The sequence below is a fragment of the Liolophura sinensis genome, chromosome 1 (assembly GCF_032854445.1).
Source record: "Liolophura sinensis isolate JHLJ2023 chromosome 1, CUHK_Ljap_v2, whole genome shotgun sequence".
Classification (NCBI taxonomy): Eukaryota; Metazoa; Mollusca; class Polyplacophora; order Chitonida; family Chitonidae; genus Liolophura; species Liolophura sinensis.
Window position 1 is genome coordinate 2,486,938 of NC_088295.1, and position 72,089 is coordinate 2,559,026.

General features: G+C 41.6%; 3 protein-coding genes across 3 annotated transcripts; all 3 read left to right on the top strand.

Annotated features, from left to right (window-relative positions):
- The first annotated feature begins 2,862 nt into the window (after positions 1-2,862).
- Positions 2,863-36,480, top strand: LOC135461675 (dynein heavy chain-like). The gene is made up of 2 exons (XM_064738868.1): positions 2,863-3,250; positions 35,942-36,480. Exons 1-2 carry the CDS (start codon positions 2,863-2,865, stop codon positions 36,478-36,480), a joined length of 927 nt encoding a protein of 308 aa, XP_064594938.1.
- A 171-nt stretch (positions 36,481-36,651) lies between these two features.
- Positions 36,652-37,662, top strand: LOC135461679 (dynein heavy chain-like). The gene has a single exon (XM_064738872.1). It carries the CDS (start codon positions 36,652-36,654, stop codon positions 37,660-37,662), a length of 1,011 nt encoding a protein of 336 aa, XP_064594942.1.
- Positions 37,663-48,564: 10,902 nt separating this feature from the next.
- LOC135461682 (type VI secretion system spike protein VgrG1b-like) lies at positions 48,565-49,500 on the top strand. Its single transcript, XM_064738876.1, has one exon. It carries the CDS (start codon positions 48,565-48,567, stop codon positions 49,498-49,500), a length of 936 nt encoding a protein of 311 aa, XP_064594946.1.
- The last annotated feature ends 22,589 nt before the right edge of the window (positions 49,501-72,089 follow it).

Consider the following 72,089-nt stretch of genomic DNA (forward strand, 5'->3'; position numbering starts at 1 on the left):
ATGAGGATAGGCAATAACTGTACCTCAGATGTCTTCTCACTCAAAAACTTGCATACTTATAATGAGTTATATATGGTCAAACAAGCCTCGTGATCAATACTCCTGAGCAACGATTCCAACTGATTTTGGCTACTAGGATACACTAAATCAATGAGACGTTCACAGCTCCAGCTTAGCTGACAGCAACATGCAAGATGAGCCCAGGCCGACCCACACTGCATGCTCATGTCTTCAGTGTATAGGGGCTAATCAAAGCTTACAGCTATTGGAGGCTATTGAAATGCCCGACATCGTCGCATACAGCTTGTGTGTGTACAGCTATATGCTCCTTCGGCGGCATTCCGCTAACCTTGAGGTCGACTTGTTTTATCATAGCCATTTTCACACAAGATAAAGGAAACTCCATGGAATTTGAAAAACAATTGTTAGTATTGCTTCAAAAATAAAAATATAAAGTAAAACACCACGTGTTTCATCCCACATCTTACACAATAAACTCGTGCAGATAACATTTTGTACACAAGTTTTGGTAATAATTACATGTGCATACGCAGAAAGCATTTACCATCCCCTCCATTATACCACACGGTACCACATAGGCTGGCAGCCTTACTTGGTCGCCATGGTACGCATCATGGGTGCAAATTTACCATCCCCTCCATTATACCACACGGTACCACATAGGCTGGCAACTTCACTTGGTCGCCATGGTAAGCATCATGGGTGCACATTTACCATCCCCTCCATTATACCACACGGTACCACATAGGCTGGCAGCCTTACTTGGTCGCCATGGTACGCATCTTGGTTTCAAATTTACCATCCCCTCCATTATACCACACGGTACCACATAGGCTGGCAACTTCACTTGGTCGCCATGGTAAGCATCATGGGTGCACATTTACCATTCCCTCCATTATACCACACGTTACCACATAGGTTGGCAGCCTTACTTGGTCGCCATGGTAACATCTTTGGTGCACATTTACAATCCCACCTATTATACCACACGGTATCACTTAGACTGGCAGCCTTACTTGGTCGCCATGGTAACATCTTGGGTGCATATATACAATCCCACCCATTATACCACACAATTGGTCGCCATGGTATCATCATGGCTGCACATTTACCATTCCCTCTATTAGACCACACGGTACCATATAGTCTGGTGGCGTTACGTGATCGCCATGGTAACATCATGGGTGCACATTTACCATTCCCTCCATTATACCATATGGTACCATATAGTCTGGCAGCCTTACTTAGTCGTCATGATAACAGCATGGCTGCACATTTACCATTCCCGCCATTAGACCACACGGTACCACACAGGCTGGCAGCGTGATCGCCATGATAGCATCATGGGTGTAATGGTATGAGTGTTTTGTTAAACCTGCCTCAAGACGGTAAAGCTTTCTTTCGGAGGTTATTTCTTGTACTGTATCATTGAATATACGTGGAATACAGTATCAAAAACATTCACTGCATTAGCGAAGCGGAGAGCAGGCTAATGTTTTGCTCTGTTGCACAGATGTTCAGCCGGAACACAATTAATGGAACAAAAATAGGGCTGAGCGGAATCATAGTACCGGAACTGTGAAAGTTAACCGACATATGAGAACATCTCGTGGTGCCGTCACAACTCATTGGCGGTTAGAATTATCAATACACAGGAAGAAGATTTTGTCAGCTGTCAGTCTCAAACAAAACAGGCCAAAATGAACTTCGCCCGCAGATATGCAAATGTATGTAAGAACCAGTCAGCCTTTAATGGCTGTCAAAGCTGGTATGGTTGCCCCGTGTACCCTGGTTGGCGGGTGGGTGGTAGAGGAGACCACGGTCACGACCCTTCGATCCCGTCTTTGCTACACCCCGAGGTTAATATGCCAAGAAATGATACAGGAAGCTTATCCGATAATTAGCTCTAGACCACAGAGCCAGGCCGCCTCGGACAGTGCACAGTATCGGACGGAAGCAGGTGCTCCCTGCAGCTATGTGAATAAAGGCTTGTTCCGGTCCCTAAGTTCGCGTGAGTGCAGCCTTTGTTTGACTGATCACCGCCCAAGGGCCGAGCCATTCTGAAGGCTGCATGATACCCCAACCGATATATCCTGATTTATTACTAACAAAAGCACTGTGAGCACCATTGTTAGTGCTATAAGAAAATGGTGATATACATCAAAACGCGTGCCTCTGTTCTAGATGTAGATGAACGAATACGTTATGTGACATAAAACAGACTAAACATCAGAATATGGTATGTGATGTTTGGATTAAACACAGACTACACATCAGAATATGGTATGTCACTTTTGGACTAAACACAGACTACACATCAGAATCTGGTATGTGATGTTTGGATTAAACACCGACTACACATCAGAATATGGTATGTGATGTTTGGATTAAACACAGACTACACATCAGAATATGGTATGTCACTTTTGGACTAAACACAGACTACACATCAGAATATGGTATGTCACTTTTGGACTAAACACAGACTATACATCAGAATATGGTATGTGACGTTTAGACATATCACAGACTACACATCAGATTAAGGTATGTGACGTTTGGACATACCACAGACTACACATCAGAATATGGTATGTGATGTTTGGATTAAACACAGACTACACATCAGAATATGGTATGTCACTTTTGGACTAAACACAGACTATACATCAGAATATGGTATGTGACGTTTAGACATATCACAGACTACACATCAGATTAAGGTATGTGACGTTTGGACATACCACAGACTACACATCAGAATATGGTATGTGACATATGGTATGGTAATGTGAGAAATGTGTAATTGTTGCCTGGATATTGATGACATTTCCATTCGTCATGTGTATGTTTATTGGCCACCCTGTCAACGTTATTGGCCACCCTGTCAACGGTATTGGCCACCCTGTCAAAGTTATTGGCCACCCTGTCAACGGTATTGGCCACCCTGTCAAAGTTATTGGCCACCCTGTCAACGGTATTGGCCACCCTGTCAAAGTTATTGGCCACCCTGTCAACGTTATTGGCCACCCTGTCAACGGTATTGGCCACCCTGTCAAAGTTATTGGCCACCCTGTCAACGGTATTGGCCACCCTGTCAACGTTATTGGCCACCCTGTCAACGGTATTGGCCACCCTGTCAAAGTTATTGGCCACCCTGTCAACGGTATTGGCCACCCTGTCAACGGTATTGGCCACCCTGTCAACGGTATTGGCCACCCTGTCCACGGTAGCCATGGCTTTTATTTTTTTAATTTATTAACTTATTTATGTCAAGTGTTATATGTGTTTATCGGAATGTCATCTACGGACAACATAACATTTGTACGTTTCATAAAAAAGACAACTTAAAATCGTATTTTAAAATTGTGTGCCATTGTTTGAAGAGTTTTTGATATTTACCTGTATTATATCCAAAATGATTGTTTTAATGCACCATGTTTTTTCACCGATGTCTGCGTTTGGTACCAGATTAGCTGTTAATTTGTTTAGTTACATGGATAAATTTCACATTATTATCACATGAAAAATATCTTTACGTCATTATATCAAAATATGGCGAATAAATACTTTTCAATCTGAAGATCTGACAGGACTTTTCTTGGGGAAAAAATCTTTAAACTCGGTTGGAGATTTTGTTTGAATACAGTTTTCCTGGACGACCTTTAGTTAATGTTTTGTTTTCTCCTCAGTCCACCGTTTATCATTTGGGTTTCTTATATCCACACTGCACATGGTTAGACTAAATGATTTGTAAACTGACAAAGGCTCGATATTAAGTAAATCAGGCAACAAACGCATATGTGATGCGACGTGCACTTTTTCTCTCCAAACCATCGACAACGCAGCCTCCTTGAAAGCTTAAATGGAGCATTGTTCTACAATTTTGTCAAAGTGTAATCAATCATAGGGATGGGTTTGAGGAAGAGAAATGAGGTTCGATGAAGCGATCAATGTGTCAGAATTTGTCAGTCCTTGTTGTTTCCGTGAGGATAGATTTGTTCTGATATGTCACAGCCACTGCTGGTTCTAGCCTGAGCCACACTCTCCGTCCATCCACAAAGCTTAGCAGAAGTCCTGGACGAATCCATTGCCATTCTACATATGGACTCGCCCAGAAAAAGTTAACTTTACTTGGACGTCTATTTATAATAATTTCTTTTCTGAAGCCATTGAGCTATAAATATCACTATCAGATCAAAGGCTTATTGGCTTGGAAGAAGGGTAGACTTGGGATATGCTTTATGATTTAGTTGTCGCTCATTGCTGTGAAAGCTCACAGGCAGTCTGACTAAACTGATGGATGGATATGTGACATCTCACGTCAGATGTGAGCTAGATTCTGTAATTAACGTCCCGATTACGTAAACAAGAAGAGTAGTCGATGTCTGGAATGCGGACACATTCGGCCATCTGTTGCTGTCGGCAGTAATCTAGCTGAAGGAAGCTGGGTGAAGTGATGCCGATACTCAGTACATTTTAATGGCAACATAATATATGCATTCACTGACATTTATTCCATTTTGTGATGCACTATAATTGAAATATCGCATTTCCCGAAACACGATGTGGTCTGTGATTTCGATAAAGATAAATTTTTCGGCATGACTTTCCATCGATTGAATGTGTGTTCAGTGGCCGGTCCGGAGACTTGGTGGAAGTGAGACAGAACACATGGATCATGAGGTAGATTCTGAAACAAATATGGTCAACAAAAACATGTAATCCAGTCTCAACTGTTTTTGCTTTGAGCACCTCTCCTCCTCTCCCCCCTCCAACGTGGTAGAGGTGGGGAGAAGAGAGAAAAGAAACAGCACAGTAACAATGACGCCGTGTAAACGGTCTGTCGTCAATCCACAGCTCCGTACGTACTAGAATATGAAACATTTAATAATACAGAGCGCATTAAGCTGCCTCGTCGGCTTCTTGTTGTTGTGATAGAGACTTCCTGGATTTGCATAGCCGATGACTTCCTAAAAAAATCGAAGTCTAGGCTGGTGGCGAAAACTGCACACGTAAGACAAAATATCGATTATTTAGGTTTTGTTAATTTCAATACGAGCCACCATATTGAACACTTCCATAGAAACAATTAATAGCAAGATGGTCAGTAATTATGTAGCGAGAGGTTGTTCTGTATCACAATTGATATTTCTTACGCCTTCCTGGTCCTATTGGTGTGAACTGGAGAGGAAGGAATGGTCTGGCACCTCTCAATGGTTGTGACGACAAAGCCTGCAATGCTATGCCAGCGAGCTGATTATGTAGACAACGGACCAGTGACAGGTTATTAAGCCTGCTAGAGTTAGACGTAAGACAAATGGGAAGTCTGTCTATTTCTCTTTACAACCACCATTACTGCCCTTGACTGCCCGTTGACCAGGTCGTTAGAAACCACTCCGCACTGTTTTAGGCTTGACTTGCAAACCCCGTAGGACATGTGACGAGTAGAGTGGCAGGCGCTGAGCCCAACATCCCCTTTATTGCTTTCTGCACAAGATATCTCAACAGACTTGATTCTCACGCGGCTCCCAGACTTCAATCTTACTGCTGATTTTGGTCGATCTCTAACGAAGCCTAAAACGAACAGCCTTAAGATGTTTTCTTATCTTAACCTGCTCTGACCATGTTGGCAGAGTTTCCGCATCTTGAACATTTGACAGGAGTCGTCTGTTGCCACTTCTCCCACAGCGCTCCTTGCTTATGCTTGCTGAAATCACACCGATACACAACTGCCTGTCATTTTGTAAATTTCAACACCTGCTGCGTTCGCCATTAGAATCTCGTCTGTTCACGCGTGATCCACAGTTTACACAAGTTCGGCTCGGCAGTGGAAACGTCTTTACGTAAACGATAAACACACGAAGGCTGGCAGATTGTTGCTACGTCATGTAGATTAGAACCGGTTACATATTCAAGACACGCTATACAGGTTAATTAAGGAAATAAATACAACGTGGATTAACATTAGATAAATGTCTCAAAAACTTTCATCTATATTTTTGTTAAATCCTACGTGTTTGAGTAAAATATGAATGATGTTCGCGAAAGCAATAGTTGCTTTGCACATTGTGTTAAGTAACCAGCGGGCAATACTTGCTTTGTACTTCGTGTTAAGTAACCAGCAGGCAATACTTGCTTTGTACTTCGTGTCAAGCAACCAATGGGCAATACTTTCTTTGTACTTCGTGTCAAGCAACCAATGGGTAATACTTGCTTTGTACTTCGTGTTAAGCTACCAATGGGCAATACTTTCTGTGTACTTCGTGTCAAGCAACCAGTGGGTAATACTTGCTTTGCACATTGTGTTAAGCAACCAGTGGGCAATACTTTCTTTGTACTTCGTGTCAAGCAACCAATGGGCAATACTTTCTTGCCAAGCAACCAATGGGCAATACTTTCTTTGTACTTCGTGTCAAGCAACCAATGGGCAATACTTGCTTTGCACTTCGCGTTAGCAGCCAATGGATAATACTTGCTTTGTACTTCATGTTAAGTAACCAATGTGCAATAGTTGATTTTCATTTCGTGTTAGCAGCCAATGGACAATACTTGTTTTGTATTTCGTGTGAGCAGCCAATGGACAATAGTTGCTTTCTACTTCGTGTTAAGCAGCCAGTTTACAGTGGTTGCTTTGTGCTCCGTGTGATGAATGAGAAGTGGTTTAAGTGTTGTTTTGTTTTATCTGTTTTACCCAATGGTGTCGCCTGGGATAGGCCACAGTGCACTAGTCTAATGTGAGCAGTGTAATAGGGTTATTACATATTTCGCACCTTAACACGTATAAAGCTAATATCCCCGTCAGTTCGTGTGGGTACTGCTAAAAAGTTCTAGCTACGTGGACTCCATCGCCATCCAATGGCTAAGAGAATGAATGCCCAATAATTTTCTCGACGACTTATTGCTCACGCTGATGTTGAGTATGATGGTTGACCTCAACCAGAGAGTGTTGCTCTCCTTTTCAAGTATCAGTGGTCCCCCAGGAAGCTGACGGGTCGCTACGGAGAACTGGTTTCACACAGAGTCATCAATAATTCCCAGCCCCTTGGGACACCATCTTCACTACCCACCGACAGGAAAGGCCAGTGGTTCGCTCCGGCTCTTAGAACACTCTATAATTTCTGGTAGTGGGCGACATCCCGAGACCATAACCGTCATTAGATGCAAGAGAAAGGGGTCTTCTGTACCCGATGGCCAACAAGTGTAAATAAAGACACACATGGAATTTGGTGAGCCAATCCACTTTACATGGACCTCAGTCGATGTATATTCATGGACTCTGATAGGCTTCTACAATTACAAGATTTCTACATTTAGCTTTAATAAAATGAGTCCCGAAGTATCCCACTAAAAGAACAATAGAAAGGCTTCCTCGCAAAAAAAATCCCTGTAAACGAAACCTTACAGGTGTGAATTGAAGAATTTTCAATAAGCCTTCCCGGTAACTTTAAACAAGGAAATACCTGGTGATGAAAACAAGTTTCATCAGCAGTGGTTAATTGTTTGTGATATCAGCAAAAAGGATTGAGCGGGTCATAACTGAGTTCAGCTGGAAATATGATTCTGATAGGTAACAGAACCCTCTAGGTTTTCCCGACCTGTGAGGTGGCGAATTTAAAACCGTCTCTTGTTGAACAGTATTCGGCTTACCACAGGGGTGCTAATCAGCTGGTGACATTTGCAGGCCCTGGCTACTGATCCTATCAGCGCTGGGGACCACATTACAAGTATAAAGCAGTCAAATAATTAGTGCGAGGATTAGAGTCGGTTCACATGTAGTATCGGGTTACAAGCGGTAATACAGGAGACATACACGAATTAATTATAACAGTGTCAAATCTCATAGTTCATCGAAATATGCACTTGCCATTTCCACGAAAGCCTCCCCTATTAGGACGGTCTGTTTTCTGACAAGGCTACAGCGATTTCCGCTGTAAGTGGATAAATCCTGCGCAGCTACTAAAAACCTTCCCGAATTTCCGCCGCGTTGGTGCAGATGTTACTGACTGTTTTATGTCACGTTCTCACAGACATCGTATCTGCTTTAGATCTTATTGTCTTAGCTTGTACAGAACCTGTGCACATGGCTGGAACAACGCATGGCATTGTTAACACGATATTGAATGGTTACTGCTTAGTTCCACTGGGGAAATGTACACAGGTGTTACAGGGACAGCGAGTTCTGGTTCACCACTTTGTGGGTAAGGACAGTTTGTGGTGCTATCTCGAATACGAGTAGAAATAAAACATCATGATGTCTTACATTTTTCTGAGAAAAGCTGGAGAATATCATGTAATCTGAAACAAAGAATATTTTACATATTTCCAGGTATATTGTCGCCATCGGATGGAGTATTTTTCACGTAACTGACTTGTTATCCCTAGTTTTTATACAGAGACGCGGACCACATTTATTGTATGCAGATGGCCCATACAAGTGATTGTTCCTATTCTGACCCGGTGACATAATTATGTTTATTACGCTTTATTTGAGTTTGCCTACCAACATATACGCTTTAGTTTTCTAAGAAATTTTGATCAGCAGATTAAAAATAGAAGTCATTCCGTTTGAGGGTATGCGTGGCAAGAATTGAAAATTCGCACTCGTTATGAATGTGCACGATCGGACATGCGGTTTGATAGATGGCGTAAAATAGGGGATGTGACTGTCAGAGAAAAAAGAGGTATGGTAAGTGAAATTCTGCAGGGTTTTGTGTGATCCAAAGTGGCTGTCTATCCACTCCTGCTCGAGCCTTTGTTCAAACTCTGGTTCGGATGTCCCCATGCATACGTTACGGTAAGATTGTGTATAGTGAATAATTACTGCTGTAGTCACAGGACATGCCATAGACAAGAGCTCCCATCACCATCTCAGTATGTGTTCAATAGCACGCATGATGCACGTGTTTGGACTTTCAATTCTCCTCTGTCTGTTGTCGCTATAAGACAACTGAAAACCCTCACGAAGCCTTGCTGGCTATAGGGCAATTCGGAAACATGTACAGTGTATGGTCTCCTCTGGTCATAGCTTACACAGGCATTTCCCCGAGAACCCTTTGTTGTGTGTTGAGTGGACGCCGTACTTACACTAAGTAACACGTGCTAACATCACGTAACCTGTGCGTCTCTCACTACCATGCAGTAGAGCAGTCCTTACGTTTAACTATGCTTTGTGCGAATCAAGTGTTCTTTACCACTTATAACATCCAGGCTGCTCCGAAATACCTCCCGGAAAAAAGCTGTTAAAATCTATAAGCGCCTGAGGCTGCGCAGCTGAAGAGCGTCATCAAAGACAGTGCTTATCGTTTTTCATACGAGGATGCTGTCAAAGGAATGTAATTAGCTATTACTGTCATTAAACTGACGGGCTGTTCGATAAAGCTTAATCAATATTCTTTTAAACCAAAACTCGTTACGTCGATTTCGGTCTGGACGAAATTTAACGGTTATTGACACAAAACATGGTTGCCTCCAAGGTTTGTGCTCAGCTCTGGCTGTCATCCTTTCTCCCACCTGACATACTTATGAAGTCACGATCAGACGTTTCTCGGACAAGTGTGCACATGGCAAAATAAGTACCGTCCTAAATAACGTCATACTTTTGAGGCTTTACCATAAATAGACTCCGTAAATGTCGCTTAAAATGTTGACTTTTGCATGACTATGGTTAAGGATAAGAAAATGGTTTATAACTTTCAAGTTGATCAATGTTGGTTTGTTGTTAAATGCTTGTGATGTGAGTTTATGAAGACAGCATAATGATGCAATGGTTGGCTGGATAGAGATGTCAAGCTTTGGAGCCTGCACCTTGGGAAATTATTTCTGGATCTGTCGTAATGTTTCACAAATAGTTCGTCAAGCTCGGGAATGTCTGTGTCGCCTGGTGAACCCTGATCAAAGAAACATACATCTGTACACGCAGACACAAACTGGCCACGTCTCATTCGGCAGCCTTGTTACTGGGGGATTTGCCACGTTTGAAGAGGGTTACCTTCAGATAAACCGAGGAAATAACTATTACTTTGGCCCGAAATTGAAATCAATATCAGAGGCTGTGCTTTACGCCTTTTGATCCTTCCTGGTATTGATTACATATACTCGCAATGGTCTTACTTCTCATCCTGTCAAACAAACACCTTTGCAATCCGGCATTTGTTGATGGTTGCCGATACCACCCCTCCCTCCCCCCACAAGGTGATAAGTATATCTAACATAAAGGTCACTGGAGTTACAATGACAGTTTAAGATTGGTAAAGTTGCCAGAGTGTTTTCTGATAATATAAGGTTTCTTCATTTGTTGCCATTCGTGTTGGAGAAAGGCAAGGAGGGCGAAGGTGACACGGCCAGAATCGAGCGCCGCTGGCCAACTCCAAGAATATTAGCGATCCACGGAGAATGTCAATAGCTGTCAACACAATCACAGAGCTAGAACTGTCAAGAGCTCGTCGCCAAAGTGAATTATAATAAGAAGTTATTGCGTTCAGCGATATCTATCGCAAATCCCAGAGTTGAAGAGGAGACGACAGCATATGGCACTTGGAGAATTCTTCAGTTCCGGTGAAGCTAATGGCGGCTGGTATTTATACTAGAGTTATCCAGCACAGCGACACACTGTTTATCACCAAAACAGGAAATTATCGGCCAGATCCATTGTAAATGTGGTCGTCTTTCTGGGAGAGTGACCTACCTCAGGATATGACCGCCATTAGCTCCGTCCTCTACCGCAGTAGCCTTAACCCCCTTCAATGCTATCTCCAAACCCCCAGACACGTAAAAAACGTTTGAATACACGCCTGTTCAACACTATCGTGTTTCTTGAAAAGAGTCATCGCATTTTCCCATATTATCCGACTTCACTTTACCGTACGGACGGTCTCAGTCGCCGAGCTAGCTTATCTGGTCTAAACAAACCAATCTAAAGTGGAGGCAAACTCACGTACAATATTTTTTTCACTGTGCACACTCTTCACAACCTCATGTTTAGTTAGTAAGTCATGCAGAAGAGGCTTGTTATAGTCTCACATCGGAAAGGTTTATATACGGTTCATCTACTGGAAACATGACCAGTTCCCTCATCAGGCGTTCCAAGGAACGTAAGATTCTCCAGCTGCTAGCCAACATAGCGCATTAACACGATCATTCAAGCATATGCGGAAATAAATAATCGTATCACGTCATTCTGACTAGGTTTGACAGAATCTGAGTTATTACGAAGTGGTCGGGCAATTAAAGGTGACAAACATAAGATTGCACCTGCAGTTTCATCTGTCCTTCAGACATCTGTCCTTCAGACGACTGACCAATTAATCGAGGTATTCATTTGTTTTATTCTATGTGTCATAATAATATTCGACGAAGGACCATAAGCTCACGCACTTTCAAGCTATAAGTCTTCAGAAGTTGTTTGATGTTTCACCTTGGTGATGTTTGATGCGTTTAAGCACTATTGATATTTCAGAAGAATCAAACAATGTGATTGAAGAAAGGCTCCCTCCGTAATGGAGACGTTGATGTTATTGACTAGGGTTAGTTTGATTAAGCGCTGCGATCGGTTTAGACACGCCGCTAGATGTGAGGATGTCGTGCACCCTTTACAACAGCTCCACGTGTTAGTTTCCCTGGGGAAAACAAAACCTGGCTGAATGCTGAAGTCAGAAAGGTTTTCTACTGTTTGGAATGCACGAGTAATTTGGTGTTTTTTGTCGCTACGCCGAGCCGACTGCAGGCCAATGTTTGGTCAGGATCTCGTGGCAGGCATTAATGGCAAACAGCAAAAGCTTCTTCTTGAGAAAACCATTGACACAAAAGTCTTATAGGAGAGGGAATTACCCCTGATATATGGCAATCTCCTGTAATTTCACCCTTCAGATTGTTGAAATAATATTGGCAGTTAAACAGTTCCCAAGTCAAAACCTGTTGACCCTGGGCTTGGAGAGTCTTAGGGTTCCAGAGGGCTCCTCATGGTCAATATGCATATGTTTAACTTTGGCCTCTAAATCGCAGAGGAACTTCACCATCACGAACAGTCTGGATTGAAGGACTTCGTCGGTCTGATCAATTTAAGATGGCGGAGTAAAATGATACGGAAATCCGAGCCAGTCTTCCGTCGACAGGCCCCATAACACCAAATTGATTCCCATGTTCGCTGGCTTCTGGAAGCTTATGCCAAGACGGCATAACCTGATTATTAATCAACACGACACCGGAAAGCGTAGACTAGAAGAAGCCACATACCCCATTAACATGTTTGCCTTGTTAAACAACGTTTCAAAATCGCATCTATATTCCCATCGTGAGGAAATTTGGCTTTTAGTGCAAATGTACTTGTAGTCTGAGTGGCCAAAGGTTTGACACAGTTTATATTTAAGCTGTCTCACTAGGAGTTGCTTCTGATCACACAGAATCATACAGAAATTGAACTGAAGGGAAAATATCAGGATTTACGTTCGAAGGTTTTTGAAAGAATTTTACCAGTATCAACAAAGTCTCCACTGTAGTTGACATATTTTATTGTTTTACAATGTAGTTAAAACTTCCATTCTCACAAAACTGTCTCATAGATATAGATAATGGTAAATTAAATTAATAAAAGGCTGATAATTAAATACATACGGCTCCATAATTCAGATTGAACGTTGTTATGTAGTCTGTTCTTTCTGTCTGAAAACGGTTTAGAATTAGCAGTAGTTAACACACAGGTAAAATGTATTTGCACACGGGTAAGTGTTTGACTGTAAAATGTTCCTGTTGATACCATCACGGAAGTATTAACAGATGTGTTTATACCAGAAAGACATTAATTTGTTCCTGCAGATTTATCTGTATATAGACAATAATTTTTCCGTGGTTTTACATACGGGGACAGCTAATCACCGATACACTTTGGTTTTACATACGGGAACAGCTAATCACTGGTGCACTTTGGTTTTACATACGGGAACAGATAATCACCGATACACTTTGGTTTTACATACGGGAACAGATTTTACATACGGGAACTGCTAATCATTGGTGCACTTTGGTTTTACATACGGGAACAGATTATCACCGATACACTTTGGTTTTACATACTGGAACAGATAATCACAGATACACTTTGGTTTTACATATGAGAACAGATAATCACAGATACACTTTAGTTTTACATCTGAAAGCAGATAATTACAGATACACTTAGGTTTTACATACGAGAATAGATAGTCACAGATACACTTTAGTTTTAAATACGAAAGCAGATAATTACAGATACAATTTGGTTTTACATACGGGAACTGATAATCACAGATACACTTTGATTTTACATACGAAAGCAGATAATCACAGGTACAATTTGGTTTTACATACGAGAACAGATAATCACAGATGCACTTTGTAAATATGGCGCGACCTTTCGATAAAAATGTCAAAACCAAAGGAGTAATATTTTTTTCTATACCCAATTTTTGCGGTTTCGTTTTAAGCGTTGAAGAGTACATAATTCTCATTGCGTCCAATATTCATAGAAGTAGCACATGCACAGAGGCATGCAGAAAAGTAAAAGAAAAAAGACTTTTTGTGGTAGATTATGTTCTGCACAACTTACACGCTAGTGTGGGGAAATGGGGACGGTGCATTTTTCACGGCACTATTCTCAGTAAGCTGTTTAAATGCTCTAAAACTGAATAAAAACTCCTTAGGTTGATAGATTGGTAGATGACGACAGTATTATACTAAGGGATGACATCTTGTTAGTGCGCATAAACATATGTAAGTGCTTTGTCTTTGTGTTGTCATGAATATTGTGATGCAGATCAATAACTGATAATAGATGCTCGAAGATTCCCTGTACTACAGGCACAGCTGGGTCAGGAATAACTGTATTTTCCACTCGGCGATTTAAGGCACCGGGCAACACGCTGAACAGAACTAACAAAAGCAACAATAATGCTCTGACCCAGTGCGTTTACCCCGCGGTTATAGGCTGTTTAACTTACGCATGGATGGGGATCCTCTTGGACAAATGTACCAGGCAGACAGGATCTAAATTAGACCCGTTATATCTAGACTAATCGTAAACTAATGGTTCTGTAATAAATGGGAGCTCGATAGAGAAACTGTGTTCATTGCTTTCGTGCCGCACGCCGCAGCATAAATGTGATCCACGTTTGCAATAAAGTGTCTTCGATTTCCTATAGAACCTGGTAGTTTTATTCTATATTGAATGTGTCCGGCATAAATTTGATTTCCTAACTCACACGAGTAACCGCCCTACTCTCGCAGATCTGATCACGTACCAGCCATGCACACATTTTTACAAAAATAGTTATTTTGCTGTTAACTTCTCGATGTGAACTAAAAATGACATACCCTATACAGGTATAGGTCGACCAGTCACAAAAGAAGGGAAACAATTCCGGAATAAGTGAATATTTTTTGTCTCCTAGTTGAGGACTTATTACTGATCTTTCACAGCCCTTCATTACCTGGATATGATAGATGGCGCTTTAGATTGCGACATAGAAAACTGTAGGTCGGTCGACTGATCAGGAGTGTGGTCAATTCTACAAGGCCGATAACTCCGCTAAATGTGGTGTCCTTTGGGCAATTGGTGGCCAGTGTATGGAACACTGCTGGTATTGCCCAGACGCTTGTTCACATCGGCTCGGTCGGTCAGCTGGCTTCGCCCCCAGGGACAAGGCCGACAGCTCTCTGATGAATGGTCCGTGTGTACAGACGCTGGCCCGGGCAAGAGATCGAAGATGTGGATGGATAACATACACAAAAAAAAACGGTCCTGCGGTCAAAATATGCTGGGGTTGATCACATCGAGAGAACAGATAACCGTCTAATAGACTGTCATGTTGGAACATTTACCAAGTCAAATCAGGAAAACGGAACGGTGACGTACCATGATTGCTTTTCGCTTTGATCTTGGCTGAGGTAAAGATGCACATGAGAGACAACAACGGAAGTCCCATAAACTGACGTGTAGTGTATATTAACACAACTTTCACGCTTTTTATTGTCAAGTAAAAGCAACCTAAGTACTTTACTTATGCACCACAGGTCACAAAATGTCGAAGATCACCCTTTCGACACGCTTCTTTTGAATCACGTGGTCAGCAGGTATTTTAACCTAGATGGCAGTATTTCCCAAAATATGCTGCCAAATTATGGCCTGAAGATATTTTGTAAAAAAATTTTAAAAATTTAAAAATATTCGTTTGCTTAAGAATACTACGGCTGGAAAAGCTAAAGATGACAAAACAATTGACATATAGTGTATGATTTGGAACTAAATGAGCCAATAACTTAGGTATACCAAGGAAAGTCTGTCGACGTGCGCACATATCTGTAAGCCCAGTGGGCTTGGTGTTTCTTTGATATCCCGTGATTGTTACTGCTCCTAGCGTAACATTAAACGATACATGAAACACTTTGGTTTTATTTCTTAATTTGCAAATTATCATGTGTAATAACATATAGCAGTACAAACCAATTTTTTTAACTTTCTCTTTGTGGGGTAAAATGGCTTCAATGTACATTTTTCATAAGGCCCCAGCGGTCAGTCCAGAAGTTAAGTAGCTTGTACCGGTGACGTCAACGATGATCTCGGTATAAAAAGAACACCGTGGGGTACAGAGCAAACGGGTCTGGCCGAATTTGGGCCAGGGGTGTTGGGAACAGACAGAATAGCGCACCGTGTCCACATTGTAGCAACACAGATTACCGGGCGTGGAGCACTTCTGGGGTGTTCACAGAGTTCCAAGCAAAATCACAGATAACGTAATTCATGAACAAATCCTAACGTTGATGGAAAATTCCATAATGTAGAGGGGTAATTAACAGGCATAGAAATTCCTCCAAAATGAAAATTTTTTGAACTTTGATGTGGCAGAGTTTTCTTCACTTGGCCAAGAAACATAATCTTTATTTAAATAGTTCCTTTTTATGTATCCTTTAATATGCACACAGTCGTATTTATGGTCAAGCGTAGACAACAAAACTGCAGTTGATGACGGCTTGTGTGTTTAAGGACATCCTCACAATATGCACACAGTTGTATTTATGGTCAAGCGTACACAACAAAACTGCAGTTGATGGCGGCTTGTGTGTTTAAGGACATCATCAAAATATGCACACAGTCGTATTTATGGTCAAGCGTACACAACAAAACTCCAGTTGATGACGGCTTGTATGTTTAAGGACATCATCACAATATGCACACAGTTGTATTTATGGTCAAGCGTAGACAACAAAACTGCAGTTGATGACGGCTTGTGTGTTTAAGGACATCCTCACAATATGCACACAGTTGTATTTATGGTCAAGCGTAGACAACAAAACTGCAAATGATGACGGCTTGTGTGTTTAAGGACATCATCACAATATGCACACAATTGTATTTATGGTCAAACGTGTACAACAAGACGGCAGTTTATGACGGCCTGTGTGTTTAGGGACATCATCAAAATATGCACACAGTTGTATTTACGATCAGGTGTGAACAACAAGACGGCAGTTGATGGCGGCCTGTGTGTTTAGAGACATTATCGCAATATGCACACAGTTGTATTTATAGTAAAACGTGAACAACAAGACGGGCAGTTTATGGCGGCCTGTGTGTTTAGGGACATCATCAAAATATGCACACAGTTGTATTTACGATCAGGTGTGAACAACAAGACGGCAGTTGATGGCGGCCTGTGTGTTTAGAGACATTATCGCAATATGCACACAGTTGTATTTATGGTAAAAGGTGAACAACAAGACGGGCAGTTTATGGCGGCCTGTGTGTTTAGGGACATCATCAAAATATGCACACAGTTGTATTTACGATCAGGTGTGAACAACAAGACGGCAGTTGATGGCGGCCTGTGTGTTTAGTGACGTCATCACAATATGCACACAGTTGGATTTATGGTCAAGCGTGATGTACAAGACGGCAGTTTTGGGCTGCCTGTGTGTTTAGGGACGTCATCACAAAATGCACACGTTGTATTTATGTTCAAGCGTGAAAAACAAGACGACAGTTGATGGCTGCAGTCGATGGCGGCCTGCGTGTTTAGGGACATCATCACAGTATGCACACAGTTGTATTTATGGTCAAGCATGATGCACAAGACGGCAGTTGATGGCGGCCTGCGTGTTTAGGGACATCATCACAATATGCACACAGTTGTATTTATGGTCAAGCGTGATGTACAAGACGGCAGTTTTTGGCGGCCCGCGTGTTTAGGGACGTCATCACAAAATGCACACAGTTATATTTATGTTCAAGCGTGAACAAGAAGACGACAGTTGATGGCTGCAGTCGATGACGGCCTGTGTGCCTAGGGACATCATCACAGTATGCACACAGTTGTATTCATGGTCAAGCGTGATGTACAAGACGGCAGTTTTTGGCGGCCCGTGTGTTTAGGGACGTCATCACAAAATGCACACGTTGTATTTATGGTCAAGCGTGAACAACAAGACGACAGTTGATGGCTGCAGTCGATGACGGCCTGTGTGCCTAGGGACATCATCACAGTATGCACACAGTTGTATTCATGGTCAAGCGTGATGTACAAGACGGCAGTTTTTGGCGGCCTGTGTGTTTAGGGACGTCATCACAAAATGCACACGTTGTATTTATGGTCAAGCGTGAACAACAAGACGACAGTTGATGGCTGCAGTCGATGACGGCCTGTGTGCCTAGGGACATCATCACAGTATGCACACAGTTGTATTCATGGTCAAGCGTGATGTACAAGATGGCAGTTTATGTCCCCCTCCCCGTGTGTTTAGGGACATCATCACAATATGCACACAGTTGTATTTATGGTAAAGCGTGATGTACAAGACTGCAGTTGATGGCGGCCTGTGTGTTTAGTGACGTCATCACAATATGCACACAGTTGTATTTATGGCCAATCGTGAACAACAAGACGGCAGTTGGTGGCGGCCTGCGTGTTTAGGGACATCATCACAATATACACACAGTTGTATTTATAGTCAAGCATGATGCACAAGACGGCAGTTTGTGGCGGCCTGGGTGTTTAGGGACATCATCACAATATGCACACAGTTGTATTTATGGTCACGCGTGATGTACAAGATTGCAGTGGGTGGGGGCTTGTGTACTCAGGGACGTCATCGCAAAATGCACACAGTTGTATTTGTGGTTAGCTTTGATGTACAAGACGGCAGTGGACGGCGGCCAATGTGCTTAGATACATTATCACAATAGAGAAAACAAAGGCTCTCGGTAAAGACAATAATACAGGTCCTGACATTTTTCTCCCAGTCTAGACTTTGATGATTAACGTTCAGTAAATTTGCCTGTAACATTAACAAGCGAGGAGCGGATCGTCACAAAGCTGAGCTTTCATTTCGAGGTGGACATGAATCAGGCCTGTTTACTGCCGCCTTTGAGAACTACGCCGCTGAATTATTCACCAAGACTGTCACTCATTATGATTTACAAAGGTTGGGAAAAGCAAGCTTTGGCGACTCAGTACCTCACTATTGCCGATTATTGATAGGTAATTTCTCACACTTTTTAGCTGTTTTATGAATCAGCCTTGGAGTAGTATACGTCTAATTTCCTTTGGCTGGCTTCCGGCTTAGGCGCCTCTTTCCTCAAACTGTCATCGTAAAATAGCTCGCAGTTTAATCCGGACTCCTGCAAACAAATGCTGGCCATAGGTACAGCCGTCATACATCACCTCCGGCATACAGATTAGACAAGCAGCCTGTAACAGTGACTGATTTCAGGGCTAAGATATTACCCTACGGCAATATTTTACACGACACATCGCTAAGGTTGAATAAAAAGTGCCAATACTTCAGAGGAAAATGTCATAAGATTTGCTGGCAACGGGCGAATTACCAAGTTCGTCTTTATGGCTGAGCTGTTTTTATAAAATTCAAGAGTGGAGCACTGACATCTTCACAACGCACTGTTTCTTAGCTTAAAAGAAACGCCTTGAGTTATTGCCATGTTTTGTAGGCGAGCCCAAAAACTCAGTCTAGAGACTACCTGCCGCAATCGGAAGTCTTTTCTCCAATGTTATGTCCAAGAAAAAACCCCACTACTTAATGTATGGCGGTAATCTAAAGAATCTTTTACTTTTTCATCAAGGAGAATGGCGGTTACTATTTTATTAGCATAGCAAATTTGTCTCGTTCAGAGGGAAAAATTCAGATCTCTTTAAAATGTTAAAAATAAAAAACCCCAACAAAGCAATAATGAACACTGCAGAAATTCATCATTCAGCTGTTGACAGCGACAGAATCAAATTTAACTGGCTGTGTTCAAAACTGATTGGCGCAGAAGTAAATTATTTACACAAACAGTGTGTTTTTAGGTATGATAGACGGTAAACAGTCAATGTGTTCTCAGGTGCTATAGACTGCAAACAGTCAATGTGTTCCCTGGTGCTATAGACGGCAAACAATCAATGTTTTCTCAGGTGCTATAGACGGGAAACAGTCGATGTGTCCTCAGGTGTTATAGACGGGGAAACAGTCAATGTGTTCTTAGGTGCTTAGACGGGAAACAGTCAATGTGTTCTCAAGGTGCTATATACAGAAAATAGTCAATGTGTTCTCATGTGCTTTATACGGGAAACAGTCAATGTGTTCTCATGTGCTTTAGACAGGAAACAATCAATGTGTTCTCAGGTGTTTTAGACGGAGAACAGTCAATTTGTTCTAGGGTGCTTTAGTCTATCCCATCTGTCGTACCAAAAACACATTAACTGTTTCCTGTTTTTAGCACCTAAGAACACATTGACTGTTTATTGTTTATAGTGTCTGATAAGACATTGACTGTTTCCCGTCTATAGCACATGAGAACACATTGACGGTTTCTCGTCTAAAGCACCTGAGAACACACTGACTGTTTCTCGTCTAAAGCACCCGAGAACACATTGACTGTTTCCTGTCTAAAGCACCTGAGAACACATTGACTGTTCTCCGTCGGACATGGGGACACGGACATGTTAGCATTGATAGATGGGAAACATTTAATGTCTTCTGGGGTATTGCAGACATAGATTCAATATGGACTCAGGTGCTATAGACGGAAATCAATCAATGTGTTCTCAAGTGCTATAAACGGGAAACCCTCAATGTCTTCTCAGGCCAGATGGACGGAGAGATAGTTATGTTAGCAAAGACAGTGCGTTCTTGTGTATGATAGACAGTGACACATGTATGATAGCACAGACAGTGCGTTCTTGTGTATGATAGACAGTGACACAAGTATGATAGCACAGACAGTGCAAAGACAGTGCGTTCTCTTGCATGATAGACAGTGACACATGCATGACAGCATAGACAGTACGTTCTTGTGTATGATAGACAGTGACACATGTATGATAGCATAGACGGTACGCTCTCAAGTATGACTGACTGGGACACAAGTATGATAGCACAGACGTGTACGTTCTCAGGCATGATTGACGGAGATACAGATATGTTAGCACAGCAGACCTTGTGTTATCAGGGGTGTTATACTGTGACACATTTCCGTTGGCACAGACAGTGTGTTCTCAGATATGTTAGAATTGGACAAAGGTATGTCAGCACAGACAGTGCGTTCTCGTGTGTGATATACTGGATACGGCCATGTCAGCACAGACAGTGCGTTCTCGTGTGTGATATACTCGACACGGGCATGTCAGCACAGACAGTGCGTTCTCATGTGTGATATACTGGACACGGGCATGTTATCACAGACAGTGCGTTCCCAAGTATGAGAGATTGAGACAAAGGTATGTTAGCACAGACAGTGCGTTTACAGGCATGATTGACGGAGACACAGGTATGTTAGCACAGGCAGTCTGTTCTCAGGTATGATAGACGGAGACACAGGTATGTAAGCACAGACAGTGTGTTCTCAGGTATGATAGACAGAGAGACAGGCATGTAAGCACAGACGGCGTGATTTCAAGTTTTGAGAGACTGGGACTCAGATATCCTTGCGCTGGAGCTCCCTGTGTCTAGTCAGAGATTAGTACTGGTGAAAGTTTACTCTAGAGCGTCATTGTCTGGTCGGTTCAGAGTGCTCGGTGCATATTTAAACTTACACTGGAGCTCCATTGTTTCTGGTCAGGTCAAAATTCATTGTTCTGGCAAGCTGAGGCTGGAGAGTCATGTGTCAGGCAACTTTTGTCTGTTCAGACCTTGAACAATGAGATCTGCCTTCATTGCCACAAACAGAAATACAGAAGCTAATGTGAATTCCATAAATAGGTATCAAAGCGTGTCAGTGTACCTCAACGTTAGCAATGACATGTTTAACGTTATCCAGGCCCTGATTTTGTCAGTGTGATATATCGCCCTTTTCCCAGCTATCAATGCTCTTTATCATAGACATTGCTCTCGGATCAGAAATCAAATTTGTCTCATACAAGCTACTGATATGCCGTGTTTTATCTGTTCTGGCATTAAGCGCTCAACTAGGAAGAATGATAAATGAGTTTTTAATGTTGACTTAGATCAAAAACGTCTATCCATCTGTTTCAGTACAAACGTTATTCTGCTATAGACATAAAGTAACTGGAGATGAGCTAAAATGGCTATTATTTTTGTTAAATTGTATTACCATTGAGTCTTCCAGTTTGTCTTTAGGATCTCAAATTATCAAATTACATCCATAGCTCTAAATAAATTGACGTACAACAATCGTCCTTGGATATATGGGTATCTAGGTATAATCAATATTAGATGTATATGGCCACTTCAGGGTATTCATGTTTACCTCAAGGCAATTTGGCCGTAAAGAGACCTCTGTTGACAACTGTTCAGGCTGTTAGTTCACCTCAACACTGTTTACAGGCACAAGTCCTACTCCAACGCAAGCTGTATGGCTTTCATCGTGAATAGGTGAACAAGTTGATGTAGATATTTACCTTCGTTAGCTTCATTGTTAACAGTGAAGACATGCCAAACATGTGACGGAAAAGCAAACGAGTGAAGTAGCTTTTACCTCTAAAACCTAATAGTTCGGAAACTACATCAGATACCAGCGTGTGTACCAGCGTGTGTACCAACGTGCACCAGCTTGTGTACCAGCGTGTGTGCCAGCGTGTGTACCTGCGTAAGCCTACACACAAGGCCTATCACACAGATACCACCGTGTGTGCCAGCGTAAACCTACACACAAGGCCTATCACACATATACCAGCGTAAGCCTACACACAAGGCCCAGACATCAGAAATAATTGAGGTCATGGGCAGCTTTCGTCAGAACCAAACGCAGCCACCCGGCTTCAAATTTACTTACAGACGACACGAATGGATTATACCCCGGACGTTCTGCTTCTCACACTAATTTTATTTAATTCACATTTCAACCCATTTGAAACAGAAGTGTGCACTAACGGAAAACTAAGTACAGCTTTCTTGTTCCTCTAACAATCGCGGACCTGAAAGGAAGCTCCAAAGTCCAGTATTTACACTATTGCAGTAATAAACTTTTACCGCATTTCATAAAAAATATAAAGATACGACCCTGGTGTGGAAGGAATTGAGCCAAATTTATATATCTCATCTTGGTATAAACAGAGAGCAAGCATTTATTAGCATCAGAAGTATTTATTTTCATTGTTTATTGAAGGTCATTTCATTTCCCATAACATTTCTGTCTTTTCATTCAACGAATGCTAAGTAGGTTGTCGGCTTCCCAGTGCCGTGTCTTTCCAATGAACGTCTGAGACGAAGTACATGTTACAATAAGATATTCTTCCAAGTATAAATGATACAGATTAAAGAACATATAGAACTCGGAAAGAGTTCATTTGTGCCTCACTGCTACTCACTCATCAAATGGATCCAGTTTTCGTCAATTTTTTTAGCAATTCTCTTTCAAATGGGCTAAAATGACGTAAGCTTGAAATGAGAATTACATTTGTAAAAATACGTTTTCTTGAAAGCAAATTCTTTAGTGTAATGGAATATCATTGGTCTTATGTTATTAATGTCAAAAATGGAATTTAAGTGGCAAAATCTATCTTGATCACATTAGTATGTGTTCCATTGTGCAAAGCGAAAAAATTTTGACTCCAATGAGTGTAGTTTGACTGTAATAGAGGTGTACAGTTGACATAGATGAACCTCGATCCATTCCTCACGGTACACCTATGTGTGAAAAAATTGGCTTGAGGTGAACACAGAAATTGATGAATCTCGAGCCTAAACTCTCATCACGGCTTTCCTCTGTGCGGACAAATTGGCTTGATGTAACAGTAGGCAGGGATGAAACTCCAGTTTGAACATTCCTCACGGTATTCCTGTGTGCGGACAAAATGGCTTGATGTAAACAGCAGACAGGGATCAACCTACAGCCTGAACATTCCTCACGGTATTCCTGTGTGCTGACAAAATGACTTGATGTAAACAGCAGACAGGGATCAACCTACAGCCTGAACATTCCTCACGGTATTCCTGTGTGCTGACAAAATGGCTTGATGTAACAGTAGACAGGGATCAACCTACAGCCTGAACATTCCTCACGGTATTCTTCTGTACGGACAAAATGGCTTGATGTAAACAGCAGACAGGGATGAACATCCAGCCTGAACACTCCTCATGATTTATGGCCACCTAAGTTGATTTAACGTCTTGCCCGAAACGTATTAACCCGGAACTTGTCCATTAAAATCCCGTTTTATGGTTAGCATCCTCTAAATGGCACAGGAAACAGTCAGGAATGTTAATTGGTATACCGTATAGCGAATGTCTTCCTACTTAGACACAGATAGTGGACGTTGACAGAGGAACGGCATTAGATCAACGCTGTGCCTCAAATCAGGCGAAAATTAATTTCCATGTCTTATCAGTCTGATAAATTCTGGGTAATCTGAATTAATCATGTACTATCTGATCTTCATGGTGGATGAATCAGACGGGGACATGCGACTGATAGTTTGACTGGATGACTATTAAGAAGCTGCAGGTCTTACCAGACAGCATTCATTTTCCTATAGCCTATGATAGACATTTATTCTTGTCCTGCACCAGAAAAATGTTCCGCTTTTCATCGGACAACAACGGTCACGTGAGGTACAGATATGTTCTCGAATCCTGCAGACGGATTTAAATGTATCTTCCCATCGTTGCTCAGTGACAGGATGCACGTCAAGGCCTCCAAACATGAGGATTATTGGCACCATATATTTGTGTACCCCATCACTGAGTATCCATGTAACTAATATTACTAAACAGTATTTTTTTCCTGGACAAGTGAATGACAGCATTCACATTTACTATAGTGTACAACACACATTTATTCTTACCAGACTGCATTCATTTTTCCTATAACGTTTGACACACATTTATTTTTACCTGACAGCATTCACTTTTCCTACAGCGTAAGACACACATTTATTCTTACCAGACAGCATTCACTTTTCCTATAGCATATGATACACATTTATTCCTATCAGACAGCATTCACATTTCCTATAGTGTATGACACACATTTGTTCTTACCATACAGCATTCACATTTCCTATAGCGTAAGACACACACTTATTTTTACCAGACAGCATTCACTTTTCCTATAGCATATGATACACATTTATTCCTATCAGACAGCATTCGCCATTTCTTATAGTGTATGACACACATTTATTCTTACCAGACTGCATTCACATTTCCTAGAGTGTATGACACACATTTATTCTTACCATACAGCATTCACATTTCCTATAGCGTAAGATACACATTTATTCTTACCATACAGCATTCACATTTCCTAGAGTGTATGACACACATTTATTCTTACCAGACAGCATTCACTTTTCCTATAGCATATGATACACATTTATTCCTATCAGACAGCATTCACATTTCCTATAGTGTATGGACACAAATTTATTCTTACCAGACAGCATTCACATTTCCTATAGCGTAAGATACACATTTATTCTTACCATACAGCATTCACATTTCCTATAGTGTATGACACACATTTATTCTTACCATACAGCATTCACATTTCCTGTAGTGTATGACACACATTTATTCTTACCATACAGCATTCACATTTCCTATAGCGTAAGATACACATTTATTCTTACCATACAGCATTCACATTTCCTGTAGTGTATGACACACATTTATTCTTACCAGACAGCATTCACTTTTCCTATAGCGTATGACACAAATTTATTCTTACCAGACAGCATTCACATTTCCTGTAGTGTATGACACACATTTATTCTTACCAGACAGTATTCACTTTTCCTAGAGTGTATGACACACATTTATTCTTCCCAGACAGCATTCACATTTCCTGTAGCGTATGACACACATTTATTCCTATCAGACAGCATTCACTTTTCCTGTAGTGTGTGACACACATTTTCAGTGCATGTGTGTATTGCATGTATTAAAATTAAAACAGCAAATCGTGATTTCATACATTTTGACATTATTACAATAGCTTGCACTCCTACTGTCATTCCGTATATCTTTTTTATACATGCGTACAGCACAGTTCACAATAATAATATTTTTTAACCATCGTGACATTATCACAGCACATTTCACACTAATTATCCTTTCATCGATCAAGACATTATCATATCAAATTTCACACTGACTGTCTTTTCACTCATCATAACATTATCACAGTATAAATCATATTTATTTGCATCCCAACCATTATGTCATTATCACACCACAATGCACACTTATTATCATTTTATCTATCTTCCCATTATCACTGCAGATTTCACGGACATACGGTGATTTCTTCCGTCCTAGTACATTTCATATTTATTTCATTCCATCGTCACAACATGTGACAATACACATGTAAAACATCGTCTTATTAATGGAGTAGTAATCGGCATCAAATGTTCGTGTATGTATTGAGGCAGCATGTTAAACATGGGACTACTGTAGAGCTGTGTCAGACATTGCTCCTGTGCTGTTTGATAAAATCACACCTTGTCATGGCGCTCGACTCATCTCTTGGGCAGATGTGGTATTTCCTATGTGTCATGAAGTAAAAACGACAATCGAATGACTTTTTCCAAGGAAGTACAACACCAGTGTTTACAGCATAGATGGTCTCTGCGTTTTAACTGGGTTCTTTGTTACTACTGCCTGTCTACTCGCAGATGTCTAACGAAATGAATGATAGAGAGCTGGGTTTGTTGTTCTCGTAGGGCAGTGTAATCAGGGAGAGAAGCAAGGATGCCACCACGGGGAGGAATAGAACGTGGACTACCTGCGACGGTAATCACTCTCCATTTGACCTTTTCCAGATGGGTAAATAGCTTGCCGGCAGTCAGTCCGCTCTCACATCCGGATTCCTGCTATTGTGCCTACAATGTTTCTGCCCATACAAAAGAGAGCAACGAATAAATTATGCATTGGCATGATCAACTCGTCAAGGCCATCGTAACATACCGTTTAGATCTTCTACACATTTTTTGTGCTAAAAATATTGTTGACATTTGTGTTAGAGCTCATGCCAGTATCGATAAAAGGTAGGATGGACACGTATTATACATCCGGGTTCGGTCAGACAAAGGTAATTCCAGATGAGAAAAGATTAATCAGTGCCTTCTGTGATTTTTTTTTTTGTAAATATAGACGAGTGCAGGCTTGGACAATACAGTATATAGTTTACGGACATTTTGGCCTTCAACACACTGCATGATGTTCAATGAGGAATCAGGTAAAGAGCTTGTCGCATGAACAATTTAGCCATGGTCAACATCGTCGTCCAAATTCTCGTACCTCAAAATTCAACACTCCATGACCTGTGTAGATATCTGTTAAACATTTGAACATCCTCAGGCTTGGGGTGTTTAAAACAAAACAATTTTCGTCAAGGGCCGATCGTAACGTCACTGACAGATTTTCACGAACTCAGCATAACTGACAGATCACCACGGACAAATATCACAGACTAACTATCACGGACATATCTCCACGGACAAATTATCACGGTCAGTTCACCACAGACAAATTATCACGGCCAGATCTTCATGGGTGGATTATCACAGGTAGATTGCCGTGGAAATATTATCACAGACAGACTACCAAGGACAAATAATCACGGACAGATCGCCACAGGCAAATAACAACAGACAAATAATTAGCACAGACAGATCACACAGAAAAAATAATCACACACGGATCGCCACGGCAAAATTATCACTGACAGATTACATGGATAAAATGTCACAGACAGGTCGCCACGGACAAATAATTATGCCGAACAGATCTCCAAAAAAATTATCACAGACACATCGCCACGGGATACATTATCACAGGCAGATAGCCATGGGTGGATTATCACAGACAGATTGCTGTGGAAGTATTATCACGCACAGACTACCAAGGACAAATAATCACGCAACCGCTTACCAAGCACAAATAATCACGGACAGATCGCCACGGACAAATAATAATGCACAAATAATTATCACGGACAGATCGCCACGGGTAAATTATCACGGACAGATCGCCACGGGTAAATTATCACAGACAAATTGCCACAGATAAATTATTACAAATAGATCAGACTGACAAATTATCCGGATAGATTGACATCCATCTATACAGAGATGAAAATGACAGAATCATATGCAGAGATCAAAATCGAAAAAGGAACCTTCGTCATCTTAATGTTACAAAAATTGTGATAAACAGCTTGGCGTTTTGGGCGAGGAAGCGCTATCGTAATCAGAACATAATAACCAGTTGTGGGTGTCATCCGATAAGATTCCAAACCACATAGGATTAAGTGAAAATGCTATTTTCAGTTAGCTAAAATCCCTCTCAGAAAAACGTGTCAGCCCACGTGGAGGATTTGATAGTTTTGTGAGCATTAACTTCTGCCAGCTTGGTTTCACGAAATGGTTATTCTTTTTTCGGCTGTGGAACGGTGACATTCTGTTGGTAAATGATTGCATTCGTGGCCCACGATGAAGTGTATCGAGTGAACACATTGATCACTGGGTTCTTCTTAGGCCTAGTTATTGTTGTTACTCCCATGTTTGCATGGGGAGTGGCAAATCAATGGTTAACCCGTAGATGCTACTCCGTTGTTGGTAGATATTTCTGGCAAAAAACCTGCCCATTCTTGCCCTAGGGATCCTGCCTCGTCTTCCGATATGTCAGACTTTTACTTCCTTTCGCCGGTCTTACTGCTTCCGACTACGCCCAAACCACACGCACATCTCCTGGAAGTCCAAGCAAGTATCCTTTCTGGATCACATGAAAACGCACGAGAAGCGCAGATACTAGAGCCTGTTATAGCACGACTGTCACAGCCGGTACAAAGCAATTACTCACTGGAAGGCTGTGATTACATCTAATAGATTTAGCTATTACTTAAATTCTCAGCGATTTATTTCATAGACGATATATAATCTGAGACTCATTATTTCATGTTTATCAAAGGAATGGTTTAATTTTCGATTCCACAAAGACATTTTTGAAATTTGAAATGCAATAGAAAATAAGCTCCAAAATCATATTGAAATTTGGACTCGAGCCAAAACTGGCTTTATGGAATTGTGCCATCTTCCATCCAGTTTTGGGAATATCAGCCACTGATATACTGATCGGCCAACAGAGTCGCGTGATTTGAAAATGGTGGCTTACAAAGTTCGGATGTTGTTCGAGTGGGAGCATGGCTTACATTTGTGCGTTATTGTTCCCGTTTATGATACGAAAAAGACGATATGAAACTACTTTTTAATCACGGGAAACATGTTTACATTCCGCACAGGATTGACACTTTGAAGCCAGCGAAAGTACAGGCCTGAGTTTCAGTTTAATGAATGTAACCGTTCAGTGCGGTTAATTTGGAAGCTGGGTCGGAAACATGACTATCTGAGTCTAGAGGTAATGTACGCGTCGAGCGGAGGTGATTTAAAAAAAAGACACAGAACGAAGCTCTCAAATTTAGACTTTTGGCATTAATAATACGCTTGAGAAGTTAGCTGCTGATTATTAAACTCACTGAACAGACTTCTCTTCAAGGGCAATAGGGATGCCAGTTCGGTCTTTTATTCGTGTCATTTATTTGATCCAAAAACATACACATACCACGAAACAATTACAGCAATAATCTATACTCACAACGCGTCTCTGATTTCAGTGAGAGCAGACAATCGCTTTAAGTGCAATCAGGCAAACGGTTGTACGTTTTCATTGGATAAGCTATCAATGAAAGCTCGAGAAACCAATAAAAGCTGTATAACGTTTGAAGATGTAAAAATATATCACTGTTGTTATATCGCAGACATGGGCTAATTATGAGATAAACAAAGTTATAAATGATAGTTATATCCCGCTGACCCGACGCTATGTCGCCCAGACCTGTCCAATTGCAGCCAACAAATTAATTGTGACTTATTTATTTGAAGTTTGCACATCAGTCTAAAAGCGATTATCTTCTTTGCAGTCCAGATTATGTAATTAGTCACAATTAAGGAAATATATCCAAATAGGCTGAAACTGAAGGCAGAAAGATCTTATATAACATATCCACAAGGTTTTACTTTCATGTTTTTAACAATTCTTTCATGTGTGCCTACATTTATGAAACCAAAACAATATGAGCACATGTTTTGCAATCACTATGGGGTGTATAGACTTACACAACAAGTTACCGTAAACTGTGCCCTAAAATTCATTTTATTTGACACGAACTTCACGCAATAGTCGAGCATACTCAGTTATATAACAGAAGTCAGGTTCATGGATGAAAAGAACAAAAGCAGTCCGGAAAGTCCTGTAGGAACCAGTGTCCTTGGCCTGATACCCTAAAATCCAGTAGGAACCAGTGTCCTTGGCCTGATACTTTAAAATCTGGTATGGACCAGCGTTCTTGGCCGGATGGCATAAACGCGGTAGGAACCGCTGTCCTTGGCCTGATACACTAAATGCGGTAGGAACCAGCCCTGTGTCCTAGAGCTGATACCTTAATGTCCGTAGGAACAAGTGTTCTTGACCTGACACCTTAAAACCTGGCAAGAACCAATGTCCTTGGCCTTAAAACTTTAAACTTTTGTAGTAACTAGTGTCATTCGTCTGTTACCTTAAAATCTGATGCATTAAAAACCTACAGACAGTAAGCTGCAGTCTCCTCGGCGGCAGACAACTTTTAACGACCACTGCCTGGGACAAACGAGCCAGTCAGTGTCCTTGTCTGTACAGTGAAGGTAAAGACGACTGAGCCAGCCAGTGCCTTTGTCTGTACAGTGGACGTAAAGACGACTGAGCCAGCCAGTACACTTGCCTGTATAGTAAAGCCGAAGACAACTGAGCCAGCCAGTAGACTTGCCTGTATAGTAAAGCCGAAGACAACTGAGCCAGCCAGTACACTTACCTGTATAGTAAAGCCGATGACGACGGAGCCAGCCAGTGCCTGAACCTGTATAAGGTAAAGACAACTGAGACACTCAATGATCTTGGCTGTATAGTGAGCCCAAAGAAGACTTAGCCAGCCTATGCCTGTATACGGAAGGCAAAGACGTCAAACCATCGAGTGTCCTTATATGCACGGTGAAGGTAAAGACTTGAAAACCAGCGAGTAAGCATACCTTTACATGGCAGATAAATACGACTCAACGAGAGAGTGCCGTTGACTGTATAGTGAAGACAAAAAATCGGCAAGTGCCCTTGGATGTATAATGAAGGAAATCATGTCTTATAGAGAGTGCCCTTGTCCGTACAGTAAAGACAAGGTAACAGCTCATGTATCCTTATCGTCAAATCTGTTTCGCACAAAAATGTTAAGAAATTCGTTCTGTTTTATTTGAAAAGAAGTCGGAGTGGCCTCGGAGGGCCAAGCAGCCAAATGGCGGCACGCTCCTCTTCCCAGAAGACAGTATAGCCATTAATCAGTCTGGCGAAATCTTACTATTTAGTCGCCAATCTACGCTATCAAAATTTTAATCGTTTTGGCGCTTATTTCTAACTTCCTCTCGAGCTTGTAATTTTATTGTCCACTGGAATTAACCGACTTCGACTGTTTTGAAGTCGACTCCGTGCATGCCGGTTGGGGCCGATGTAGGGCAGGCACTGCGGGCCTCGTTCTGACAGTCACAATACCTGCGGCTGCTCAGCCGCCATTAAACCAAAGAATGGTTAAGAAAAATTCAAGTATTTTATTTACAGCCGTTAAATGCCTTCTAGAGAATAGGAAAGAATCAGTTCAATACCGGCTTAATTAATGGCGGTTATCCTCCAGTGATTTGCCAAATTAAGGCTTACTATCAACCAACAGGGAGTCTACAGAAGTAGGTGTACAATCTCATCGGATTTCACCGTCCTAACATGTCGGAATAGAAACTGATGTTTTTTATTGTTCGTCTTCTGTCCAAGTAGACAACTTTGGTGGGAAATCAATTCCATCTGTGCAGGCGTGTAGAGCGTGACAAAGCGAGTGTATTTGTGTTCACATCCTTACAGCGGTACACGTTGCACAAGTTCTTAGCATTCAGCATGGCCGCCCGCTCTTCACGGCCCATTGCCTGACAGCTCTACAAGGGGCCTCGTCAGAAATGGAGACTTTCCGCTTCGACCGGAAGCGGTGAGGAAAGAATAGAACGTTCTGAGAGGATACGAACTGTCAGATTTGCTTTGCTATAGTATCGACTAGGCACTACGAGTACTCTTCACACATATTCATTTGAGTATGCAAAGCCATCTATCAGTTAGGACGCTACCAACGAATGTGCTGTGCCTGAGAAGTTTTCCACGTTTAATTTTAAATGAATGTTCATATCGCGAGGCGGAATAAATGTAGGCGTTACGAACGTGATGATATGACCTAATGCCTAACAATAGCCAGTCTTCATAATTACCCCTGGGATGACATTCCTGATGGCAAATGAGATGTATGACGTTAGTAAATGACTGGGAGCAGCTTACAAAGTGCCCAATCTCCGCGCCCACATTAATCAGCCAACCATATTACGTTTACATACCCTGGAGTCTCTTCTGACAATCAGCCTGGCTTCGTTCTTGACATTTCTGCACCAAATGGTTCCTTTTGTATCTAGACGATCCTTTTGTTTGTCACTCACTCATAAGAGGATTATGGCAACGTCCAAAACTTTCCTTAGATATTATCAAATGGTCTATCAGTGAACGTACGATACCATGCCCAGACATTTTAGTTCAAGTGTATAGTTGGGACAGTAATTCCGTTTAAATTCCTAAGTTTTCCATTATTCCCACACAGAATTTCCGTCAGAAAATACTCCCCTCGGGAACAGCTTTAACATCGTGTACTTGTCTCTTTAAAAAAGCACCAACATCGATATAGAAGTGTGTTTGTTTCTCCCGGCGACAATTGTTGGTCCGATAAAGTGCTCTTTCATTCCCCGTCACATCACGTCTTCAGGAACATCTGGATTTTTTTCCCTGTAGTCCACTAACACTAGAGTACAGGCCTCGCAGAGATCTGTCGGGCTGTCCACGAACATATGACGGAGCAAAAAATGCAGCAATGCGGGAAAATTTAACCTTATGTGGTAGCCAGTGGAAAGATGAGGAGAAATATATGAGTGAGGTGTCACCAGGAAAAGTCTAGGCCGCTACTCTACGAAATATGAGCTAGGGCACTGGTGGATTTTCCATCTGACACAGGAAGTGTGTGATACAAATCATTTGTACATACCAAAAACCTTTATGCATAGAATTTGTTCACTTGTTTCTGTGTCTAATTTCACCAGCACGTTCAGAATTCTGAATTGACAGAATTTTGAAAATACGCAACGTAATGTATACCAAAAACTTAGATAACATTTTTCTTTAATCCCAAGGCCAAATCTGGCATATCGGGCTGTGGAATTCTAAATTACGATTTTTGGGAAGGTTTTGTTCAGGAGAGGAGTTTTAGGCCAGTTCAATGAATGCGTGTAAAATGCCTTGTCAGTCAGTATCCTGCTGAGGGTGTATAACCGTGCTGACAACAACTACATGGCCACGTGCCCACTGGGCGCTTCGTGTCACCCTTACTTGAAGGAAGCCATGGTGAAGTTTTGTTGTATTGCCATACCCATACGTTTAGGTGAAGGGAAGATAGATATATCAATCTTTCTTATGTGTCAGTCATCTACTACAAATGAATTCTTGATCGTAATTTAAGCCAGCACAAAGCGAGTTTCTAAAACAAATGGTTAAAAAGTTACAGAAACATTCATTGTAAAGGCTGATCGTAACGCTTGGTTTCAAAGGATATGACCAAGAGAATCGTGCTGACTGAGATGTGTAGAAGGTAATTAATGAGCCCTGACCCCCTTCGCCCTGTCTACAGTGGAGAAATCCAATGACGGTGGGTCAGTAAGAAGATCTGTGTTAACCTGTGGGTCCTATTGCGGAGAACACGGGCTGTGGGGGTGTAAGGCGCGTAAGAGAACAATACAGTTGGGTCCAACTCTGGAGGAACATTTCTTTCAGTGCCGTTACAGTCGTCATTGATCTTCAGTTTTTTTTAGCCAGCTTCACAAACACGCTATTTATCTCCCTTACCCAGTCGATCCTCTCTCACTCCATAGACATATTTTAAAACCCTCCATTGCGCAAGCTGTGACCTCTCTGTGAACATAGTCTCGCGTTTTCATTCCATAGGTTGATATAGGCGGCGCAGACTTAATTGATCCGGGACAGAGAGGCTGGACATAGAAAGCTTGTATATTGTTCGGGAGATTTATCACATAAAACAGTATGATGTAGATATGATACGGGTGAACAATACCAAGACCTGAATGGTGGCTGCCCACACAAAGTTTATCCTATGACAGGAGGAGTGATACGGATTGGCTTTTGTGCAACCCAATCTAATACATCAACGTCCGCCTTAGAACACGGCGCTGGCTGTACTAGACAACTCTGATTAGAAGACGCAGCTCTAAACGTAACCACAGAATAACCTTAAGGAAAGATGATGCCACCAGTATAATCCGGGAATAGTAACTGCTTGGCACTGATCCATCACTGTTTGTTTCATTGTGCTTTTTTAGTACTATTGATGTATTTATTTGTTTTAGTGGTGTTTCACAGTTCTGCACTCATAACACCCCGAATATCACATTAGGTCTTCATGGTTCCGCACTCATAACACCCCGAATATCACATCAGGGCTCCATGTTTCCGCACTCATAACACCCCGAATATCACATCAGGGCTCCATGGTTCCGCACTCATAACACCCCGAATATCACATCAGGCCTCCACGGTTCCGCACTCCTAACACCCCGAATATCACATCAGGGCTCCATGGTTCCGCACTCATAACACCGCGAATATCACATCAGGACTCCATGGTTCCTGACTCATAACACCGCGAATATCACATCAGGACTCCATGGTTCCTGACTCATAACACCCCGAATATCACATCAGGGCTCCATGGTTCCGCACTCATAACACCCCGAATATCACATCAGGACTCCATGGTTCCTGACTCATAACACCCCGAATATCACATCAGGGCTCCATGGTTCCGAACTCATAACACATTGTTTTCTCACTATGATGCTGAGGAGTAATTATTCATAACAGAATATTTGCTCACTACCATGCCGGGCCAGCTAGCATTATGGTCGCGTTTCTCGAACTCACAGGGACCGCATTGATGAGAGGCTCCCGGCATTCTCTGATTACCGTTACTCATTACTCCACCTTACACATGACAGAGTATTCTCTTAATATCGTTATTCATTACTCCACATTACATATACTCATTACTTTACCCTACCCATGACAGAGGATTCTCTGATGATTACTACTCATTACTCCACATTACACATGGCAGAGTATTCTCTGATGATCATCACTCATTACTCCACATTACACATGACAGAGTATTCTCTGATTACCGTAACTCATTACTCCACATTACACATGTCAGATTATTCTCTGATTACCGTTACTCATTACTCCACATTACACATGTCAGATTATTCTCTGATTACCGTTATTCATCACCCCACATTACACATGACAAAGTATTCTCTGATTATCTTTACTCATTACTCCACATTACACATGACAGAGTATTCTCTGATGATCACCACTCATTACTCCACATTACACGTGACAGAGTATTCTCTGATTACCGTTACTCATCACTCCACATTACACATGACAAAGTTTTCTCTGATTACCTTTACTCATTACTCCACATTACACATGACAAAGTATTCTCTGATTACCGTTACTCATCACTCCACATTACACATGACAGAGTATTCTCTGATGATCACCACTCATCACTCCACATTACACATGTCAAAGTATTCTCTGATGATCACCACTCTTTACTCTACATTACACGTGACAGAGTATTCTCTGGTTACCGTTACTCATCACTCCACATTACACATGACAAAGTATTCTCTGATGATCACCACTCATCACTCCACATTACACATGACAGAGTATTCTCTGGTTACCGTTACTCATTACTTCACATTACACATGTCAGATTATTCTCTGATTACCGTTACTCATTACTCCACAGTACACATGTGAGATTATTCTCTGATTACCGTTACTTATCACTCCACATTACACATGACAAAGTATTCTCTGATTATCTTTACTCATTACTCCACATTACACAAGACAGAGTATTCTCTGATGATCACCACTCTTTACTCCACATTACACGTGACAGAGTATTCTCTGATTACCGTTACTCATCACTCCACATTACACATGGCAAAGTATTCTCTGATGATCACCACTCATCACTCCACATTACACATGTCAGAGTATTCTCTGATTACCGTTACTCATTACTTCACATTACACATGTCAGATTATTCTCTGATTACCGTTACTCATTACTCCACATTACACATGTCAGATTATTCTCTGATTACCGTTACTCATCACTCCACATTACACATGACAAAGTATTCTCTGATTACCTATACTCATTACTCCACATTACACATGACAGAGTATTCTCTGATGATCATCACTCATCACTCCACATTACACATTACAGAGTATTCTCTGATGATCATCACTCATCACTCCACATTACACATGACAGAGTATTCTCTGATGATCACCACTCATCACTCCACATTACACATTACAGAGTATTCTCTGATGATCACCACTCATTACTCCACATTACACATGACAGAGTATTCTCTGATGATCACCACTCATTACTCCACATTACACATGACAATGTATTCTCTGATGATCACCACTCATCACTCCACATTACACATGACAGAGTATTCTCTGATGATCACCACTCATCACTCCACATTACACATGACAAAGTATTCTCTGATGATCATCACTCATTACTCCACATTACACATGACAAAGTATTCTGTGATGATCACCACTCATCACTCCACATTACACATGACAGAGTATTCTCTGGTTACCGTTACTCATTACTTCACATTACACATGACAAAGTATTCTCTGATGATCACCACTTATTACTCCACATACACATGTCAGATTATTCTCTGATTACCGTTACTCATTACTCCACATTACACATGTCAGAGTATTCTCTGATTACCTTTACTCATTACTCCACATTACACGTCAGATTATTCTCTGATTACCGTTACTCATCACTCCACATTACACATGACAGAATATTCTCTGATTACCTTTACTCATTACTCCACATTACACATGACAAAGTATTCTCTGATGACCACCACTCATCACTCCACATTACACATGACAAAGTATTCTCTGATGATCACCACTCATCACTCCACATTACACATGACAGAGTATTCTCTGATTACCGTTACTCATCACTCCACATTACACATGACAGAGTATTCTCTGATGATCACCACTCATCACTCCACATTACACATGGCAAAGTATTCTCTGATTACCTTTACTCATTACTCCACATTACACATGACAAAGTATTCTCTGATGACCACCACTCATCACTCCACATTACACATGACAGAGTATTCTCTGATGATCACCACTCATCACTCCACATTACACATGACAAAGTATTCTCTGATGATCACCACTCATCACTCCACATTACACATGACAAAGTATTCTCTGATGACCACCACTCATCACTCCACATTACACATGACAAAGTATTCTCTGATGACCACCACTCATCACTCCACATTACACATGACAGAGTATTCTCTGATTACCTTTACTCATTACTCCACATTACACATGACAGAGTATTCTCTGATGATCACCACTCATCACTCCACATTACACATGACAGAGTATTCTCTGATGATCACCACTCATTACTCCACATTACACATGACAAAGTATTCTCTGATGATCACCACTCATTACTCCACATTACACATGACAATGCATTCTCTGATGACCACCACTCATCACTCCACATTACACATGACAAAGTATTCTCTGATGACCACCACTCATCACTCCACATTACACATGACAGAGTATTCTCTGATTACCTTTACTCATTACTCCACATTACACATGACAAAGTATTCTCTGATTACCGTTACTCATTACTCCACATTACACATGACAGAGTATTCTCTGATGATCACCACTCATCACTCCACATTACACATGACAGAGTATTCTCTGATGATCACCACTCATTACTCCACATTACACGGGACAGAATATTCCCTGATTATTGCTATTGATTACTCCACATTACTCTGACAGAGCATCATGTGGGCGACTTCACCATTGTAAGCTCTCTTGAGCCTGTCATATGACTTCTTTACACCGGAAATCTCTTGCCCACTTAGAACGTTACTGGGGGGGTAAACCCAGCAATAGACCATGTAGGAGGATGTGTTAATTGGTTTCACTGGACATTATCGCCTGCCTACGAGGTTTTTCTACAATTATTCAACTCAAGACAACAAACTACGGTCTTTTTGACAGGAGAAACCAAACGCCCGAGTCAGTCGGTATCAGTCAAGTACACATGTAGGAGCTACGGTACGACTGATTGACTGACTGACTGATTAGTCACATAACACAATGGTAAGAGACCACAGATGTACACGTTTGGCATACACTTATCTTTTTATTTCTTGGTTTATAGGTAATAAACACGATGTACGGGTAAAATGTATATTCCTTTCAAGTACACTACTTGGGTACAGAAGTACTTGGCTACAGATTTCACACAGGCACACAGAACGTTCATTCAATCATTTCAGTATCATTGGAAACTGTTGATTGCTTCTCTTTGGATGATCCCGTCCTAAGATAGAACAGTGTCACTGGATACAGCCTTCTCCCCTTCATCATCCCTCACAAGAACATCATTATACACCCCACAGACACCACCAACACATGATCAAACATCCTAGTCTGTACATACGCTTTTAGATTATACATCGCTGTCCGTGAAATACAAGTAGAGTCCATCTGCAATGGGTAACACATCGCCAACGTACCATAACATTGTCCTACGAAGTCTGGTAGGAGTAGGCTTTATTCGCTGTCGGATAGCTGGAGATCGGTTGTACTAAAAGTCTAAATGGCTGTGATGCGAAAACAATCGACAACATTTCATGATAGATGGAGGAGTGGCTAATTTCTGGATTTTGTCCAACACACTGACATGTAAAGAAGACTTCATTAACTGACAATCCAGACATACATTCATAAGTGATTAGATCCAGATCAGTGCGAATGTACTGTTTCACTCTCAGCGTTATCAAGATAGGAAGAAATATGAGCTTCAGGCAGCTAGTCAATTCCCTGGAAACAGAGTCACACAATGTTGACTGTATTTACAGTCATTAACCTGGGCATTATTGTTAGTTAAATTAGGTTAATAATCAAAGTCAAAAAGTCAGGGTTTTGTTAGAGCGGAGAGCGCTCAAGGGGTCATCCGGGGTTTTGTTAGGGCGAAGAGCGCTCGCGAGGTCGTCCAGGGTTTTGTTATGGCGGAGAGCGCTTGTGGGGTCGTCCAGGGTTTTGTTATAGCGGAGAGCGCTCGATAGGTATTCCAGGGTTTTCTTGCGGCGGAGAGCGCTCGCGAGGTCGTCCGCGGTTTGTTATGGCGGAGTGTGCTCGCGAGGTCATCCAAATGGCCTTACATAAAGTTTGTTGGCAGTCACTTTCCCCAGTAAGACACTGAACTGACGTTCCCCGACACTGAACTCACTTCCCTCAATACGACACTGAACTGACTTCCCACAATACGACACTGAACTCACTTCCCTCAATACGACACTGAACTCACTTCTCCCAATACGACACTGAACTCACTTCCCCCAACACTGAACTCACTTCCCCAAATACGACACTGAACTCACTTCTCTCAATACTACACTGAACTCACTTCTCTGGTGAATGTGAAGCATGAATGTGAAAACCTCGCCGATTGCTTGCCAATGCTCTCTGTACATTCCTGTTTTGTTCACATGTAAAACTGTCAGCCGTTTTTTTAAGTGAAATACCCTTGCCGACGGCGTTAAAGACCAGTGAAATACCCTTTGCCGACGGCGTTAAAGACCAGTGAAATACCCCTGCCGACGGCGTTAAAGACCAGTGAAGTAAATAAATTCAGATAATGTGAATGACGCCCTCTCTGTTATCAATCATTCAGAGTCAGCTACCTTATGCCAACCACAACACTAAACTACCACATATCATTCAGAGCCAGCCACCGTATGCTACCACAACACTAAACTACCACATATCATTCAGAGTCAGCTACCGTATGCTACCACACGATACACTATTACATATCATTCAATGTCAGCTACCGTATGCTACCACAACGATAAACTATTACGTATCATTCAATGTCAGCTACCGTATGCTACCACAACACTAAACTACCACGTATCATTCAGAGTCAGCTACCGTATGCTACCACAACACTAAACTACCACATATCATTCAGAGTCAGCTACCGTATGCTACCACAACACTAACCTACCAAATATCATTCAGAGTCAGCTACCGTATGCCAACCACAACACTAAACTACCACATATCATTCAGAGTCAGCTACCGTATGCTACCACAACACTAAACTACCACATATCATTCAGAGTCAGCTACCGTATGCTACCACAACACTAACCTACCAAATATCATTCAGAGTCAGCTACCGTATGCCAACCACAACACTAAACTACCACATATCATTCAGAGTCAGCTACCGTATGCTACCACAACACTAAACTATCACATATCATTCAGAGTCAGCTACCGTACGCTACCACAACGATACACTATTACGTATCATTCAATGTCAGCTACCGTATGCTACCACAACGATAAACTATTACGTATCATTCAATGTCAGCTACCTTATGCTACCACAACACTAAACTACCACATATCATTCAGAGTCATCTACCGTATGCTACCACAACGATAAACTATTACGTATCATTCAATGTCAGCTACCGTATGCTACCACAACACTAAACTACCACATATCATTCAGAGTCAGCTACCGTATGCTACCACAACACTAAACTACCACATATCATTCAGAGTCAGGTACCTTATGCTACCACAACACTAAACTACCACGTATCATTCAGAGTCAGCTACCGTATGCTACCACAACGATAAACTACCACATATCATTCAGAGTCAGCTACCGTACTCTACCACAACACTAAACAACCACATATCATTCAGAGTCAGCTACCGTATGCTACCACAACGATACACTATTACGTATCATTCAGAGTCAGCTACCGTACTCTACCACAACGATAAACTACCACATATCATTCAGAGTCAGCTACAATGTGCTACCCCAACACTAAACTACCACATATCATTCAGAGTCAGCTACCGTATGCTACCACAACACTAACCTACCACATATCATTCAGAGTCAGCTACAATGTGCTACCCCAACACTAAACTACCACATATCATTCAGAGTCAGCTACCGTACTCTACCACAACACTAAACTACCACATATCATTCAGAGTCAGCTACTGTATGCTACCACAACACTAAACTACCACATATCATTAAGAGTCAGCTACCGTATGCTACCACAACACTAACCTACCAAATATCATTCAGAGTCAGCTACCGTATGCTACCACAACACTAAACTACCACATATCATTCAGAGTCAGCTACTGTATGCTACCACAACACTAAACTACCACATATCATTCAGAGTCAGCCACCGTATGCTACCACAACGATAAACTATTACGTATCATTCAGAGTAAGGTACAGTGTGCTACCACAACGGTAAACTATTTTCCGGGAACTTCTCCTGAATATAGACAAACGACGTTTACAGATAAACTACCACGCTATGTGCACTGTAACGAGCCCCACCCTATATCCAGAACAGTTGGCTTGAGAAGTTTAGTGAGGTCAGGAGTTTTGACCTGAATCAGGTCCCCACGTCTGTTTAGACACTGGCTTCAATCAAAGTGTCAGTTACAGGAATGAAGGTAGAGAAACGCGTGTGTCTAACTTGGTAAATGTCATTTACCTACGAAGTGAAGATGGTACCCACTCCAAGGTAAGAGGTTTGATTCACTAGACCTGGAAGTAGCCGATAAACCTATTCTGATGAATTATCCCATTTTTTTTTACATCTGGGTGAATATATTAGACGGATATAAAATTGTCCATGCTAACAAATTTAATCAGCTGATGTGGATTAAGCGTGATGTCAATTTCCAGACGCCGCTCCCTTCTCTCCTGCCCGAGCCTGATGTCAATTTCCAGACGCCGCTCCCTTCTCTCCTGCCCGAGCCTGATGTCAATTTCCAGACGCCGCTCCCTTCTCTCCTGCCCGAGCCTGATGTCAATTTCCAGACGCCGCTCCCTTCTCTCCTGCCCGAGCCTGATGTCAATTTCCAGACGCCGCTCCCTTCTCTCCTGCCCGAGCCTGATGTCAATTTCCAGACGCCACTCCCTTCTCTCCTGCCCGAGCATTATGTCAATTTCCAGACGCCGCTCCCTTCTCTCCTGCCCGAGCCTGATGTCAATTTCCAGACGCCGCTCCCTTCTCTCCTGCCCGAGCCTGATGTCAATTTCCAGACGCCACTCCCTTCTCTCCTGCCCGAGCCTGATGTCAATTTCCAGACGCCACTCCCTTCTCTCCTGCCCGAGCCTGATGTCAATTTCCAGACGCCACTCCCTTCTCTCCTGCCCGAGCCTGATGTCAATTTCCAGACGCCACTCCCTTCTCTCCTGCCCGAGCCTGATGTCAATTTCCAGACGCCGCTCCCTTCTCTCCTGCCCGAGCCTGATGTCAATTTCCAGACGCCGCTCCCTTCTCTCCTGCCCGAGCCTGATGTCAATTTCCAGACGCCGCTCCCTTCTCTCCTGCCCAGCACATACTTATGATAGATGACGGACACCTTGTTATATTAACATTACATTTTTTCAGACAAACCAAATTCCACAGATTTCCTATTTATTTCCCCTCGGTATTTCGGGGAATTTTATTAAAAGGTTTTGTGTGATTTGTCTGAACAGGTCAGACCAGCTAACCAGCTATTCTCTGACGCCTCACTGAGAATAATGCTTTTTACCTGACTTAGAACCTTCTATTTTACCTCCCCTAGAACATAGCATTTCACCAGGCCTAAAATCTTGCATTTTACCTCACCTAGAACAAAGTATTTCACCAGGCCTAAAATCTTGCATTTTACCTCACCTAGAACACAGTATTTCACCTGACCTAAAACCTTGCATTTTGCCTCACCTAGAACATAGTATTTCACCTGACCTAAAATCTTGCATTTTACCTCACCTAGAACAAAGTATTTCACCAGGCCTAAAATCTTGCATTTTACCTCACCTAGAACATAGTATTTCACCTGACCTAAAACCTTGCATTTTGCCTCACCTAGAACATAGTATTTCACCTGACCTAAAATCTTGCATTTTACCTCACCTAGAACATAGTATTTCACCTGACCTAAAACCTTGCATTTTGCCACACCTAGAACACAGTATTTCACCTGACCTAAAACCTTGCATTTTGCCTCACCTAGAACACAGTATTTCACCAGGCCTAAAACCTTGCATTTTACCTCATCTAGAACACAGTATTTCACCTGACCTAAAACCTTGCATTTTGCCTCATCTAGAACATAATATTTTACCTGACCTAAATCCTTGAATTTTACCTGACCTAAAACAGAGTACTTTACCTGAACTAGAACATTACACATCAACTCTGCTGGAATAATACCACTAGACGGTCTAGAACAATGTATTTCAGCAGCGCGTATGTTTGTCTGCACTGAGTATCACTAACTCCAGACGACGATTTACGTCTGAGGCTGAAGAACCAGTCTCCTTTGACTACTTGTCCTTAAATTTTAATCAACGGCTTTGGCAGAGTATAGTGAAGGAGGCCAGATGAATACGATCGGAAATATACCGCCTCGCCAATCCGGATGCTTGCTGCATTGCAAGTATCCGGGACAAATAGCATTCTAGCTTGAGCGACCAAGTTTGCCAGGTGAGTGACCAACAATCTCGGTAGATGGGAAGGAAGGCCTCACAAAGATTAAGGTCTTTATCGTTTAGTTTAAGTTGAGTCTTTTCTCTGTGGGGGTAGATGGACGCGATCAATCAGCCATCAGTATGGCCACAAGGGACGCCAATTTGCTCTATTCTCTCAAGGTTTGTCCTCGTCCGTCCATCTCCAACAAGTGCTTTTATCGACAAGTTTAAACACGTTCTTCAGTCCACTGTCTCCCCATCTCCAGACGTGAATTTAAAGTGAAAGACGCGAAAGTGGCAATTTGCTGATACAAGGGCCGTTACATAGATAACGTATTCAAAGGCAAGTTTCTATGCCATCCAATTTTAACACGATGGTCCGAGCTTTAAAACACAGCCAGATAGACGGTAGATAGTAGTTTTAAGAAAAGACCTACAATTAGGCGTACAAGCACTAGCCGTTGATTTGTATGTTAGTGGGTGGAGTTTGTAAGAAGGTAAACCACACTTTATTTCTCTGCGGAATACCTGTTATTTTTGTAGATGCTTACAAATATTGGAAGAGAAGAAACCTGGCAGGAATCTGCCAACAGCTCCAACTATAGCATTAAATTGCATTTACCTCGAGAACATAAACCATGTCGAAGCCAACAAAAAAAACCAACACAGAGCCCATTTCAGTTATACCGACTTTAGCAATTCATCGAGCTGTACTAAAAACAAAAGATGAAGTCAGTAAATCAATTAGCCTTTTACAGTTCACGTCGTTTCTAAACTACCTGTTGTTTTAGCAAGAGTTTTTGACTTCTTTTCATCCTATAGTGAAAGAGAGAGAGAGAGAGAGAGAGAAAGAGAGAGAGAGAGAGAGAGAGAGAGAGAGAGAGAGAGAGAGAGAGAGAGAGAGAGAGAGAGAGAGAGAGAGAGAGAGAAGGGGTGGGAGGCAAGGGAGGGTCAAATTTCAAATTTCCATTTGTTTGTCATGTCTTCACACTCTTAACACTTGAACTTTAATTTATTGAAACATGAGAACTGAAGTTGTGAACCTGTTGACCTTCTCATCGATATAAATGCCTCTGTCTGTATTCTTGAAATTCTGTGCTAGTTTTATTTCACTTGAACACAGAAAATATTCAGACGTCTTCTACGAATGTCCTCTTGTGTATTTCTGTAGGAAATGACACGATATTATCCCAAAAGGAGTTTAGCTGTGACCAGGATATGTGTTATATGATATGAACATCTTTGGACTTACAAAGCATCATGGTTTAATGTCATGAGCCTAAAGATGAATTGAAGGAAAGTTAGGCGAAAAAGAACATACAGCAGCAATGCATCAAATGCCGACAGTCAAAAGTTTTGCAAATATCTTTCTGCAAATGAATCCACTTCATATGCAATGCAGCTTTTAATTCATGATATTTTCCCATTCCAATGACAGGAACGGCCATTGGCTCCATCCGCTTGTGTGTGGAAAATTTGTGCACCGACCGGAAATGTATTTAGAGGTCATTTCGGTGTGCGCAGGCTGTCCTACTTTCAGGGCTCATATTGTTTGGTGATGATCTCAGTACCATTTCTGATGTCATCCAATGCAATTTGAAGACTGGGTAGTCTGCTAGTTAGTAATTTTCGACTCGGTTTGAGAACATGTGCAATTCAATTGTCTCAAAAAGATGTCACAAGAATTGCTTCTCATTCTATTGTTGTTAGCCACTGAATCATTGTGGTGTAGAAACTATTTTGAAGTTTACTCCTTGCAGTTCATGCACCGCTCTGCACGTTCACTTTACATCACTGCCACCACTAGCAAAAGTTTACAGAAATCTTGAACAACGTCGCGGTCAGTGGGGACATGGTGATGAGGCCGGCAGAAAACACAAAAACTGTGTGACAACCTTTGTTTCTCTCTCTGTAATTCTTTTTATCTAAAGTGTGTACAAACGATTCTAACCAACACTTAAGACAATTTTTATACTGATGAATGTTGATCAAATGGTTCTGCGCGAGGACACCAGTGGTGAGGCTATGTCTAAACAAGCGTATATGTACGTGCGTTGCATAGGCTTCAAAGGTCAAGCTTTTCTGGTGGTGGCAGAAATGTCAAGCAAGCGGAGAGAGCGGCAACTGCTCTGTAAGGAGTATGCTTTTGTGGATGAAGTGAAGACCAATTTATTGTCTGGTACATTTTTTATTCATACAAACCACCATTATGTACGAGTCAAATATGGCGGACGACCGTGAAATAAACTCCTAAAAGTTAAAATAACCTTACAATTACATTTTGCAAGCGGCGTAATTTATTTTACAGTTAATTGTAAACTCATTTGCAGGGTTTGCAGTCTATTGTTGACACGAACGTTGTGTGCAGTCTGGCCCAGGATTTTAACGCCATACTGAACAACATTTCACTTGAACTATGGCAGTGAACATTATGGTTGGAGGAAATCGGAATGGCCGGAGTAAACCATTGACGCTGGCTAATTGCTTTGTCACATGTGACATACAGATAGGCTCAACATATCGGTAGAAGAAAAGTAGTGTTTAAGTAATGTAAGACAGGGGAAACAGCCACACCAGCTTCGACTGCTTGATGTCAGCAACGCCCACAGGCAGTGATAGCAGCGGTGGGCAGGCATTACCAGGTTGTGCCGCCCCTTTGCGGCGTAACAAGAAGAATGACGATCACAATTCACACACGTCAAACAAATCAGCGCCACCTAAAGTCATAATTCCACTGGCCCTACAGGTACTAATTTTCGTGTATGTCAAATAAAGACAATATCTGAGAATACCATCTGAATGAAGGTTGAAGATGTTATTAGTTTTCATCATTTAGGACAAGTCATGCAATATTTAGTTTAAATTCATGATATAACAATAGCACAGCTTTTCTTACAACGTTTTCCACGGCACAGTTCCTGTCAGAAAGCAGTCTATACTGTTGTTAATATGCATCTAAATTTGTTTCATGTTCATCAATTATAAAAAATAGATGACCAACTCTTTGTTTGATAGCTGACAACTAACGCCCACGTCAGTATGTTATTATGTACAAGCTTCGAATCATATTTCCTGACCTGTTAAAGGCTAAATGTAGCCTGTCCATAATATAAGGTTACATGTTTTATAAGTTTACCTAAAGATGATATTACGTGAGCAGATTTCGCAAATTGAACATTGGGGTGAAAAGTTAATGCATTTACGTCATTAAACATCAATATGGCCTATAAAGCCCACATTACAGCCTTAAAATGTTTGATTCCCCTGATTAGTTTTGCTCCATGTTTTGTTTCTCCTTTAACATTTGGAGTCATGCCACCATTTGGAACAGGTGTAAACACGTTTGTATAGCATCATCTTGTGGAAAGGGGGTAAACAAGTGAGGATGGGGGCCATCTAGTATCACGGTGAGGAAACAAATGATGATGGGGCCATCTAGTATCACGGTGAGGAAACAAATGATGATGGGGCCATCTAGCATCACAGTGTGGAAACAGATGAGGATGGGGCCATCTAGTTTCACGGTGTGGAAACAGGTGAGGATGGGGCCATCTAGTATCACGGTGTGCAAACAGATCGTAGGATGAGGCCATCTAGTATCCCGATGTGGCATTGAGGACACAGGTATAAAGCAGGTAATATAGCATCCCGTCAGGACCTGGCAAGTGACGACTGGTCACTTCATCACACACTTCAAATTTGATCGATTGGTGATTGATACACAGAGTGTAACGATCAGACCATTAATCTGTATTAGTATCTTTTATCTTTTAATAACCTTTAAATCCTATTATTATCTGACGAAGAGTGGAATGACTCACTCAGATGGGGCTGGAAGACGTCACCATGGTCACCAAAGCTGATCATCTGTCAGAAATGTCTCTACCGTGACTGCGGTAAAATCCGACGCGAGCTGTGGATAGAGGGCGCTGCTCGCGCCATAAATCCTCTCAAGGAGGTAGAAGGCGATCAGCGAGCGTTTGGCTGGCCATGCAGAGGCCTGCTCCTCAGACATGCAGCAATTAGTCTGTGTGAGTGTTGCTTACTGAGAACAAGGCTTTAGTAGGCCTACCCTAATAAATCCACCATGAGAAACCCAGTGCATGGTGTGATTAAATCGCCGGCTCCGTCCCTTGAGGGATGCATGGTGTGGTTTATGAGGGGAGAGGCCAGATGAACAGTTATCTTGTTAACGCGATAATGTGACCCCAGCCGTCCTAAGCCTGTATATCTTCTTCGTGCCGGAACATCAACAGCACTTTTCCGGTTTGTTCAAGACATGCACATGTTACATACGTACCCCTAGATCAATGTCATGAGTTACACATATTCAGCTGAGTGTGTCAACATCAGTGTCATGATTAGCACATGTTTAGAGGAGCATCTCCACATTAGCGTCACGATCTGTACGTATCCAGTTCAGTATCCCTACATGGGCGTCATGATATGTACATAGCCAGTATTTAATATATTTATTTGATTGGTGTCTTATGCCGTACTTAATACTATTTCACTTTATATGACGGCGGCCAGCATTATGGTGGGAGGAAATCGGGCAGAACCCGGAGGAAACCCCTGTGGTTTTAAGTAATACCCATTACGCCTGTTTCTTTCTCCATTACAATGTTCCACAGCGATGCCTGAACTAATAGACTGATGCATCTGGACAATCTTTTATCGGAGCCATGCTTAATTTGGCCTACATTGTTCACTGGTCTTATGATCATATCTGTACCTGACACCAGATATCGAGATGCATAGTATACCCCTTTCTAAGAACCATATATCTCTTAATGGGAAGCATAATATACCCTTACTAAGAACAATAATATGATCCTTACTGGGAGTCATGGTATGATCTTAACTGGGACCAATGATATGACCCTTACTGGAAACCATGATAAGACCCTTACTGAGACCAATGATATGACCCTTACTGGGAACCGTGATATGATCCTGACTGGGAACAATGATATGACCGTTACTGGAACCAATGATATGATCTTAACTGGGACCAATGATATGACCCTTACTGGAAATCATTATAAGACCCTTACTGAGACCAATGATATGACCCTTACTGGGAACCATGATATGACCCATACTGGGACCAATGATATGATCTTAACTGGACCAATGATATGACCCTTACTGGAAACCATGATAAGACCCTTACTGAGACCAATGATATGACCCTTACTGGGAACCGTAATATGATCCTGACTGGGAACAATGATATGATCCATACTGGGACCAATGATATGACCCATACTGGGACCAATGATATGATCTTAACTGGGACCAGTGATATGACCCTTACTGGAAACCATGATAAGACCCTTACTGAGACCAATGATATGACCCTTACTGGGAATCATGATATGACCCATACTGGGACCAATGATATGATCTTAACTGGGGCCAATGATATGACCCTTACTGGAAACCATGATAAGACCCTTACTGAGACCAATGATATGACCCTTACTGGGAACCATGATATGACCCATACTGGGACCAATGATATGATCCTTACTGGGAACCATTATACGATCCTTTCGTTGAACCATGCTATGATCCTAGCTGGGAACCATGAAACGACCCTTACTTGGAACCATGAAATGACCGTTATTGGGAACCATGAAATGACCGTCACTGGGAACCATGATATGACTCTTACTGGGAATCATGATATGACCGTTATTGAGATCTATGATATGACCGTTACTGGGAACCATGAAATGACTGTCACTGGGAACCATGATATAATCCTAACTGGGAACCATGATATGCCCGTTACTGGGAACCATGAAATGACCGTTACTGGGAACCATGAAATGATTGTCACTGGGAGCTATGATATGATCCTAACTGGGAACCATGAAAAGACCATTATTTGGAACCATGAAATGACCGTTATTGGGAACCATGATATGACCGTCACTGGGAACCATGATATGACCGTTACTGGGAACCATAATATGATACTAACTGGGAACCATGATATGATACTAACTGGGAACCATGATATGAACGTTACCGGGAATCATGATATGACCGTTACTGGGAAACCATGAAATGACCGTAACTGGGAAACATGATATGACCGTTACTGGGAACCATAATATGATACTAACTGGGAACCATGATATGACCCTTACTGGAAACCATGATAAGACCCTTACCGGGAACCATGATATGGCCCTTACTGGGAACATGAAGTGACTGTTACTGGGAACCATGAAATGACCATTACTGGGAACCATGATATAACTCTTAGTGGGAACCTTGAGATGACCCTTATCGGAAACCATGTATCTCTTACTGGAAACCATGTATCTCTTAATCGGAATCATAATATGACCATTAATGGGAACCGTGATATAACTCTTAGTGGGAACCTTGAGATGACCCTTATCGGAAACCATGTATCTCTTACTGGGAACCATGTATCTCTTAATAGGAATCATAATATAGCCCCTCGATGGGATCCATGATATAACCCCTTAATGGAACCATAATATGACCCTAACTGAGAAGAAGTCATAGCATACCATGTGATATTGTAAAGTGTAATAGCTTAATGTTATTAAGTACATATTAAACCTCAAGACAGACAGTGTGGGGTGTGTTGGCTTGTTGTTATTAGGTACGTAATAATCCTTCCAATAGATATTGTAAGGTGCATTGGCTTGGTGTTATTAGGTACGTAATAATCCTTCAGATAGATATTGTGAGGTGTATTGGCTTGGTGTTATTAGGTACGTAATAATCCTTCAGATAGATATTGTGAGGTGTGTTGGCTTGTTGTTATTAGGTACGTAATAATCCTTCAGATAGATATTGTGAGGTGTATTGGCTTGGTGTTATTAGGTACGTAATAATCCTTCAGATAGATATTGTGAGGTGTGTTGACTTGGTGTTATTAGGTACGTAATAATCCTTCAGACAGATACTCTGAGGTGTGTTGACTTGGTGTTATTAGGTACGTAATAAACCTTCAGACAGATATTGTGAGGTGTATTGGGTTGCTATTATTAGGTACGTAATAATCCTTCAGATAGATATTGTGAGGTGTGTTGGCTTGTTGTTGTTAGGTACGTAATAAACCTTCAGACAGATATTGTGATGTGCATTGGCTTGTTGTTATTAGGTACGTAATAATCCTTCAGATAGATATTGTGAGATGCATTGGCTTGATGTTATTAGGTACGTAATAATCCTTCAGATAGATATTGTGAGGTGCATTGGCTTGTTGTTATTAGGTACGTAATAATCCTTCAGATAGATATTGTGAGGTGTGTTGGCTTGTTATTAGGTACGTAATAATCCTTCAGATAGATATTGTGAGGTGTGTTGGCTTGTTATTAGGTACGTAATAATCCTTCAGATAGATATTGTGAGATGCATTGGCTTGATGTTATTAGGTACGTAATAATCCTTCAGATAGATATTGTGAGGTGCATTGGCTTGTTGTTATTAGGTACGTAATAATCCTTCAGATAGATATTGTGAGGTGTGTTGGCTTGTTATTAGGTACGTAATAATCCTTCAGATAGATATTGTGAGGTGTGTTGGCTTGTTATTAGGTACGTAATAATCCTTCAGATAGATATTGTGAGATGCATTGGCTTGATGTTATTAGGTACGTAATGAACCTCCTTACAGACAGTGTGAGGTGTGTTGACTCGATGCTATTAGATAGGTTTTAACTGTGAGGTGTGTTGGCTTGATGTTATTAGATATGTTATAAATCTCCCGACAGATATTGAGAGGTGTGTTGGCTTGAAATATTTAGGTACTCAGTACGCAATAAACCTTCTGACATAAGGCTGATACGAGCAGACTGCCTAATTGGGCCAGGACGAACCGGTTGTGAATTACTTCGACCTGTGCATGTTCTGTCTGTCGTTGGGGGCATAGATCGTTTTGGGTGTATACTTTCGAATACCGGATGGTCAGATCGTACATTCCCACGTCTCTGGAAGAAACTTTTCTCGCATTGTTCTTGTAACGCATTATGCCCATGATGAATGGGTACTTGCCTGGGCTCGTCTGACATAGGGGTTATCGATTTGGGAGGAGAAAACTCATGTCCGCGTCGTGTTCGGAATATACCAGCCTCCCAAAAGGCCATCAACTGTGTCTGAGTAACGAGAATCCATTTCCTGTCGTACTAAAGGTGCTGTTCACAGAGGGCGCTGTTGCACTATGCGACCATCCAATGCCTCTCTTTGCTGATATTTCATTGTCTTTTAGAGTCGTTAGTTCAGACAACACGCATTATTTCATACAGTTCACAACTGAATCAGTATTCACGCCAGGCTGCAAGACGAAGATATTCACAAATAGGTCCTCGTGTGCTTAATTGTTCACAGGCCACAAAAAGGGCGACACGATATGCAAGGTTAGCTCAGCAAATCAGAATAATCACTTGCAAAATATCAAATAGGGGAGTGTTGTTCACTAAATCATAAATTCATAAATTTTCTACTTTTACCGAAATTTATACAATGTTGCTACAAGAACTGAGGTACGCAGTAACTATCTCCGTGTCAGTTTTGAAACAACCGCCCTAGTTGCCTACAATGCAACGGTTTTCCAAAGAGGTTTGTATTACACATTGGAGAAATGAGCGCTGCACACCAAACAAGAGTGCTGTAAACTTTCTTGAAGTTTGTTTTAGCCTCTTGGTGTATAAGTTTTTAGTGAAAACCGTTCTGTGGAAGCCTGCTTATATTTCCATTGCAAACTATGTCGTGTTAAGAAAAGTTCTTTGTTTAAACATTAATTACCAAATTACTGAGGAGAAACCACTGGTTGAGATATTTCGAATCCCAAATTCAGAAAGGAAGCGTAATGTCATATAAAGTTTCTCGTAGTGTAAATGTCAGGACATATTCTCAAGCTGGCGTGTGACGTCCTGAAATTTTGCTTCATGCTTATTTTTCTCATCAACAGTTAGGACAAAACGGACTTTTGGTAAAAATCCATGTTCGCTAATCAAATCAATTTTCTCTACTTTAGTATCAAGAGCAGCTGAAATTATTGTCTTTCAGTAAACAGTTTTGCACATACGTGGAAAAGTAAGATCTGATCATCCTTAATTATTCTTAAATATGAAATACTTACATTGCGACCCGATTTATAAATTTTAAAAACTTCATTTTGAACGAGAAAACGTGCGCAGACGAGACTGACATTTTATGAAAGGTAAGGATTTGGACTATTCTAAAACAACAGCAAAAAATTCGACTGAATTTCAGCTAATCAAGTTTTAACAAAATTTCGGGTATAGCTTCTTTAATCAACTACTGGAATAGAAGAAATATTCGATGCCAAGCCATCCCCTAATGTGATAGACGTTACAACGTCGCTTTCTTGACATGACAACAGGTCGGACTTCTGTTACACAAACACTGATTGGGCAAACTATGTATTATAGGCGGGATTGTGAAAACCCCCAAAACACGGGAATCATCTGACTTAAAAAAGTTTTTCTCCAAGGAGAGCTAACACTGTGATCATGAACACCTCGAAAACACGGAATCATGTGACTTAAAAAAGTTGTTTTCCGAGCAGAGCGAACATCACACGGAGTGAATACATGCGTGTGGAATATGTGCAGCCCGATTGTCAAAACCTGAAACCTGTGTGTTTTTCGCAGGAAATTTTCTTTCTTATCGAAGTCTCGGAATGAATGAACGAAAGAATCATTGCGGCTTAACGTCATGTCAATATATATACGATAAACTGATATTAAACAGAATCTTTCGATAAAGACAGAGTTTTGACAATGTTAAGACAGTGCCTGTAACTATGAAGATGGTTCACTTGAGTTCAACAGGTCGGTGCACTTCTCTACTCATCATTTCGTTTAAACTATAAATCGCGTTCTACCTTGTGCATTTAGCAGTAATCGTGGGTAAGATTGTCGGGTTATTACGCCGGGCTATATCACAGAATGTGCAAAGACTACCAGCTAGGAGAACCATAAAGCTTTGAGTAGACGCTAAGTGCTACCTGCCGATATAAGCAGTGAGCGAGAAGGAAGTGGACAGTCAAAAAGCTCAGGAGAACTACTCAATTTTAGTCTGTGATCATGAAATAAGTGCACAGTGGTATTGTTCCTCGGATTGTTATTATTCTGGAATTATGCTAAAGGCTCGGTAGGGTAGCTTCACAGAAAGCCAAATCACTGCCCCTAATGACTTGAGAATACTGCTGTCTTATTGAATCAAGGAAGTTTAAGAAATCCAGCAGGCTTGCGTGTTATCATCGATCAAGCAAAAGCCAAGGTGGCCCGCCTGTGGAACTCGAGATGGTTTGGAGATTTCTTGTAATTTTATCTGAAGTGTTGTGTATCCCTGGTAGAGAAGCTAGAGAACGGTAAAAGAACTGGCGCACAATGAACGAGGGAAGGGTTTGGAAGTTTTTGCGTAAGAGGATAAAGGTGGAATCCCCTTGATCAACGCACATCTCAGTCATCAAACAACCTAATGTCATTGATTACAACAGTGACAATTAACAAGTACTGGCTAGACGAGGACTGGGGTGCCAACAAATTGATTTGGGTGGCGGCAAAGGGCCAGCTGGGAACTCAAACACCGGCTTCGTGGTGCTCAAATACTTATATCGTGATTAAATTTCAGCTTTGTTCTCGTAAATCTCCATAGCTGGCATCGCGTATAGTTTGATACTGATAGCTTTACCATTACCCATCTGTACGTCCAGCCTTGCTACTGTAACTGATGGATGAATAACGTTTATGATTTAAGTTTAAAAGTTAAGTGATCCGCTTGGCTGAGGTGTAGAGTCGTTGACTTGATCAGACCTGGCGTGGGATCATGATCATTACCCAGCGCCAATGACCACACATATATTGGTGTACAGGACGGCTTAGGTATACTTTACGTCACCAGAACGTCTGTGACCAGCGTTGCTCCAATTTGTATATCAGGTCTGTCCTTACCAGCACAGGGTTTATTACAAAGTTATGGCCTAAAGTGGACCATAATATTCGCAGAGGAAGTGACTATACATTGGCTGGAGACATAAATGAAACGCTACAAAATACACCGACATCAATTCTTATATCTTGGACGGATTCCAAACTACTGGAGAGTGTGGACGTCCGGTCACTAGGTGCTTGTCAACAAAACTGAGCATTGCTTACTTAACAGATAAATCGTTTAGTGACGATGACCACATAAATACAACTAACATCTCAGTAGCTGTTATGTGACGTGTAATTAAAGCCGAGGAAGTGGCGTTCTCGTGTCTGGTCCCAATTCGAAAAATGTCTGGCATTGACAGTAAACATTACGGGCTACAATCAACGACTATCTGTACCACAGAATACATGAACGCACAGGATTTCTAATCGAACGGTTAGGCATTCAATTAAACTTATTACTGCCGGATTTCACCTTCAATACATCTGCTATAGCTCAATTTTGACAGCTAAACCATCCTACAGACAATCAGTTTGAGCGACAATAATAGAATCAACGTCGTGATGAATGTAGAAAAAGTAGAAAAAGGAAGAAGCGAGTCTTCTTAATTTCTAGCGTTGGCAATCATGCCCTTTTATTCCTCGCCAAAAGTACACAAAAACATTAAGGCACTCATTCATCTAACGAGAAAAAACTTAAAATTGGATCATGAACTTTTCTTTATTGTGTTGATAAGAAAGTGGCTTATCTAACGTTTGAGAAAATCATGAAGCTCAGAAAAAAAAGCTCGATGCAGATGAAGGATGTGCTGATAAGGAGAGGTTTGATCTGGTAATGCTACTGGCACCGGATAAGGTTTCGAATTCCTGCCCACCCCCGTCTTCCCTTATTACTACAAGACAAAGATCCTCACGAAGAAGTATGGCCGTATCGCCGGCCGGCCGTGCCCAGCTACCGGCGACAACTGGTCAGATATAACCACTGTAGCGAGATTGATTGTCTTAATTTTCAGAGTCTATTGTATGGGGTCAAGACATTTCGCCACACGGCCTTTCAGCAAATGATCATTACCAACATTTAGATTCTATTTCCACAATTTTCTCTCGCGTGGGACTAAATTACCATATGTCATTTGGACTGTTGTCGCGTATAATAATTGTCTTAAAATTGCACCAGAGGGATAGGTAATTAAGTAGAAAATAATGTAATTAGCATTTTGTATGGCTAAGATGAGCGCTGACTGGTTATTTTGCCACCAGCCATTGTTGGTTACATGACGGACAGTACGGTGCCGTTATGTGTTGCACGCATGTGATTTACTGCATGGGAACATAAGTGCTGCATAGATGTATTATCAGTGAATGATTGCAGCTACTAGATTTGGTCCCGGGGGTGGAGGTTAAAATTTACTTTCACAAAATGTAGTACAGAGAAACGGATTGCCATAGTGGAAATGTTTTGCCCACTCTTTCGACGGCTTAGAATACAAATCTTTCCAAATATGAACATATGAATTATCGTTTTCCTGAAAAATAGATGTACAGTAATTATTTTTAGGATCGTTTATTTAGGCCGTAGCCAATGATAATTAAGACGGCGGTCAAGGTCGTGGAAACCACCGCACTTATCGAGCAACAAGATAAATCTCCTGATTTAAGACCGTAGTCAACCAAATGTATATCAGATCACAGAAGCCTTCACAGTCGTAATTTTCTGGATGAATTTGTTAGGAATCATGTCTGCTAGTCATGAATATATTTATCCCTACCGTGTAAAACCAGCTTTTATAAGGTCAAGTCTAAGACATTGTACTTATCTGCGTCTTTTTTCACCTAATTTTGCTTAAACTATGGCGCTAAAGGGCATGTATTTTGCTACTACATTTTGTATTCAAGCATTTACATAGAAAGTTGACAAGAGGCCATATCTCAACAGTTTCATGGGATCATTTGCCAAATATCACACTTTTGTCGCAGCTCTGGTTTTACTCTCTGGGGTGTAGTCTAGGGCCCAGTTGTTCAAAACTGGTTCAAGACTTAATACTAGGTTCAACTTTAAACAAGTCTTAATTTTTGCACTTAGCCTTAAAAAGTTGTGCAACATCATATTAAATATGAACAAATAACTGCTGCCATTATACTTTGTCTTTGAAGAATTGTGTTGGTTGTAGAGTTTGGCTAAAAGTTTAAATATAAAATATGACTTAATACCAGAATTAGATAATGCACTTTGGAACAACGTGGCCCAGTATTATAAAGGTACATTTTCATCGTAACATATTAGTACTGCATAGGCCACTGACAAGACTACTGGACACACAACATGCAATAAGTAAACCGTTATTATCTGAAAATCATATACACCCTAATGTATCCTCATTTAAATGAAGCAAACGAAACATAACAGAAGCAGATGAACATACCAGAAGCAAGAGTTTTCCAACCTGTTTTTCTGTTTGGTATTTTCGGTGAAGTTATTTCATTGGTCATACTGCACGGGTATTTTTATTTATCCGGAATAACAACTCTCATATTCACACTTTTGTGTGCAAAGCGAATGTGTACAGATCCCAAATAATGTAACGGATATCTTTTCCCGTGCATTGGAGATTGGCCATTGTTCCTCTGTAATATGAGAATGCTGTGTTATTACTTTTACCGACAAATCCTCATGACAAAGGCAACAACGAACAATGCACAACAGTTGTGGTCCAAATTACAATTTAAAGCCGGAGACACACTGTACGGACTTTTTCGCTTGTTGGGACGAACTCCATCGCCCGCGAAATACACTGGCGATATTGGCAGCATAGTTACCGACAAACTAGACGGATTTTCCCGTTGTGATCAGTAGGTTATGTCATGTGACCTAGTAAACCATGTGACACAAACAAAATTTCACAGTTCAACACGGTTCCGTGCTGCTTGATTGGTCAGCTCGATCGTCTCGATCGTCTCGATGGCCGTAATTCTCTGAATAGAATGAAATCGCCGGCGTATTTATTAGCTAGTATCTGACATGAAGGACAGAATGGAATTTCGGAGCGGACAAGATCGCTTGAGAAATACGCTGTCGCTACTAGGTGGATTTTTAGAAATTCACAGAATATGCCTGTACGAGCGAAAAAATCATGTCTAGCGTGTCCCCGGCTTTAGAGGAGATGATGTACAAGTGCGACGTGACGAAGACCAACTTGCAGTGCGATCTCACCACGGACACTTCAGGAAGGGTAAAAGCTGCCTTGTCTCAAGCCGTCAAGTTGTCTTCCTTATCGATACAAGCTTCTGGAGGCTGTTCGAATGGGTGTTGTGTTTGTCGTTACCGGATCAGACGTAAACAGGGCACGGTGACCTTATTACGGCCACCTGCCGGACAGTTTCTCGTATAATAAACAGTACAGAACCGTATTAGAGAAGAACAAACATAGTGAAGTGTAGACGTCCTTATTTCATTATGCCAGCCAAGTGTCAACATGCCCAGATGTGTTGAATATCGGACACTACATGAGAGCGAACCTCCTGAAGGTGAAACGTTGTGGATAGAAAGACATAAAGCAGGCTCTCACCAACGACTCGGGTCACGTGCTGCCGATCACAGTGAGATGAACAAAGAAAAGTCCACGCAGACTGCCTAGCTTGGGCTTCAGTAATGCCCCAAACAGGTAAACAAACCAGGTGGCTGCTGGAAATGCATTGACAAATTCGGATGTGTTCGCAAAGAAAACTCACAATAAAATAATAAAAATAAATCCTAATAAAAAAACAAACTCGTAGCATGTCCGCACAAGCCAAACCATCTTTCACCCGGCATTAATCCGAAGAAAAGCTGGTGGCAGCTGGTGCTCTGATCGTTTCTCAGAGCCACGACACTGCTAAGGTATTAAAGCTTTCATTTGCTCTAATACTGCATTTTTATTTTGTATAGGATATACCCATGACTTTGTTACGGTATTGAAAACGGCAACAGAAAACAGACTCAGTGACTCAATATTACAATGTAAACAATGCTTTATATATAAAATGAGACGTACAGTTTTACAGTTCAACAACAACAACAACATACACATCAGTATTACCGGTCTTTACAAGTTTCCAGTTCACTTTTGCATCCCAAGGAATGTATTCCAGGAAATCCAACGTAAAGACCATGGGATAAACACACAATTCACACAAGTCACAAATTGTCCTAGACAGGTACTTCGCCAGGTTAGCGAACACGAACACAGTACACAGGTTACACAGAACTGGAACAGTCAAGCCTTTGAATGACGTCACACCCGCAGAGCACAACACAGGGTAAATACAGGCATGGAGGTATAATCCACTTCAGATCAGTCACAGCTCCCGCAGAAGCTCACAAACGAGCCGTTCAGAGACGTAGAGTAATGTCACCTTGTGGCAGAACGAACGTCCTTTGCAAAACTGAAAACTTCAGTTTAGAGTCCTTGACGACCTTGTCGGTCAGGTGAGGTCAGCGTGTTAAACAAATTACACAGTCCACACTGTATAATCATAATAAAGATCCGAACACCAATAAACGTGACTTCCGCAGAAATTCACATAAACCAGACATCAGTACTACTGTTGTACACAAACGGTGTCGGCATAAAAATCTGTCCTCCCAAATGAAACTGGCATCACCAGCTCATATCAAAATAATGGACTCGATACGAGAGCGTCTCACACTCTCCTGGCTCCCAGTGGATGCAGCAAAAATACCTCCCCTCTGCACAGAAAACACAGCTTATATACGTGCCAGGTGGATTCAACTATTCTTAGACACAGAATTAACAGCCAATGAACAGCCAGTTAAATAAACAGAGCCTTGAACAAGGTGCTTTCAGCCAGGTCCGCGCTGTACATATATAACAGGGCCTGTTATGCTTATAACATATAACACAAAGGTCCGAAGACTAACAGTACATGAAAACGTTAAATAGTCATACATAACACCCCCACCCTTCAGGGAAAGAAAGTTTTGCATAAAACTTTCTTTAACATATTCATAATCATGAATAATAATAACGTTTACCACAGTCTTTAAAAACAAAGCTGCAGAAAATCAACTAGACACGTGACAAACAATCAGCAATCACATTATCTTTCCCTTTTATGTGTCTAATCTCTAGATTAAATTCTTGCAAAAGCAAACTCCACCGTAACAATCTTCGGTTTTTACCTTTTAGTTTGTGCAAAAAGGTTAAGGGATTGTGATCTGTATACACAACAATGGGGTAACTTGACGAAGTCACATATACTTCAAAATGCTGTAATGCTAGAATCAAGGACAGACACTCCTTTTCTATTGTCGAATAATTTCTCTGGCACTTGTCAAATTTGCGAGAGAAAAAACATACAGGGTGATCAACGTGATCTGTTTCATTTTCTTGTAACAAAACTGCCCCAGCAGATATATCACTAGCATCAACAGCTAGCTTAAATGGTAAATTAAAATCAGGTGCTACAAGTATGGGGCCGCTGCTTAGCATGGCCTTTAATCTATCAAAAGATCTCTGACACTCAATGGACCATAAGAATTTAGCACCTTTCTTTAACAGCTGAGTTAATGGCTCACTAACAAATGAAAAGTTCCTACAGAACTTCCGATAATAACCTGCCATGCCCAAAAAACGCTTTAATTCTCTCTTACAACTTGGCACTGGAAAACAAGAGATAGCACTGATTTTAGAATTAACAGGTTTTACCTGACCCTGTCCGACAACATGCCCTAGATATGTGACAAAAGCACAACCAAACTCACACTTGGCCAAATTTACTGTAAGATTGGCTTGGAATCTCCAACTTCAACATCATGATAGATGGATTCAGTCCTGGTTGGAAAATCAGGGAACAAATGTTCATATCGACGAACCAAATCCTTCAACTGCTGGCGTTGCTGATATTCCAGATGACCCAACACAGAATCAATGTCCTCAAGAATACTTGAATTCTGGAGTTTGGCTGACCGGAACCTTAAGTCAAAATCTTGATCATCCCTAACAGCTGAATCAGGGCATAAGTTAGAGGTAACAACTCCACTAGGATGTACAACATTGAGATCAGTGCTATCTCTGTCTACATATGGCTTTAACATGTTAATGTGACAAAGTTGTCTAGATTTGCGCCGATCAGGAGTGAAAATAATATAATTAAGATCACTTAGCCTCTTGTCTACTACATAAGGTCCAAAATAACGAGCTTCAAGTGGCTTACCACTAACTGGAAGTAAGGCCAATACCTTCTGGCCAACTTCAAATCTGCGTCTTACTGTCTCTTTGTCATACTTAGTTTTCATACTCTTCTGAGAAGCTGTAAGATTCTCTCTGGCTAACTCACATACTCTGTTGAGCTTAGTACGAAAACTTGACACATACTGTAATAGGTTAACATTGTCACTATTACCAGACACAAATTTTTCCTTGAACAACTGTAGTGGACCACGCACAGTATGGCCAAACACAAGCTCAAATGGACTAAATCCAAGTGACTCTTGTACAGACTCTCTTACAGCAAACATTAACAAAGGTACACCCTCGTCCCAATCTTTCCCTGTCTCAAAGCAGTAAGTTCTTATCATACTTTTCAGTGTCTGATGGAATCTCTCTAGTGCTCCTTGACTTTGTGGGTGATAAGCTGAGGATTTATACTGGCTAATACCTAGCTCATGCATAACTTGTTGGACCACACCAGACATGAAATTTGAACCCTGGTCTGACTGTACTGACTTAGGCAGACCAAACATGGTGAAGAACTTAACTAAAGCCTTAATTACAGTCTTGGCAGTAATATTCCTTAGTGGAATTGCCTCAGGGAAACGAGTTGAAGTACACATTATGGTTAACATATACTGATTTCCAGACTTTGTCTTAGGTAGCGGACCAACACAATCTATTAAGATTCTACTGAATGGCTCACCAATTGCAGGAATAGGCCTCAAGGCTGCCTTGGGGATTGTCTGGTTAGGTTTCCCCACTAACTGACATGCATGACAAGACCTGCAAAATTCAGTAACATCTTTCCTTATTCCTGGCCAATAAAAATGACTGAGAATCTTATGATAGGTCTTATTAACACCTAAATGACCTGCTAACGGCGTTTCATGCGCTATGGTCAGTATGTCTTTACGATAAGACTTGGGCACAACTACCTGATGCTTAACTGCCCATTCATCCTCCAACGAAACATCGGGAGGCCTCCACTGCCGCATCAATATGCCAGACTTGACATAGTAGTAGCATGGGTCAGGTAAAGATTCACCATCTTTAGCTGCATCATTAAACAAGCAAGAAATACTTGGATCACTGTGTTGTTCAGCAATCAACTCAGTCCTACAAAATGGCTGATCACCACTAACAAAATTAGTATCTACTTCCTGCTGGCTGTCTAATTTGGAAGAATCTCCATCCAACATGTTGTTGAGAAAAGTCTCACTCAAATCAACAGTATTACCCTGGTCTGTACTGACTTTTCTAGACATAGCTCTTGTAACAACACAGGAAGGATATAAACCCGCTATCTCGCTTTCAACTGGCTCTGTGACTGAATTCAGAGAAGGCTTATCAACCATTAAGGGATCAACAGTAACTTTATCATGTGCCAAGTCATTTCCCAACAACAAATGAATACCCTCAAAAGGTAATGAAGGCTTAATGCCTACCCTGACAGGTCCAGATATCAAATCTGATGACAAATAAATATCATGAAGGGGAACACTGACAAAGTCACTAGACTCTACACCTCTAATAAGGGCACGAACCCCAGAGTATGACTCTTCAGAAAAGGGCAGAGTATTCATCAACAACAGAGACTGAGATGCCCCAGTATCCCTTAATATCTTTATAGGGGTAGCACAAGACATGTCACTTCTAAGCGACACTGAACCAGAATTGATAAACGGAGCGAAGCTATCCATAGAGCATTTGGGAATCCTATCCAATCCCATATCAGCTAACTCAGATCTGCTTTTAACTGCTGATGTAACTTCCGGCAATGTTTTGTGCATTGCAACACAAAGACCTGTGGGCTTAGACTCATTCTGAGCTTCCCGTCTCCTTTTCAACTTGTAACATTCACTCATCACGTGACCTACCCGCTTGCAAAAATTACAAGTGACCCTATTTCGAGGACTACCATTCCAATCTGAACTACGTGAACCATGAGCTGTAGAACCATTGGAGCCTGGTGTAGAACTCTTCTGTGTAGAGCTACCTCTACCTGTTGCATGTGACTGGGTATTCCTACGTGTAAATGAATTAAATGGCTTACCCGTGTATGTAACCTTATGTGTCAAGGAATAATCATCAGCTAAACTGGCTGCCTCTTCAAGTGTACTCGCCTTCTGCTCATCAACGAACACCTTTACATCATTATGAATACAACGCTTGAACTCTTCTACCAGCACAAGCTGACGCAAACTTTCAAAATCCTTGCCTATTTTCTTGGCTATACACCAGCGATCAAACAACTGCTCCTTAGCTCGACCAAACTCAACGTATGTCTGATCTCTACCTTTTTCACAGTTACGAAATTTCTGGCGGTAAGCTTCAGGCACCAATTCATAACCCTTCAAAATTACCTCTTTCACATAGTCATAATTGGAAGCATTCTCTACACTTAACTGAGTGTAAATTTCCCTGGCCTTTCCAATTAGCACACTCTGTAATAACATAGTCCAGAACTCTTTAGGCCACTTCAAGCTATTTGCAATTTTCTCAAAATGCAGAAAATACTTATCCACCTCTTTTTCCTGAAAGGATGGAACTAACCGAATGTATTTGGTCACATCAAATCCTGAATCCTGTCTACCGGAAGGACCCGGTTTCTCATCTCTCTCTAATTCTAACTTTTTCATTTGAAACTCCAATTCTCTTTCCCTCTCTCTTTCTTGCATTTCTCTCTCCTCTCTCTGCACTTCCCTCTCTCTCTCTTTTTCCTCTCTCTGCACTTCCCTCTCTCTTTCTTTCTCTCTTCCCTCTTTCTCCATTTTCAACTTTTCCATCTCATGTTCCCTCTCTTTCTCGCTCTCTCTTTCCTCTTTCTCCAATTTCAACTTTAACTCAAACTGCTTAAACTTAAGCTCGGCATCAGACTGACCCTCGAACTCATAATCAGATAATGCAGAACTATCAAACTTCCCTATCTCCACTAAATGTTTCAACAAAGTATGCTGCATATCTCTTTTCCTCCATGAAGACTTTATGGACAAACCTAAAAATGTCCCTAACTTAACCAAGTCTTCCTTCTTTAAACTCTCAAAAACATCCTGATCGGGCGCATTAACAAACTGTTTAGGATCAAAATCTCCCATTGTAAATATTTAGCCACTGAATCATTCACCGTTAAAATTAAGCAATCGCTTCTCACTTGTGTTTAACTTCAAATAGCAAAACAAAAAGGAAACAATCAGTTCCCGGACAAGCCCCCAATTTCTGTTACGGTATTGAAAACGGCAACAGAAAACAGACTCAGTGACTCAATATTACAATGTAAACAATGCTTTATATATAAAATGAGACGTACAGTTTTACAGACAGTTCAACAACAACAACAACATACACATCAGTATTACCGGTCTTTACAAGTTTCCAGTTCACTTTTGCATCCCAAGGAATGTATTCCAGGAAATCCAACGTAAAGACCATGGGATAAACACACAATTCACACAAGTCACAAATTGTCCTAGACAGGTACTTCGCCAGGTTAGCGAACACGAACACAGTACACAGGTTACACAGAACTGGAACAGTCAAGCCTTTGAATGACGTCACACCCGCAGAGCACAACACAGGGTAAATACAGGCATGGAGGTATAATCCACTTCAGATCAGTCACAGCTCCCGCAGAAGCTCACAAACGAGCCGTTCAGAGACGTAGAGTAATGTCACCTTGTGGCAGAACGAACGTCCTTTGCAAAACTGAAAACTTCAGTTTAGAGTCCTTGACGACCTTGTCGGTCAGGTGAGGTCAGCGTGTTAAACAAATTACACAGTCCACACTGTATAATCATAATAAAGATCCGAACACCAATAAACGTGACTTCCGCAGAAATTCACATAAACCAGACATCAGTACTACTGTTGTACACAAACGGTGTCGGCATAAAAATCTGTCCTCCCAAATGAAACTGGCATCACCAGCTCATATCAAAATAATGGACTCGATACGAGAGCGTCTCACACTCTCCTGGCTCCCAGTGGATGCAGCAAAAATACCTCCCCTCTGCACAGAAAACACAGCTTATATACGTGCCAGGTGGATTCAACTATTCTTAGACACAGAATTAACAGCCAATGAACAGCCAGTTAAATAAACAGAGCCTTGAACAAGGTGCTTTCAGCCAGGTCCGCGCTGTACATATATAACAGGGCCTGTTATGCTTATAACATATAACACAAAGGTCCGAAGACTAACAGTACATGAAAACGTTAAATAGTCATACATAACAACTTATTCATGATTTAATTTGCTCAGTTGTGTGATTTGTTATTTGGAAGACGTTAAAGTGCACGTGTACAAGGTTCATTCTAACTAAGCCAAGCCTGACCCTCTAGATTTACCTATGTTCTGTGGTTATTTCTGCTCCTGTCTCCTGTCCATTAATGTTCAGTAGAGTAACAATGACTCTTTTTTTTCTATTGTAGCCGAGTGTCCGATCGGTGGACCAAGTATATTACATCGCCGAGAAATCCCGGAAGTCTAACCCCTTTTCAGTGCGCCTGACGAGCTGGGATTGATCCAAACTCTTCCGGTTATAGTGCTCCCACTGGGATCTGTGCCTGTCTCATAATCAGACTGACGGCCGAACTTTTAGGGAGTATGCCAAAATTAATTTCCTCATCTCCCTCCCCTGCCCAAAAAATACATCAGCAAAATTGTCATATCTTCAGAACATTTATCTGACGATGACATCTTCATCTAATGACTTCATTTCATGTTTTTCTCTGAGAAGTTCCACGAGTTAGGTTAAGAATGTGACAAATTGTTAGTTGTCAGCATGGCGTCTCACTCTCTGTCGCTCGCTAAGCTGATGTTTTTACCCCATGCCTCTACCACTGGTTGTACTCCAATAACTACAAATTGATTCATGGCAAGTGAATCCTTGCTCGGTTTTTTCCCTTTCCCCGGTTTTTTTCTTTTTTTCAAAAACAGTTAACCCAAACCTAACCACTTAAAACCTAATGATTAAGATCACACGATACACACGTATCCCTGACTGTACGCTACATGCAGTTTTAAAGTGCCGCACGTAAAATATACGATAGATTGCATGTGTAAGGCTATATACCAAAACGGCAAGAGATTAAGACTATGTACCAAAACAGAACACCGTGTGTATGACAATATACGAAAACGAAAAGCCGCATGTGTAAGATAATATAACAATACAGCAAACGACGTGTGTAAAGCAAGCCGCGTGTGTAAAACAATATACCAAAACGGCAAGCCGAGTGTGTATGACAGTACACCATAACGTCAAGGCGCATGAGTAAGATAACATAATAAACCGCGTGTGTACGACAGTACACCATAACGACAAACCACGTGTGTATGACAGTACACCATAAGGACAAGCCGCATGTGTAAGACAATATAATAAACCGCGTGTATATGACAGTACACCGTAACGACAAACCACATGGTACGACAGTACATCATAACGACAAACCACGTGTGTATGACAGTACACCGTAAGGACAAGCCGCATGTGTAAGTCAATATAATAAACCGCGTGTATATGGCAGAACACCGTGACGACAAACCGCGTGTGTATGACAGTACAGCATACCGACAAGCTGAATGTGTAAGGCAATATAACAATACAACAATCACTTTGAGATGAGTCACGGTCGCACAGTTAAGCACCTGTAAACTTACGAAAGTTGCCTGAGAAACGTGCAATTCGTTTAGAAATATTTTAGTCTCCTGGACAAGGTTTTTACTCGTGTCTCTAAAACAGCTTCACTATTGTCCAGTCCGGAAACTCTCCATTCGTATTTTCGTGTGGAGCCATGCATTCGGGTGGTCATCAGGCTACATAATCTAGTCATGTATCATCAAACGCATGCGCACTCCACACAGGCGATGATTTGATAGCTTCTTGCTAACTCATAAAGTACTGACAGGTGTTATCCCGAGGAATTATAGACGGAAGAATTTAAAAGTTGATCGGTGTAGAAAATGACGTTGAAGTCTCGGTCTGTCATTTGTAATATGAACAGAGCAATTCGATGTAAATTAGCTTAACTTAGGAAAAATTATATTTAGATAAACTTGACACAGCATGATAAACTAGAGGTAGGCCCCTAGTTAAAACTTTGGATAAATGTCAAAATAGCAAGAAGTCAGTAGTTATAAACCCAAGATTTGTTTGATAGCAGCTTCTGTGAATTGCAAGTCAAATCTGCTTCGACTTTTCCACATGAAATCTCAAGCTGCTAATCACTATTTGATTAAGAGATAAAGCTTGTGGTTAGCAAGCCAGCAAATAGCGTAAGCTGTCATCAGTACCATTAGTGTGTTGTGTGACATTTCAATAGTTCTAATTAAGACGGCAATGCCCATGATAATCTCTGTCTTCCATCCATGTTACCACAGCTGCGCCATTGACCACTCAACAACCATGATGGCCATAATGGCATCATACGCACCAATCAGATCGTACTTATACCATCGCAACAGACTCTTTTGTTCTAATAGAGGCCCCAGGAATAGAATGTGTTATGAAATTGCAAGGGAGCGAGCACTATTGCTTTCAAGTAGATTATATCTTCAGGACTGAAGGAAATCATACAGTGCTATGAAATGCCTAAAGGAATAGCAATGTTATGAGATCAAACAAAATATTGACTTGTCAAGTCTGAGAGTTTGCAGCCCCACGAGACGTTTGTAACCGTAACACCAGATAGAGGTGCAGGCAGTACGTCGTCACGTGTGGTGAAGACCACGGCTGACATTAGTGTTAACAGTACGTCGCCACGTGTAATGAGCAATACGTAAGTTCTATGACTGGCAGTGGTGTAGACAGTACGCCCCCCGCTCCCGTGTAACGAAGACCGCGGCGGACAGTGGTGTAGACAGCACGTCCCCCCTCCCCGTGTAGTGAAGACCTCAACCGACAGTGGTGTAGACAGTACATACCCCTCCCCCCCATGTAGTGAAGACCGCGGTTGATAGTGGAGTAGACAGTACGTCCCCCTCCCCCCCCCCCGTGTAGTGAACACCGCGTGTATTAAACAATACGTAAGTTATGACAGGCAGTGCATCTCCACGTGTATTGAATAATACCGTAAGTTCTATGACAGCCAGTGGTGTAGACAGTACGTCCCCCTCCCCCCCCCCCCCCGTGTAGTGAACACCGCAGCTGACAGTGGTGTAGACAGTACATCATCGCGTGTATTAAACAATACGTAAGTTATGACAGGCGGTGCATCTCCACGTGTATCGAACAATACCGTAAGTTCTATGACAGCCAGTGGTGTAGACAGAACGTCGCCACGTGTAGTAAGAACCACGGCAGACAGTGGTGTAGGCAGTACTTCGCTACGGGTAGTAAAGACCATGGCTGACTGTTGTGTAGGCGGTACGTTACCACGTGTAGTTCAGAGCACAGCTAACCGTGTTGTAGACAATATGTCGCCACATGTAGTTCAGAGCACAGCTGACCATCGTGTAGACAGCACGCTATGTGTATTTAGCAGTACGTATGTTGTTTGACAGACAGTGGGTGTAGACAGTATGTCGCCAGGTGCAGCTAAGTACGACAGACAATGGTGTAGGAAGTTCGTTGCTATGTGCAGTTAACAGCACGGCTGACAGTGGTGTAGGCAGTCTGTCGCCAAGTACAGCTAAGAGTACGACAGATGGTGGTGTACACAATACGTCGCCAAGTGCATTTGCCAGAACGTAAGTTGTATAGCCGACAGTGGTGTAGAATGTTCGTCGCTACATGTACGTGCATTGAACAACACGGAAGTTCTATGGCAGACAGTGGTGTAGACAGTACGTCGCTACAGCTGACATTGGCGTAAGCAGTACGTCGCTACATGTAGTGAGCAACACGGAAGTTCTGTGGCAGACAGTGGTGTAGGCAGTACGTCACTGCATGTAGTTTAGAACACAGCTGACATTGGCGTAAGCAGTACGTCGCTACATGTAGTGAACAACACGGAAGTTCCTTGGCAGAGAGTGGTGTAGGCAGTACGTCGCTGCATGTAGTGAACATCATTGACGTTCTGTGGCAGACAGTGGTGTAGGCAGTACGTCGCTGCATGTAGTGAACATCACTGAAGTTCCGTGGCAGACAGTGGTGTAGGCAGTACGTCGCTGCATGTAGTGAACATCACTGAAGTTCTGTGGCACACAGTGGTGTAGGCAGTACGTCACTGCATGTAGTGAACATCATTGAAGTTCTATGGCAGACAGTGGTGTAGTTAAGAGCATTTAAGTTCATGGCAGAGGATGGTGTAGGCAGTAGACCTACATAGCTACGCATAGTTAATGGGACGATTTTCTCCCACCATTATGCTGGCGTAGAGCTGAAATATACGTATGCGCAAAACACAAATTAATTAAATAAGGAAGTAGATAAAATAGCTCGTTCTAGATAACGTCAACTACCTACAATCGCGATAGTATATGACCTGCATAAGGCTTGCCAGTGACATGTGTTTTTTTCCCCAGTGTCTATATGTACCATAAAACAAGCCTGACAGCTAATGCCATTATCTTAGGTAATCAGCGAGGGAAATTGGTTAGATCACATTAAGAGCACAGCAGGCAATAATTTCCCACTCAAATTAGAATTCCATACGTCATTCATATGATGGAATGATAAACGATACATGATCGCTTTGTGTAACAAGTACTAAACTGGCTGTCATCGCTTAGATGAAATATTCTTGACTAAGGCAAGAAGACTAAATGAAATAAATATATAAATAAATATACACAGGCCCTCAGACAGAGATACAGATATACGGTTTGTTCCTACGAGATCAAGTAATAGAAAACATTCTCCAGCAAATTTCGACTGTTTGAGAGAAAAGTTTCAAGTTTGTATGAAGGCTGTATTTCTACAATAAAGCGCAGTGGAAAACTCGAGTGTCTTCACTTCTGACTTCGTCCCAACAACATTTTGTGCACTATGCCATGATTTCTGGATTAGAGGCAGTCGTCATGAAACACATTTCTGTTGCAGTGTTTGTGGACGACTTAACCACGAATTTTCAAATGTCGTCTCTAGTGGAATGCCTAATTCCCTGAATTTTTGTAGGCCTTCTTGTGGCAATATCATGCAATCATCGGACTTTAACATGTATTAATTTACTCATTTTATGCCTTTTGTAAGTAAAATAAAAATCATAATTTCAATTGTTAAGAAGATTTTGAATTTTACAGAAGCGGATCATGTTCGGGGAGCGGATATGTCGGACTGAGGAACGGACCATAATCGGGGAGCGAACCATGATCGGGGAACGGATCATAATCGGAAGCGGACCATGATCGAGGAACGGACCATAATCGGGGAGCGAACCATGATCGAGGAACGAATCATAATCGGAAGCGGACCATGATCGAGGAACGGACCATGATAGAGGAACGAACCATGATCGAGGAGCGGACCATGATCGATGAGTGGACCTTGACTGAGGAACGGACCATGATTGAGGAATAGCTAAGGTGCTTGTAATCTCTTCATTTATACAGAGAACGAACCATGATCGAGGAGTGGATCATGATCGAGGAGTGGACCTTGATCGACGAACGGACCATGATCGAGGAACAGACCATAATCGGGGAGCCGACCATGATCAAAGAGTGAGGAATAGCTAAGGGGCTTGTAATATCTTCATTTATACAGCGAACAGATCATGATCGAGGAACGTACCATGTTCGAGGAAAGGACTATGATCGAGAAATGGACTATGATCAAGGAGGAACTGACCATGATCGAGGAGCTGACCATGAGCGAGAAAAAGATCATGATTGAGGAATGGAACATGATCGAGGAACGGACCATCATTGAGGAACGGAACATGATTGAGGAACGGACCATGGTCGAGGAACGGACCATGATCGAGGAATGGACCTTGATCGAGGAACGGAACATGACCCAGACAGACTATGATCGAGGAACGGGCCATGTTCTAGGAATGGACCATGATCGAGGAGTGGACCATGATCGATGAGTTGACCATGATCGAGAAACGGGTCATGGTCGAAGAGTGGACCATGATCGAGGAACGGGCCTTGATCGAGAAACGGGCCATGGTCGAAGAGTGGACATGATCGATGAGTGGACCAAGATCAAGGAACGGGCCTTGATCGAGAAACGGGCCATGGTCGAGGAGTGGACCATGATCGATGAGTGGACCATGATCGAGGAACGGACCATGACTGAGAAACGGACCATGACTGAGGAATAACTAAGGAGCTTGTAACCTCTTCATTTATACAGAGAACACACCATGATCGAGGAACGGATCATGGCCGAGGAGCGAACCATGATGTAGGAGCTGACCATGATCGAGAAATGGACCATGTTCAAGGAGCTGACCATGAGCGAGGAGCTGACCATTAGCGAGAAAAGGATCATGATTGAGGAACGGAACATGATAGAGGAACGGATCATGTTCGAGGAGCTGACCATGAGCGAGCAATGGACCATGATCGAGGAGTGGACCATGATCGACGAACGGGCCATAATCGAGGAATGACTAAGGTGCTTGCCTTTTAATGCATAGGGCACACGCAGTGCGGGTTGAAATACAACTTTAGGTAAAGAACTTGGTCCATCCTGCTTACACGTGCTTACATAATACAGTTACACGTGCTTACGTACTACATTTACACGTATTTAATATAGTCAGACCTTTCGATCCAGCCTTTTGAAAATCATTTATATTGTAAATGTACATCTACAATTGAGGTTCAAGGTATATACCGTATGCAGAACAAAGATCACTCAATCGTGATTAATTTACCAATTTCATAGCCAAAAATATAAAACAATAGTCGTCAAACATTCCTTGCTTTGTTCGTGTATGATTTGTTCGTGTATGATTTATGACTTGTTCTGTATGATATATGACTTGTTCCTGTATGATTTGTTCCTGTATGATTTCTTTCTGTCGATAGATTCACTCTGACAATGAAATAACAGGGTTATATTACGTCATATGCTGATTCTTAAAGGCTGGATGACTTTCCATAGGGTTTTAGATTAATCCAGATATTGGATCAGAAAGTTTGTGCAGAGTAAACCTTCTGATTTTTAGACTGAAAATTACCAGCTAACAATTCCAAATAAAACCACATAGGCTAGCGAGATGTCATCGTCTGACGTTGTTCCCAGCACAACCTCCAGGATTTCTGTCAGCCAGTTGCTTTCATCAGGTCTCAGACGTAGAGTTTGTTATACATGAATTCCACGTGTGCTTGTCTTCTCAGTGTTGACATAGTCCGGTAAATACGGTGCAGATTTGATGTAGCAAAAGGCAGGAAGCTCAGCTGCCTATTGCTTGGATACATGAATATCGCGGAGGCTCGGAACCAGATGAATTTCTGTAAAGCAACCAGGGGAAATTGGTTATCGGGAAGTTTGAGATGTTCATCTCGCACAGATTCAAATGAGAAAATGCAATTATCTTCAAAAATATCGAACGGTTTCAGATTCATCTTACTTACGTTGTATCTTGGACAAACTTCATTCTG

Excerpts from the sequence above, each read along its gene's own strand:
- LOC135461675 (XM_064738868.1), top strand. The coding sequence starts at position 2,863 with ATGTGTATGTTTATTGGCCACCCTGTCAACGTTATTGGCCACCCTGTC. Across the intron at positions 3,251-35,941 it reads TATTGGCCACCCTGTCCACG|AGTATTCTCTGATGATCATC; the intron begins GTAGCCATGGCT and ends TACACATGACAG.
- LOC135461679 (XM_064738872.1), top strand. The coding sequence starts at position 36,652 with ATGACAAAGTATTCTCTGATGACCACCACTCATCACTCCACATTACAC.
- LOC135461682 (XM_064738876.1), top strand. The coding sequence starts at position 48,565 with ATGACCCTTACTGGAAACCATGATAAGACCCTTACTGAGACCAATGAT.